Below are 72089 nucleotides of genomic sequence, written 5' to 3'. Positions count from 1 at the left end.
ATCTGATATTGAGTTTACAAAGGGAGCATTCTGAGGCCTTCCCAGCTCTGGCCTTTGCTGCAAGAGTGCCTGCGAGAAAATGGTGATAGGTTAGAGTATGAGAAGGTTGAACAATGGCTCTCAGGGCCTTCTCCAGACTTACTTACTAAGTAAACTATGTCCCAATCACCAACTTGTCTGTTTACAAAACGATGCATTGATTTTTGCTTTCACAACTACACACATGCTAGAACTCACATTCCATCCTGAGTGCCCAGTACACATAGAAGGGATCCTAGAGATATTACTATTCTCCATCGCTGACCTCTTGGGTGCCTTTGACACTGTCAGTTACAAGGTTCCAATTGATGTCATTTCCTCTTCCATCAAAGTACTGCGCATACAGCTCCAGTGCAAAACAATTTGTAGACTTAAGAAAAATAAAACATCGCTATGTGGGTGCTCCACCTCTCTTTGCAACATGGCCTCATTTGAGTCCATTTGCTGCTACTGGCATAACTATTAGGCAGGTGCATACCTTGCCATTAATGAAGCAAAAGCCCTGCCAAACATATGACAAGGGACATTGACTTCACCAGCAAAACAGTGAAATACAATCTCCAAGAAATATCTTGTGTCACTGATTTTGTTTACCACTTGTATCTGCCCACAGCTAGACATTATAAGATTCTCATGCATCAGTGGTATAGACTCCTCTACACATGGCAGCAAGTCACACTTCAGCTTGTCAAACAGGTTGAATGGACTAAGCCTTGATAGTGACTATGATACCATCATACACCTAAGTTTCTAACTACCTAGGTGTCCAAGCAGACCACTCTGTGAATTTGAGCAGATGAGGAGCTTACCAGTGCCCAGGCATCCTTCCCCTAGTTTACCCTTCAACAGCAACACGCTGTAAGCACACACTGTAATTTAGCTGCATGGAAAAGCCTGGACATGGAGCGGAGCAGGATCTTTCAGCTAACTTTTGATTTTGAAGTCGAGAGAGACCTGAACGTGGGTGGGGGATATTCAAACACTAAAGGGCTCATTACTATGTCAGGTGGAAAGCCTCCACCCAACACCGCATTGGAATCAGGACTGACCGACTTGCTGTTGGCGATTCCAACCACCAGATTATGATTCAATAGAACACTGTTCGATTTATGTCCCATTGTTCCCTATGGGAGTTCGGGATCCGCCCACAACACAGGCTCCTATGGGGAAATGGGGTATTTGTGTAAAACACTGCACCCTGTCGCAGGCATCCCACGGTGCCTGCCACACATTGCAGGGTTTTACAGGTGGGCGGTTTAGGTACCCACTCAGGCATTAACCGTCAGCCGTGGGGGTAAAGGGGCCCTGCCAGGGGCCCCCAAAGTTACTTTCTGACTGCCTCTCTGTGTTGGACAGGCCAACGTGGAAAAGCTGTTGGAAAACGACATCGTAATCCCGAGGGTGTAAACGCCATCCATAGGGACGTACAATTTGGTTCTGACTAACACAAATATTCTGTGAGTCGCTCACACCTGATTTGAAATGATTGCGCGATTTACATTCTGATTGCGAACAACATAATCGGGGCGGTTGGAATGGAAACTGACCTAGTCGGTCGGTAGGGCTCCAACACAATCGAGGAGATTCCGACTGTCGGGAGGAGGCTTTCTGCACAACATTGTTATCGGCCCCCATGTTTGCCAGTTGTTACTTACTACCAAGAGAAGGGACATCAGAGTAATTTTGGGAATCAACACTTTTGTGTTCTCACAGAACAAGATGTCTCCAAAGGCATTACTCAGCTTAAATCTCCAAGAAGCTAAAATTCCCTTGTCAGATCCAATGGAACAACTGGTACCAGGGAATCAATGAACACGTGGAAAGCCAACAGTGATAGGATAGATCACTGTGATAATGCACAGGTGGCAGATCATTGGTCTTATCTTAAAGGTCACATCTGAATGAGCTGATGCTGATGGGAGAGGAATGAAGCAAACCACTGCACAACTGGTGCAGAGAGACCCACAAAACTAGAAAGGAGGGAGGAGAGGGAGGATAAACTAAACTAGGTCGGCCTCCAGTCTATATCAGAAAATAAGGAACCCCCTTTAAAGGGTTCAGAGACCTAGTTTATGTGTATGGTAACTGCTAAACTTTAACAGTGTTTGCCAAAATGAGAAAGAAAAATTTCTTTCTAGAGTCCCCTCACTCACCGGGGTTTCCCCACGGTGACATGCTTCATCATTGGGGCTTCCCAGTTCTCTACGAAAAGGGGCGTGCTGCGACTAGCGGATTACGCAGGAGCACTATTATTGTGACGGGCTATGTGTGGTGCAAAGTGTGGTGATGGTGGAGTGGGTGTATGATTAAAAATACCGTGCTAGTGGGCCTCAACAATTTATTCTGCTCCTAGTTTGGTATATTAAAAAGGGGTGACACTGTTATCTGGCCTTAAGTTAGGGCTAGATCAGTGTTCAGTGGTCGACATGTTTCAAGCTCCCCCAAGCTTTTCATCAGGACCATACAGGGTCCAGCCCTGTATATTCCACTCCTATATTTAAATAAATAAATAAATTTGTCTCAATACAATATCTTTACGCTGTTAACTAATAAACATGCGTATTGCATACATACGATTTTGTATCTTATTGGTGCATATGTATAGGTGCTAATTTGCACTTCATGGTCTCACCGAGGGCAGGATCACCTCGTGGAAACATTGTTCCTATTGGTAAACCAGCTCGGTATTACCTATTCGATCCTCACCCAACCGAATGCGGTCGGGTGAGGATCGAATATAGGAGTGGAATAAACAGGGCTGGACCCTGTATGGTCCTGATGAAAAGCTTGGGGGAGCTTGAAACATGTCGACCACTGAACACTGATCTAGCCCTAACTTAAGGCCAGATAACAGTGTCACCCCTTTTTAATATACCAAACTAGGAGCAGAATAAATTGTTGAGGCCCACTAGCACGGTATTTTTAATCACACACCCACTCCACCATCACCACACTTTGCACCACACATAGCCCGTCACAACAATAGTGCTCCTGCGTAATCCGCTAGTCGCAGCACGCCCCTTTTCGTAGAGAACTGGGAAGCCCCAATGATGAAGCATGTCACCGTGGGGAAACCCCGGTGAGTGAGGGGACTCTAGAAAGAAATTTTTCTTTCTCATTTTGGCAAACACTGTTAAAATGTAGCAGTTACCATACACATAAACTAGGTCTCTGAACCCTTTGCAGAGAGACCCACACCATTCAAATAAATATTCAGTGTAATCTGGACTTCAACTGTACTGAATGCAGACAAGAGATGGAAGAGGATCAGAGGGTAGAGGTCACATTGGTCTGCTGTGAAAAGGGTGTTCTTTTGCCCACACATGAACTCCCTTCAGTTACCTTCAATGCTGCCACAGTGTGTGCCCCCTCACCCTAACCACATGGTCCACACTGCCACCAAAATGGATGTCATACACAGTACAATCTTATAAGTAATAATGATGTCTGTGGAAATAAGATCACTGGGCATAGAATGGCATTTTGGTGGCACCAATCTCCCTCCTTGAGTATTCACCCCTCCTTCGCAGGTGCCTGGGGAGGGGCACTGGATCCTCTTATGTTGCTGGTCTTAGGTATTCCTCCTGGATGCTGTGGGTTTCTTGGCCACTGATGCTGCTGGGCCTTGCTGGCTCTTCTTTGAGGGTTTCTCCCCTCTCTCTCCTCTTTACCACATGGTTTCTCACTTCACAGTCTCCTCGGGGTGGGCGGGGGTTCTCGCAGGCCGAATCCTGGCCTGGCTGGTTAGCAGGGAATCCCCTCCCACCAGCGAATCTCAGGGATTATATTAATCTTCCTTATACAGATCATGGACAAAGAAACTGTGCCGGACTTGGCATGCAGAAAGAACTGATCTCCAGCCTGACTCTAGGAGAACAAAATGGAAAGCAAGAGCATCAACTGAAGCTTGAAACAAGGAGGGAGGGGGGGCCTGAATTACACAGTTCCTGAGATCTTCCGAAGTGTTTGGCAGACCTCAACTCCCATTTTCAATCAGAACATCCGGATCAAACTCTCGACCTTACTTTATTACATCAACTACAGGCTGCAGTCAGAGCACTCAAGAATTACAGAAAACCAAGTAACAGACCACCTCTCACTCGCACATACAATCCAGGCAAATCAGTGATTGACAAGAACGCTGACCAATCACAAGTTGAATACTCTCATGCACCTTTAATGCTTCCTGTCATTCAGTGACCTCCAGTCAAGACACTCCTTCTTCAGTCACTAATGAAGATGACATCATACACCTGATAGACTGCAAGATGACGCCAGTCCACACACACCAACACTCTGCAACCACAGTGTTGTGCAGCTGTGCTCCCTGGAGATCCACAAATTCAAGTCCAAACAGGTGTCGGGACGACACAGATGAAATTAGTGTTTAGATAACAGCCTGGTAAATTACATAATGGCATCTAAAATTATTTAATCATGTCGAATAAGAGCAAAAATGTGCACGATGTGGCAAAGATTTTTTTAAGCTAACCCTTAGGCACAGGCAAATAATCCTTGTTGTACCATTGAATTGTTATGAAAATGACCTAGAAATGTCATCACTGCCGTTTAAAGACAACACATAATATTAATTCGCAAATGTAATAATAGTATTAAGAATGGCATTTTATTGTTAGACGTAATTCTATAAATGATCTTATTGAGCAGGTAACAGTCATTGTTGTCAAAAGAACATCAGAAAAATAATTGTCAGTGTAAAGCCCGGTTAAGAAGAAAACTTTTTATGCAGATTATATTGTTATACTGTGACATTGTACATTGTTAACAGTTACCTTGAAATGTATTTTTCTTCTGAAAATGTTCACAGTTTGCTGTTTAAAATGTTTACTGACATTAAAATTGTTGATTGACATGAAAGGATATTGTGTTTCTCAACCATGTTTAACAATGATAAGTTGCTCATGCTTTTTAAGTTTTGAGGCATAATGTAGCTTGAAACATATTTTAATCAATGCAGAGAAGGGAAATATTTCAGCCGTCCTTAACCATTGGCGCTAGTGTGTGTCCATCACACATTATTCACTTCACATTGATCGTCCATTGGTTGGCTTTGGTGTCAGTCATGAGGTACGGCCTTTAGCTTGATTACATCTGCTCAGGATTGGTAGAGCTGTTGTGAAGTTCAAGCAGCACATGTAAAGCAAAGGAGTTCGCATGCACAGCCTGGCACACATCAGCCCACGTGAGGCATGTGGCATGTGTGGATGGTGTCACACTCTGCCACACCCTCAAACATGGGTAAAGAGAAGAGCAGCTTCAAGCTGCTGCACCACATGGCCTCGAAACACTGGTGAATAGGCTAACAGCATTGAGCACTGGGGGTACTTTATGGAGAATAATGGGAGTAACATCTTCAGCGGACCAGAGAAATTGTCCAGCAAAACTGATTACACACGATTTTTTAAGCTCTGCTGCATTAGTGGAAAGTGTTAAAATCAGGACCCAAATGTGCACACATGCTCAAGATATTTTAATCAAACTCCTACTGATATCCACACCACAGCTTTAACCTACTCATGCATTCACCATCTGCCATTCATTCATTATTTACTCACTCATACAAGGATACCCTCTCTATCTAACTCATTCGTTCACCCACTCACTCATTCACATATTCATTCAGCCATGCCCTCTCATCCTGCACTCAGTTACCCATCCATGCACCTACGCCATCATTTATTCCATGTACTCGCCAATTCCAGGGGTTATACATTGACCGATGATGACCATTAATGCTTGGGCCACGATTGTTATTGCCACATCATCAATGTTCATTATAGCCTGGCCACACTGATGTTCATTACTGTTTTTGCCCATTGAATTTTGAGTCATTGATGTTCCTTACTTCTTGGGTCTATTGTTGTTCGTTGCTACCTAGGCTCATTGATGTTCATTGCTGCCTGGGCCCATTGTTGTTCATTGCTGCCTAGGTCCATTGTTATTTATTGCTGCCTGGGCTCATTGTTGTTCATTGCTGCCTGGGCCCATTGTTGTTCATTGCTGCCTGGGCCCATTGTTGTTCATGCTGCCTAGGTCCATTGTTATTTATTGCTGCCTGGGCTCATTGTTGTTCATTGCTGCCTGGGCCCATTGTTGTTCATTGCTGCCTGGGCCCATTGTTGTTCATTGCTGCCTTGGCCCATTGTTGTTCATGCTGCCTAGGTCCATTGTTATTTATTGCTGCCTGGGCTCATTGTTGTTCATTGCTGCCTGGGCCCATTGTTGTTCATTGCTGCCTTGGCCCATTGTTGTTCATGCTGCCTAGGTCCATTGTTATTTATTGCTGCCTGGGCTCATTGTTGTTCATTGCTGCCTGGGCCCATTGTTGTTCATTGCTGCCTGGGCCCATTGTTGTTCATGCTGCCTAGGTCCATTGTTATTTATTGCTGCCTGGGCTCATTGTTGTTCATTGCTGCCTGGGCCCATTGTTGTTCATTGCTGCCTGGGCCCATTGTTGTTCATGCTGCCTGGGCTCATTGTTGTTCATTGCTGCCTGGGTCCATTGTTGTTCATTGTTGCCTGGGCCCATTGTTGTTCATTGCTGCCTGAGCTCATTGTTGTTCATTGCTGCCTGGGCCCATTGTTGTTCATTGTTGCCTACGCTCATTGATGCTCATTGCTGCCTGGGCCCATTGTTGTTCATTGCTGCCTGGGCCCATTGTTGTTCATGCTGCCTAGGTCCATTGTTATTTATTGCTGCCTGGGCTCGTTGTTGTTCATTGCTGCCTGGGCCCATTGTTGTTCATTGCTGCCTGGGCCCATTGTTGTTCATGCTGCCTGGGCTCATAGTTGTTCATTGCTGCCTGGGTCCATTGTCGTTCATTGTTGCCTGGGCCCATTGTTATTCATTGCTGCCTGAGCTCATTGTTGTTCAGTTCATTGCTGCCTGGGCCAATTTTCATTGCTGCCTGAGCTCATTGTTGTTCATTGCTTTCTGGGCCTGTTATTGTTCATTGCTGTCTGAGCTCATTGATGTTCATTGCTGTCTGGGCTCATTGATGTTCATTGCTGTCTGGGCCCATTGTTGTTCATTGCTGCCTGGGCCCATTGTTGTTCATGCTGCCTAGGTCCATTGTTATTTATTGCTGCCTGGGCTCATTGTTGTTCATTGCTGCCATGGGCCCATTGTTGTTCATTGCTGCCTGGGCCCATTGTTGTTCATGCTGCCTAGGTCCATTGTTATTTATTGCTGCCTGGGCTCATTGTTGTTCATTGCTGCCTGGGCCCATTGTTGTTCATTGCTGCCTTGGCCCATTGTTGTTCATGCTGCCTAGGTCCATTGTTATTTATTGCTGCCTGGGCTCATTGTTGTTCATTGCTGCCTGGGCCCATTGTTGTTCATTGCTGCCTTGGCCCATTGTTGTTCATGCTGCCTAGGTCCATTGTTATTTATTGCTGCCTGGGCTCATTGTTGTTCATTGCTGCCTGGGCCCATTGTTGTTCATTGCTGCCTGGGCCCATTGTTGTTCATGCTGCCTAGGTCCATTGTTATTTATTGCTGCCTGGGCTCATTGTTGTTCATTGCTGCCTGGGCCCATTGTTGTTCATTGCTGCCTGGGCCCATTGTTGTTCATGCTGCCTGGGCTCATTGTTGTTCATTGCTGCCTGGGTCCATTGTTGTTCATTGTTGCCTGGGCCCATTGTTGTTCATTGCTGCCTGAGCTCATTGTTGTTCATTGCTGCCTGGGCCCATTGTTGTTCATTGTTGCCTACGCTCATTGATGCTCATTGCTGCCTGGGCCCATTGTTGTTCATTGCTGCCTGGGCCCATTGTTGTTCATGCTGCCTAGGTCCATTGTTATTTATTGCTGCCTGGGCTCATTGTTGTTCATTGCTGCCTGGGCCCATTGTTGTTCATTGCTGCCTGGGCCCATTGTTGTTCATGCTGCCTGGGCTCATTGTTGTTCATTGCTGCCTGGGTCCATTGTCGTTCATTGTTGCCTGGGCCCATTGTTATTCATTGCTGCCTGAGCTCATTGTTGTTCAGTTCATTGCTGCCTGGGCCAATTTTCATTGCTGCCTGAGCTCATTGTTGTTCATTGCTTTCTGGGCCTGTTATTTCATTGCTGTCTGAGCTCATTGATGTTCATTGCTGTCTGGGCTCATTGATGTTCATTGCTGTCTGGGCCCATTGTTGTTCATTGCTGCCTGGGCCCATTGTTGTTCATGCTGCCTAGGTCCATTGTTATTTATTGCTGCCTGGGCTCATTGATGTTCATTGCTGCCTGGGCTCATTGTTGTTCATGCTGCCTAGGTCCATTGTTATTTATTGCTGCCTGAGCTCATTGTTGTTCATTGCTGCCTGGGTCATTGTTGTTCATTGCTGCCTGGGCCCATTGTTGTTCATGCTGCCTAGGTCCATTGTTATTTATTGCTGCCTGGGCTCATTGATGTTCATTGCTGCCTGGGCTCATTGTTGTTCATGCTGCCTAGGTCCATTGTTATTTATTGCTGCCTGAGCTCATTGTTGTTCATTGCTGCCTGGGTCATTGTTGTTCATTGCTGCCTGGGCCCATTGTTGTTCATGCTGCTTAGGTCCATTGTTATTCATTGCTGCCTGGGCTCATTGTTGTTCATTGCTGCCTGGGCCCATTGTTGTTCATTGCTGCCTGGGCCCATTGTTGTTCATGCTGCCTGGGCTCATTGTTGTTCATTGCTGCCTGGGTCCATTGTTGTTCATTGTTGCCTGGGCCCATTGTTGTTCATTGCTGCCTGAGCTCATTGTTGTTCATTGCTGCCTGAGCTCATTGTTGTTCATTGCTGCCTGGGCCCATTGTTGTTCATGCTGCCTAGGTCCATTGTTGTTCATTGTTGCCTAGGCTCATTGATGTTCATTGCTTCCTGGGCCCATTGTTGTTCATTGCTGCCTGGGCCCATTGTTGTTCATGCTGCCTAGGTCCATTGTTGTTCATTGTTGCCTAGGCTCATTGATGTTCATTGCTTCCTGGGCTCATTGATGTTCATTGCTGCCTGGGTCCGTTATTGTTCATTGCTGCCTGGTACCATTGATGCTCATTACTGCCTGTGCCCATTGATGTTCTTTGCGACCTGGGCCTGTTTATGCCCATTACTGCCTGGTGATGTTGAGGCTCCTTACTTCCTGCAGTCTTTAATACTGCCTGGGTCCGTTGATGCTCATCAATCCCAGAGGCCAGTCTTTCTGCATGAATGTGTGATCAATGTCAATGTGCTTTTGGATATTGTGCACCTGAAAAAAAAACTGATGAGTGGCAGCAGCGGATAGTGACCTTTGAAAGTGGTGGGGCTTAATACCTGCCAGGAGTTCATCCTATTTTTTCAAAATGTGCCTCACTCCTACTCACCTGTTCTCACATTTACTCTCTCACCCAACACTCACTCTAACTTACATCCTCTCACTTGCTCTTTCTCACTCATACTCACTGCCCCTCACTGTTACACACAAAAATACTCATACATACTCACTGGATCTTGTTCTCACTTTCAAACACACTTACACACACTCAGTGACCCAGGGCCCATGTGCACCTGCCCCTGTTGAACCATTGATAGCTACCCCCCTGACTCACTTCCACTCCCTTTCACAATCTTCAAGCACTCACTCCTTTTAACACACTCATACTAATTCACTCACTCCCTTGTATTCACTTTCAGTTATTCATACACTCAAACTCAGATTCTCACTCGCTTTCACTTGAATTTACATTCACAGACACACGTACACACATACTTTAAGTACGTCCAACCGCTTGAAATCTTTCACAAACTCACAAACACATGAGCAGGAAACCACGTTTTTATTTACTTAGAATGCTTTGTTTGCCACAAGCAGGAATCTTCTGCTGGACACTAGAAGCAGCAAGTCAACAACCCCTAACAAGGAGCCGCCACTCATGAATGAATGAACAGGCTGCTAAAGTCAACAAAAGAAAGACTAAAGGCTTGATTTAGGTCACAGCGGACGCTTTACTCCCTCCCAAAGGTGATGGACATTCAATCCGCCGAAAAATAAATCTCATTGTATCCTTCGAGATTTACATTTCTGCTGACAGAGTAACCCATCTGCCAAGATCTAAACCAGGTCCTAAGTTGGCACAGGTAGTAAAAATGTAGAGAGAAAAGTCCTTGCTCATTCGGGCCATTTATTTTTTTGTTTAGAGAAAATGAATTCCCATTTTACTGGTTTGCGTCTCTTAAACAAATAGATTGCTGAGGGAATGCTTTAAACATGGCAGCCAGTTGTTTAACTTACACAGCTTCTGCTGGGTGCTACTGCAGGAGGGGCTCCTCTCACAGCACAGAGGGGCATATTACCAAGCAATAGCGATAATTATCGCTATTGCTTGGTTAGAGACAAAAATTTACCGCTGAGCTGCGGCGATTTTTATCGCAGATAAACCTTGGTATTACCAAGGTTTATCGCAAATGCGATAAAAATCGGCCGCAATGCATGAATATCACTGAAAGGTCAGCGATATTCATGCATTACCGAGCTAATGCTCTTAGCCATGTTATCCACCTCCCATTGGATAACATGGCTAAGAACTGCTCAGGGCAGGTGTTAGCTTTTGGAGATATTCGCGCTTAGCGCGAATATTTCCAAAACTAAGCCATTGTTGGTAATAGGAGATAGCGATGTTAGCGGATGTTTCCAGTCGCTAACATCTTGGCACGCCCACTTTGCATGTCATTAGTGATAAATTTCACTGACATGTAAAGTGGGGCCCAAGATGGTCGCTATCTCCTACTAGCTGCTGCTAACTGGTGTTATCGACAGCTAAGTGATAGGGAGATAATTTTATCTCCGCTTTCTTGGCTTTTAATGCCAAAAAAGCGGAGATAAACCCCCTTGATAATATGCCCCAGAGATTCCTAAGAAGCAGGCAGGTATATATCCAAAGGGAGGGCAGTACCCTGCCACAGTGGCATAGGCCATGGCCTCCACTCCACCCACTCCACCCACTAGTAGACAGTCTTTCAGGGTCTTATTAACTCCCTTTATACACTAAAGAGACAGAAACCAGAGTGACCCCTATTATCCCAAAGCTTTCGATGTCCACGTGTAGGCCCTCTTGCTGAGTGCCAGCTTCCTCACTGACACACTGTGTGATCTTGGAACTACGCTGATCTGCTGAACCTCAGAGAGGTGAACAGAGGGACATGGGGACACCGCCCTTAGCACACCATTGAAACGATGCTAAGGAGGGCACGGAGCCCAAATCCCATTGATGTAAACTGCTTTGAAGTCTTGTTTTTGAAAGGCCTGCCCAGTGCTCTGCGGTTTCCGATTCAGAGCACAGATCTGTCAACGCGTGGACTTTCCTTCTCTTTCCTGAGAAGCACTAAAAGCTCCTCTAATCCTTACAAACTGTCCTGGGACAGGAGCCAGGGAAGGCCACGGATACAGGAACAAATGAGCACTAGGAAGGAAATGGAATGAGAGAGAACAGAGCATCATTGTCGCCCTAGGACATGGAGCAAAAGATGTACACTGTGTTGCCTCCCCAAAATGTACCGGGTACTTTCTATGCGCTTTCTTAATGTGGGCGCTCTTTTCATGTGGGTCTGTGATTTCCATCCACCTGTTGTCCATGGTTGTGTGTGCTTAGAAGCAAGTGGTCGAATGTCTAATTTATTAATGGCTCGCATTGGTTAATGTGAAAGTAAAACGAGTTTTATCCTGCCAAATATCTTTGCAGTGTATTATGGGTATGCACGTTCACATGAACTGCTAGCCCAAGGCTTGGCCTCAATACCCTTTTATCCAGGTACATGCTCTGTGCTGCCGCCTGCTCATGTCTTAGTGGGAGCTGCCTGCACCATTTGCTGCGGGTTTCTATTCAATCATTGTGGGATTGTACTGCATCCTTATGGGTCATTGGTTAGTGATGCAGTGTGATACTGGCCTAGTCTATGAAGGCAGTACTACTGCATGGGAAGAGTTCTAAGTTGTGATTCTAATGTACTGTGCTGCTGGCCCAGGCCTAGAAGGCGTCACTGCATGCGCTGAGTTCTGAGTCGCGATTCTAATGTAGTGTGCTACTGGCCCAGGCCTTGAAGGCATCACTGAATGCGCTGAGTTCTGAGTCGCGATACTAGTGTAGTGTGCTGCTGGCCCAGGCCTAGAAGGCGTCACTGCATGCGCTGAGCTCTGAGTCATGCTTCTAATGTAGTGTGCTGCTGGCCCAGGCCTAGAAGGCGTCACTGCATGCGCTGAGTTCTGAGTCGCGATACTAGTGTAGTGTGCTGCTGGCCCAGGCCTAGAAGGCGTCACTGCATGCGCTGAGTTCTGAGTCGCGATTCTAATGTAGTGTGCTGCTGGCCCAGGCCTTGAAGGCGTCACTGCATGCACTGAGTTCTGAGTCGCGATTCCAATGTACTGTGCTGCTGACCCAGGCCTTGAAGGCATCACTGCATGCACTGAGTTCTGAGTCGCAATACTAATGTAGTGTGCTATTGATCAATCCCCTTAAGATATCATTGCATGCGCTGAGTTCTCAGTCACGCTTCCAATTTGGTGTGCTACTGGCTCAGGGCTTGAAGGCGTCACTGCATGCGCTGAGTTCTGAGTCGCGATTCCAATGTACTGTGCTGCTGACCCAGGCCTTGAAGGCATCACTGCATGCGCTGAGTTCTGAGTCGCGATTCCAATGTACTGTGCTGCTGGCCCAGGCCTTGAAGGCATCACTGCATGCGCTGAGTTCTAAGTCGCGATTCTAATGTACTGTGCTACTGGCCCAGGCCTTGAAGGCGTCACTGCATGCGCTGAGTTCTGAGTCGCGATTCTAATGTAGTGTGCTGCTGACCCAGGCCTTGAAGGCATCACTGCATGCGCTGAGTTCTGAGTCGCGATTCTAATGTAGTGTGCTGCTGACCCAGGCCTTGAAGGCATCACTGCATGCGCTGAGTTCTCAGTCACGCTTCCAATTTGGTGTGCTACTGGCTCAGGCCTTGAAGGCGTCACTGCATGCGCTGAGTTCTGAGTCGCGATTCTAATGTAGTGTGCTTCTGGCCCAGGCCTTGAAGGCATCACTGCATGCGCTGAGTTCTGAGTCGCGATTCTAATGTAGTGTGCTACTGGCCCAGGCCTTGAAGGCATCACTGCATGCGCTGAGTTCTGAGTCGCGATACCAAAGTAGTGTGCTGCTGGCCCAGGCCTTGAAGGCATCACTGCATGCGCTGAGTTCTGAGTCGCGATTCTAATGTACTGTGCTGCTGGCCCAGGCCTAGAAGGCATCACTGCATGCGCTGAGTTCTGAGTTGCGATACTAATGCAGTGTGCTACTAACCCAGGCCTTGAAGGCATCAACACATGCGCTGAGTTCTGAGTCGCGGTGCTAATGCAGTGTGCTATGGGCCCAGGCCTTGAAGGCATTACTGCATGCGCTGAGTTCTGAGTCGCGGTACTAATGCAGTGTGCTATGGGCCCAGCCTTGAAGGCATCACTGCATGCGCTGAGTTCTGAGTCGCGATACTAATGTAGTGTGCTGCTGGCCCAGGGCTTGAAGGCGTCACTGCATGCGCTGAGTTCTGAGTCGCGATACTAATGTAGTGTGCTGCTGGCCCAGGGCTTGAAGGCATCACTGCATGCGCTGAGTTCTGAGTCGCGATACTAATGTAGTGTGCTATTGATCAATCCCCTTAAGATATCAGTGCATGCGCTGAGTTCTCAGTCACGCTTCCAATTTGGTGTGCTACTGGCTCAGGGCTTGAAGGCGTCACTGCATGCGCTGAGTTCTGAGTCGCGATTCCAATGTACTGTGCTGCTGACCCAGACCTTGAAGGCGTCACTGCATGCGCTGAGTTCTGAGTCGCGATTCTAATGTACTGTGCTGCTGACCCAGGCCTTGAAGGCGTCACTGCATGCGCTGAGTTTTGAGTCGCAATTCTAATGTACTGTGCTGCTGACCCAGGCCTTGAAGGCGTCACTGCATGCGCTGAGTTCTGAGTCGCGATTCCAATGTACTGTGCTGCTGACCCAGGCCTTGAAGGCGTCACTGCATGCGCTGAGTTTTGAGTCGCGATTCTAATGTACTGTGCTACTGGCTCAGGCCTTGAAGGCGTCACTGCATGCGCTGAGTTCTGAGTCGCGATTCTAATGTACTGTGCTGCTGACCCAGGCCTTGAAGGCGTCACTGCATGCGCTGAGCTCTGAGTCGTGATACTAATGTACTGTGCTGCTGACCCAGGCCTTGAAGGCATCACTGCATGTGCTGAGTTCTGAGTCGCGATTCTAATGTAGTGTGCTTCTGGCCCAGGCCTTGAAGGCGTCACTGCATGCGCTGAGTTCTGAGTCGCGATTCTAATGTACTGTGCTGCTGACCCAGGCCTTGAATGCATCACTGCATGCGCTGAGTTCTGAGTCGCGATTCTAATGTACTGTGCTACTGGCCCAGGCCTTGAAGGCATCACTGCATGCACTGAGTTCTGAGTCGCGATACTAATGTAGTGTGCTATTGATCAATCCCCTTAAGATATCAGTGCGTGCGCTGAGTTCTCAGTCACGCTTCTAATTTGGTGTGCTACTGGCTCAGGGCTTGAAAGCGTCACTGCATGCGCTGAGTTCTGAGTCGCGATTCTAATGTAGTGTGCTACTGGCCCAGGCCTCGAAGGCGTCACTGCGTGCACTGAGCTCTGAGTCACGATACAGTGTGCTGTATCATGACATATCACAATGGAGTGTGCTGCTCGGTCAGGCCTTGACGACATCACTGCATGCACTGAGGAGTGAGTCGCGATTCTAATGTAGTGTGCTGCTGGCCCAGGTCTTGAATGCATCACTGCATGCCCCGAGCACTAAGTCGCGATGGTAGTGCAGTGTGCTGTCTGCCCAGTCCTCCAAGGCATCACGGCATGGTTAGGTCTGACTTGTAATACTAATACAGTGTGCTGCTGACAGTGGTGTCGGCTTATGGCATTGGACCCAAATGTGGTAGCACTGTGTGCTCTTGGTCTTCTCAACATTGATCTATCTATCTTCATGGAGGGGTAGAGTAAACTCTCTAACAGACATTGACATCAGCATGATGACCCCTTTCCCCACCCTCTGCCCCTCAACAGCTTTAGATGACAGACAATAGGCTGTAGTGGAACACCGCAGGACCCCTGTTTACTTTCTGTTCTGACCACTGCCTTCATGGACCTTGGCACCAGGGTAGCCAGGTCAGTGCCTGTGAACCCAGGGGCAGGCCAGAGGTAGAAGCTGGTACATTGACTTCCCAGCTCAGTGTTGTGTTATAATTTATGGAACCTCCCACCACCCACCACCCACCCATCAACGTCATTCTGTGAAAGTCGTGGTGAAATCAAAAGTGAACAAACAGATGGGAAGGTCTGTGTGATGTCCGCTGAAAGAAAATACAGAGACCGCTGGTGCTACGTGACATGCCAACAACCCTCTCAGATTCACACACCTGCAAAGAATACACACCCAAAATAACGTTTTTATTAAATGTACTAGGGGGTATGGACTGTGTAATAGTCCGGTGAGACACCTGAGGGTGACTTTGGCAAGCTGGCATCCTTATGAGAGACAGGAGCACCAAGGGGCATGAGGTATGACATGGCAAGCTATATGTTTTTGTCTCCAGTGCTCCAGAGGCCTGGAAGCAGGGGTCAGCAGGAGGCTAGGGCTGCATTAGCAGGACTGGAGCTCACACAGCAGACCTGTGGGTGAGATTGGTAAGGTGGCATTCTTATGAGAGGCAGGGGCAGCCAGGGGCTGCTCTATTCTTCTCCGATGTTTGTGGGCGTGGCAGAGCGTGATGCCTTCCCACAAGTAAATACAGGATATATCCCAGTGTCTAAGAAGTAGAGAAAGAGAGGGAAAAACTCATCAGAGCCCAAGATTCATAAGGACGACATATGGTTTATATGTATGGATTCCCATCACTCACCATACCTGGTGATTAGCTTCATCATTTGGGTACCCTTTTGTAAAGACTGACATTCTTGCTCTTTAGATATCGGAGCTCTAGGATGTCAAAAGGTATAGTTGCCAAGATGAGCAGAATGTAGATTGTAGAGTGTAGGGGACAGAAATAAAAATGCAGTGCGAAAAAAAGTGAAGTGAAAAATAAAATTGATGCGTAGACAGACTGTAAATTTTATTGATGTCTGCTATGATCAAAAGTTAAAAACAGTGTTAAGGACTGGTTTTAACAAATAGCCGTCCTTTACAAAAGCGTTCGACATGTTTCAGCACTTAGCGGTGAAGATAAACCATGTGCTTTCATCAGAACCTCTATATACAATAAAGCTACTGATGTAAGTGTACGCTAAACAAAAGTGTTTGCAAACAAAAAAAGGATACAGTGTGAGTCAAATTTCTCACAATCCAGAATTCCTCGTCGGCTCACAAGTGGTCTGGAAAAATAAATAAGTAAAGTGACACAATGTACAATAGAATCTTAGGACGGAGTCTCCCCATTCATTCTCTATTAGAAGTTTGGTAACAGGTTAAACCATCACACTCACGCCCAAGAAATGAGCTATAACCCCCATCTTACCTCGTGAGTATGGAGGAAAGGCCTCACCCCACCTGGCAACAGCTCAGGGCAAAGGAGGCACCACTCTAGAAGGAAAAGTACACCAAACTAAAATTTCTGCGGTGTGACATACAACCTTCAACATTAAAAACAAATCGAATATCAAAGGTATTAGGTAGAGCACTCCTGGCTCATGCAACTCCCCACTCTCCCATGTTGAACAACACTATTCCTCCTTGAGGGTATTTAATGTATTGTCCATGAATAAAACATCTCTCCGTGTAATAGTCCGGTGAGACACCTGAGGGCGACTCTGGCAAACTGGCATCCTAATGAGAGACAGGAGCACCCAGGGGCATGAGGTATGACATGGCAAGCTATATGTTTTTGTTTCCAGTGCTCCAGAGACGTGGAGCAGGGGTCAGCAGGAGGCTAAGGCTGCATTAGCAGGACTGGAGCTCACACAGTAGACCTGTGGGTGATTGGTAAGGTGGCATTCTTATGCGAGGCAGGGGCAGCCAGGGGCTGCTCTACTCTTCACCCATCTTTGTGGACGTGGCTTAGCGTGATGCCTTTCCACAAGTGCCACATGCCTCACGTGGGCTGCTGTTTGTCAGGCTCTGCATGCGAAATCCTTTGTTGTACATGTGCTGCTTGAACTTCACAACAGCTCTATCAATCCCGAGCATATGTAATCAAGGTAAAGGCCGTACCTCATGACTGACACCGAAGCCAAATCAAATCAAATCAAAAATTACTTTATTCGGTTTCAATTAGTAGAAAAACATAAAAGTACATACATATGAATCAAATTACATTTATAACAGTTAATAAAAAATGTGTAAAAGATAATACAGAGTGGGTATAAAAAAGAATCCTATGGATATTTACAATTAAGCAGCATTAAAAATACATCAGTCTTCTGTTAAAGGTTGCTCCTATGACAAATACAGAATTTAAAAAAATTAACAATGTTGAGTGCCATATAGTCAAATTCCATAAGTTGAAGGACCATGAAAGCAGGCCGACAATGGCGTAAGCCCAAACTTTTAAAAATTGGAAGTAGCCAGCGCTTTCTTGGTTCAACATAAAATTCACATAAAAGGGTTAAATGTATTAGCCATTGGGTTGAGATATCGTTACAGGGACAAGGAGGCAACAGGCTCGACCAATCATTAATTGGTCAAACCTAATAAAAAATGTTGAACCTAAAATGGGTCAACAAAAACCTGTCATAACCAGATGAATTCCAGGTTAAATAAGGTTGAATGGCCGCTGTCGATTGAATCAGCAAAGAGTGTTGAGCCGAGATTTTATTGGCTTTGGAGGCCAGGCGCAGATCCACTACGTGGCACAGGCATAGGGTTTTTACAGTTTTTCTTGACACTTCTGCTATTAGTAGGAGGTTGAGATAATATTTTTCAAGACCCAAGTCAAACAAAAACTTCATAACATAGCGAATCCAATCAATCTTGGCAGAGTATTCAAGTGCGAGGCAGTCCTTCAACAGGGTTTGGCTAAAAACGAATTTGGCTGATGACCAAATTCGGTGCCATAGCAGAATTGGCTACATTTTGATGGTATCAGAAATGTAGGGTAGGCCTAGTTCTATATGGCAACTGAAAGTTGAGGTAACTTGCGGAACAGCGAGGAGAAACCTCAAGAAGCTGTTCTCCACTTTTTGGAGGACTTCCACCTGTGCATATCCCCACACCCCGGCTCCATAGATGGCAGTACTGATACATTTTGCGTGGTAAACGTGAATCATCTCAACCGGGGATCTTTTTCCTAGTCTCTGTATAAAACTTACTAGCACCATGGTTGACCTTAAAAACAAGAGCTTTCTAGCCTCTATAGCTTTTCTCCATGAACCTTTTTCGTCTATCAAAATTCCAAGATAGGGATAAGTAGTTGAATTCTCCACCCTGGAATTATTAATAAAGATGTCTCTCCTTTTTTTATGTTTAGCACCTGAGCTCATTATTAAAGTTTTTTTATATTAACTTTTAAATCGAGATTAGACATAAAGGTAGTACATCTGTTAAGTGAGCGTTGGAGTTCCAGGGGGGTGCGGGCGATAATCACAGTGTCATCCGCGTAGAGAAGAGCCGGTATCGGACAATCATAAAGCAGAGGTAAGTCCTGGCGCACCTCCAACATGGCTTTTTCTAAACCGTTAGTATAAAGGGTAAATAGAAAGAGGGCCAGGACGCAACCCTGCCTGACACCCCGCTCAACTCTAAACGGCGCTGTCAACTCACCTCCAACTCCAAATCTAACTCTAGCCGTTGCATAAGAGTACATTTCACGGAGAAAATTAACTAAGGGGAGGTCGACACCCATTTCTTTTAGAATAGCCCATAATTTTGAATGGCCTACGCAGTCGAAGGCAGATGTTAAATCTGCGTAGGCCATGGGGAGGTTCTCACCTTTTGCATTCACGTATTTGCCCATCATTAAACTTAGGTTTAAGACTTGCTCAGTGGTACCCATACCATCCCTAAATCCATATTGGAGATCCGATAAGACTTTATTGTCATCCGCCCAGTGTTGAAGGTGTTCTAATATAATGCGCCCCACAATCTTTCCCAAAGAATCTAATAACAAGATGGGGCGATAACAGGATGGACTCTGTCGGTCTCCCTTTTTAAATATGGGTACTAGGATGGAGATTGACCATGAGTCTAGTAGTCCAACATTACATGTTGCTTCCAGGACTCTAAGCAAGATCGGCACCCAAAGATCCTTATTATGTTTGTAAAGGTCTACCGGGACCCCATCGGGGCCCGGCGCCTTTCCCCCCCTGCTTTCCAGTAAGGCCAATTCGTTTTCAGCCTGAGTAAAATCTAAAACAAAACGAGTAAATGAAGATTTGGTGCACAAACCATTAATTCCTACTATGTTCTGGGCTGTCAACGCGCTAGCGTCTTGTCCAAAAATCTTGGAAAAATGTTCCACCCAGGATGTTTAGTCAATTGCCATTTCTATTTTATTGGAATCTCTGGTTCCTGAGAGAAATGGGGCTTTAATTATTTTCCAAAAGGCAGTGCTATCTTTCATTAAGCAACTCTTATGGAGTTCAGCCCATAGTTCTTGCTTCATTTCATTTTTCCTCAGTCGAATTGCGGAATGATAAGTTTTTCGAAGGTGACTTATTACTTGCTTATTTCTGACTGGGTTATGAAGGGCGGTTTTCAAATTAGAATATGTTTTAGTACAAGCACTGTGTAACGAGGGGGACCCGGACCCGCCAGGCTTACCTGTGTCCCCTCTCTTTCTACAGCACACCGAGACCTGGAAGACACCGGACGCGTCGTACAAACACGGTCGGGAGCAACAACAGAACCTTGTTACTTTAATTGGGCGGAACTGGACCCGGACCACTCCCTCCTGTCCGAGGTAAAACCCAGCCCAGAGAACCAGCAGGTGTGTTTTACACCCAGAGGTGATTGGCGTGAGGACGGAGCGGATTGGGAGTACGGAGCAAGCGAGGAAGAGTGGAGAGAGAGCGGAGCGGAGGAGGCTAGCAGTGACCATCGGAGGAAGGAGGAGGCGAGCACAGGAGAGGAGTCGAGTGGAGACCATCGGAGGAAGGAGGAGGTGAGCAGAGGAGAGGAGTCGAGCGGAGACCATCGCAGGAAGGAGGGGGCGAGCGGAAACCGGCGGGAGACGGAGGAGGCAGGTCGAGGAGACGCGGAGAAGAGAGAGGAGGAGCGGAGACCGGGACGAGACGTCTGCGACAAGCCAGGAGGCCAACAGAGAGGCGCGTCGGCCTGCCACACTTCCTGGGAAGTGTGGCTTGAGCAGGTACGGTCACGCTTTACGGGCTGGGCGGGTCGTACGTGGGTTAAGCCTCCCTGAACCACCGACCTTTCCTAGTGCAAACCCCTACCCTCATGAACCCTTCACTTGCATCTGGGTCGTTTAACCACATGTGTGTGTCACACCCCTTTCCCTGTGCACTAACCACGGCCCCATCCTAACCACACTTTCTTTCTTTCACGGTACGCTGAACGGGATAACGAGATATCGGGAGGAGAGGCGGCCTACAAGTCCCAGAATCCCCAGGAAACACCAAAGAGTCAGAGCACTGAAACGCCTGGATCGACTCTTGGAGGAGACGGACACGCCACTGCCATACTACCGAAAGACGATCCAGAAGAAATGATCTTATAAATTAATCAAGTCGTCTTTACCCCGAGCTCCAGTCTCCGTGAGTCTGTTCGAACGCCCACACACTGTTAAACCAGCCTACCTTATTTCTCTTTTTCCCTTTAGGTTTAACGCATAGGGCTTCCTTTACAGATTTTGTCATAACCATGAAATTATCTACAATCTCCTGGGGAGTAGCACTCTCATCTAAACAGATATTGATAGCTTTTAACAAATTCACAACAACCTTCTCTGTGATCTTGACCGGGTCAGCATGTTCTCACTTAGGATAGTAACCATTTAATCTATTCAAAACCAGATTGTCCTCACCGTGTGATCTCAGTTGGCAAATTTTATCTCTCCCATTTGGGAGAGAAAAGGTGACGAAATTTGGAAAGTGGTCACTAAAGGCACAATCATGTGTTTTAAAATTCAAAGTGAGAGGTGCCACCGTGGATGACAAAAAATAAAGTCTATACAACTAAAGAAACCTCTGCCATTAAAAGTTGGCGGAACGGGCCTATTGGCTACATTAATTCATTTGCCAAGGACAATTGAAGAATAACTAATGTCTCATTTAAGCATGCCCCGCTCTGATTGTGTATAAAATGAGTTAGGATGTCATCTTTCTCTTCTTGTAAACCACAAATTATATTATCTTTGTGGACACACAGGGAAAGGTTAAAATCACCACCCCAGATAATAGAGGGTCTTTTGTTTTTATATTTATTTTTCAGTTCCAGAAGGATGTCACGTAGTTCTTTAAGAGTATCAATCAGCTGGGATTGTGATAAGTTGTTATAAAAGTTAACTACAATAAAAATATCGAATTTGTTAACATTTGCTAATATCTAGAATAATTATTTGAAAGTTAACCCCCAGTTTTTTTTTGTTTTAAATTTTTGAAAACCTTTATTTGAGAAAATGGATGCGTACAAATACGGGCCTACAACCCGGAGGCCGTCCACGGAACAAAACTGGAAAGCACCATCATCAATTAAAGGCACAGAGTGGTTAGATGATATTACCCAAGGCTGTAAGTCAATGTTATCAGCTAACTAGAACCACTCGACATAGGATTAGAGGAGGTTAATTTTATATATTAAAGAATAAAGGATTGGTCGTATAGGTAGCAACCTGGAGTACATGGCGGGGAATAATCCAACTGTTTCGTTGCAGTACAACAAAAGAGCAGTAATCAGAAAGGTCCATAGCATGCAAAACATAGGTTCACTTTTAATTCCTCAATGGTAGTTTCCACGCCCGACCACATGTACCCAGAGACTAACTGAACAGCAATTAATAAAAACTCATCAGGGAAACAGATAAGCTGCAATCACTATACATCCCAACCCAAGAAATAAGAAAACAAGAAAACCAAAGAAGAAAAGAAGTAGGGGGACTCCACGTTATTGTACCCGCCCCTCAGTGATAATGGCGAGCAATAATACAAATAGCGAACGTGCTCGGGCGGGGCGATAAATTCAGGAGAAACAGTGCCATGAGTACCATGTTACGTAAAATACCTATTCCTCCCCTCACAGTAACTCAACCCACGGGGTTACACACAGTCGTGGAGACCCAAGAAAAGGATACAAAAGAGCCATAGAAACAAAGAACAACCTAATAGACCCTACTCCACCCATCCCACCCTGCACCCCTGCAGAAGGCTACGGCCTACCCCCCCCAGCAGCGTACCTGTCGCCCTAATTATGACCCCAAAATATAGAAAAAGAGAATATAGAGAAACGCAAAAGGAAAGGGAGAAAGAAGAAAAGCCTAGGGAGAGGAACCATTAGCAAATGGTACGGCCCCCGCCCCCCGCCCACTTACGCCATGAGTAATGTCCAAAACAAAACTGGCAAGTGTTCAGCAACACGCAAATACGAAGGAATCAACAAAGTATCACAATGTAGGGCAGTCCATAACTCCATTCACCAATCAGTAGTCCTCCGAAAAGAACCGGGTTCATCCTAGTCCCTTCTTGGCCAACGTCGCTATATGCGTAGATCCAGTGGGCATAGGACATGGCGATGAAGAAAGGCCATGGAAAAGTTGCTGGATTATCAATGGAAGCAGCCAATAGGACCCCCTCTCCCGAGGGCAATGCAGAAACGGTTCACAGCAGCCGTATATACCAATGTCAATGAACTCCAGCGGTTCCACCCGTTCATGAGTCGGATCATCGCTACCCCAACCAGAAAGCGGGGAACAATCAACGACTGCACCGGACTCATCGCGTCCTCAAAAGCTGGCCCGGGAGCAATGGCGGCCATTGCATCCCTCTGCACACAGGAATCCCGGACCAAGGTTGACCTCCAGGACCTCAAAGCTTGCAGGACGTCGCCAATTGTGGGTTCGAGCTCACCAGTACAGGCCCAAGCGGAGTGCAAGGGCAAGAAATCGGCATCCCGGGACCCTGCACGGGACATGGCAGCAGCCGCCATTTTGCGACAATTACGCCGTCTCTCTGGACTCTTCTCCAGGGGTGAGCTCAACAGCAGAACCCCGGCGGGACCCCCCTCAAGCGCACAAGCAGCACCCACAGCGCTGAAATAGTGGTCACAAGGGAGGGGGACCCGCCGGTGACACCGCTCCGCCAAAATCCCTCTTCGCCACCAAGTGAAGGAGCCCGGTACGGCCGGACGGCAACAAAGGGGGGAGCCACCAGACACGGCGTCCCCAACCCACAACTTGCCGCACACCACCTCTGGAGCACCGGACGAGTGTCCCAGGCACGTTCATTTGCCTCCGGGCTTTTCGCACATCGGCATCTTCCGGCTGGCCCCAGACCTCCACCCGAGGCCGCCGCCGACACCGTCTCGCCGGCAACTCGCTAAGGGCGAGGCCCCGGTCTCAACCCCGGGGAGGCCGCACTTTCCGGGAGGAAAACGCTGTGGATCCACCGAACACCGGACCCACCGGGATGGATGGTAAGTTACTGCAAAGCTCTGGATATAAGTTGTTGTCCGTTTTGGGCAGGATAATCGACAGGATATTAGATTGTAGGCAGGTAGGGCGGCGGAGCCGAGCTAACGTGCGGCCATCTCGTTGTCGAGCTTGGCTCCTGAGGCTTAACCTCCAGTTTTAAGGCAGTAATTTCCCGTACCGTGATTAGATTGGAAATGTAAGTCGACAATCCTCCCTTTGCTCGCCCTGATAGGGACGGGATAGCGGGCGAATGGTAGGTTTTATAACCGTTTAAGTGAATAGATAATACAGCCCATGTTTCTTGAAAGCAAAGAATGGAGTAGGTCCGTGAAAAGGTCAACCACTCATCGTAGTTGACCTTAGATTGTAGGCCAGCAATATTCTAAAAAAGGATACTCAATATGGGCCCTCTCAGCGTGGTTTCTTGATGGGGGATAGATGGGACAAAATATTCTGTATAAGCTGGCGGAAGAACATCTGCTCTGAAGATAGGGTTTGAAGGAACATTATGTATAAGCCCTGAAATCTTTAACACAGGTTTATTGTTTAATGTAGCTGGTGAGGATACTAGCTCCGTCTCGTCTGCGACCGCTATGGAGTTCTTATTAAGAGTTAATACGTTGTATACCCGCTCCTCCCCCTTTAGAGGCAGACTAGGGAATTTTTCTAAGTGGATCTTGCTGGATCCTTCCTCCGCTGACACTGAAGCCAAACAATAAAGGATCAATGTGAACTGGATAATGTGTGATGGACACACACTACCACCAATGGTTAAGGACGGCTCACCTATTTTCCTTCTCTGCATTGATTAAAATGTTTCAAGCGCCTTTACACATCTAACTTTAAAAATCATGAGTAACTTTCATAATTGTAAAAACGTGTTTGAGAAACACAGTAGCCTTTCATGTCAATCAACAATTTTAAAGTCAGTAAACATTTTAAACAGCAAACTGTTAACATTTTCAGAAGAAAAACACATTTTCCTGATGTTCTTTTCACAACAATATTGACTGTTTCCTGCTCTATAAGATAATTTTTAGCATTAAGTCTAACAATAAAACTAACGATATTAATACTACTATTACATTTTCTAACTAATATTATGTGTTGTGTTCAAACTGCAGTGCTGACATTTCCATGTGTTTTTCATAACAATTCAATGGTACAACAAGGATTATTTGCCTGGTCGACATGGTTAAGTAATTTTAGATGTAATTATGTAATTTACCACACTGTTATTTAAACACTCATTGTATCCGTGTCTTCTCCCACAACTGTTTGGAAATGAATTTGTGGACTCGCCAGGGAGCACAGCTTCCCAACACTGTAGTTGCAGAGTATTGGTGTGTGTGGACTGGTGTCATCTTACAGTATATCAGGTGCATGATGTCATCTTCATTAGTGACTGAAGAAGTAGTGTGTTGACTGGAGGTCACTGGATGACAGGACGTGGTGAAGGTGCATGAGACTATTCAACTTGTGATTGGTCAGCGTTCTTGTCAATCACTGATTTGCCTCGATTGCATGTGCGAGTGAGAGGTGGTCTGTTACTTGGTTTTCTGTGAGACTTGAGTGCGCTGACTGAAGCCTGTAGTTGATGTAATAAAGTAAGGTAGAGAGTTTGATCCGGATGTTCTGAAGGAATATGGGAGTTGAGTAAGCATGGGCGAATTTCGCGAATCTGGCGTTCGCAAATTTGCATATTTTCGAACTCGCAATCCGCCAAATCTGCGAATTCTCGCGAATTTGCTGATTTTTTTTTTGTGTTCGCAAGGGTTTCTGCCAGTTCGCGAGGGTTTTGTACCAGTTCGCAATTGCGAACTTACTTGTCAGCTCGCAACGGTCGCGACTATGTTGTTTCTACGTCTGGTTCATCATCACAGGTTCACAGCACCCTCTGTTTCACCACTGCCACCCTGTTTCACCCATGCCACCCTCTGGTACATCAATGCCACCCTCTGGTTCATCACTGTAGATTATGGGGGGGAAAAGCAAGCACACCTGCCCTGCTTCAACTGACATGAATTAATTTGGGGTTGATTTATTAATGTGTCACTGTTTTAAAATTCCAGTCTGGCACCTACTTCCTTATCTGTAATTTGCTTTCTGTTGCAGTGCAATTTTTTTTCCAGGACCTTTGTGGCCTACTTGTAGCTATTCTATGAGCCTGCTGTGAGGGTCAGAGCAGGGTCATAGAATTGTTGCAACTAGCAACTGAACTCTGGAGGGGTCCCAGTCAGGAAGCACTACAGGGAATGGTTACTAAAGATGAGTTTGAACTTTTGCACCTGCTGAGTGCTTTCAGTTTTGCGAAACTCGTTTTTCTGCAGAACAGCAACTGTAATGCCCCAAACAAACATAGGCAACTGAACTCTGGAGGGGCCCCTCAGGAAGTACTACAGGGAATGGTTACTAATGATGAGTGAACTTTTGCACCTGCTGAGGGCTTTCAGTTTTGCAAAACTCGTTTTTCTGCAGAACAGCAACTGTAATGACCCAAACAAACTTACTTGTGAAAGTTGATTACTAATCCAAAAGTGATCCAAAGAAAGTCAAAAGGCCTCAAATCCAAAAAAGTGCAGGCAAATGTCAACCTGAGGAGTTATTCTGAGAAAAATCATCATTTTCAGAAGGTCTATGCTGCTTGCTAGAGGATTTCTTGTGCAGAATTGCAAATTTTGTAATTTCACGAGTGCGAGATTGTTGCTGCCCGCCGCACTTACATGTTCGCAATTGCGAACTCTCGCGATGCGTCGCCAAACTCCCGCGGGATCCCGCAGCAAGATCCAAAATGGCGCAGCACTCGCAAAATATCGAGAAAAACAACTCGGCAAACGCTGAATGACGGTAAGTGAACGCCGCACGCCGCAATATTGTATCACCGAGAAAAAAAATCCGCTGCGTGCGAATTTGCGGATTTTCGGTTAATTCGTGAGAGTTCGCGGATTGGGAATTTACCGAAAATCTGCGAGCGGCGCGGATTTTCCGCCCATGCTTAGAGTTGAGTTCTGCCAAACACGGTGTAATTCAGGCCCCCTCTCCCTCCTTATTTCAAGCTTCAGTTGATGCTCTTGCTTTCTGTTTTGTTCTCCTAGAGTCAGGCTGGGAGATCAGTTCTTTCTGCATGCCAAGTCCTGCACAGTTTCTTTGTCCATGATCTGTATAAGGAAGATTAATATAATCCCTGAGATTCACTGATGGGAGGGGATTCCCTGATAACCAGCCAGGCCAGGATTCGGCCTGCGAGAACCTCCCTGAGCAGTCTGTGAAGTGAGAAACGATGTGGTAAAGAGGAGAGAGAGGAGAGAAACCCTCAAAGAAGAGCCAGCAAGGCCTAGCAGCATCAGAGGCCAAGAAACCCACAGCATTCAGGAGGAATACACAAAGCCTAGCAACATAAGAGGATCCAGTGCCTCTCCCCAGGCACCAGTGAAGGAGGGGTGAACACTCAAGGAGGCAGGTTGGTGCCACCACACTGTCATTCTATGCCCAGTGATCTTATTTCCACAGACATCATTATTACTTATAAGATTGTACTGTGTATGACATACATATTGGGACATCAGGTGGCAGTGTGGAAGAATGTGGGGGCACACACTGTGGCAGCGTTGAAGGTAGCTGAAGGGAGTTCATGTGTTGGCAAGATAACACCACTTTCACTGCAGACCAATGTGACCTCTACCCTCTGATCCTCTTTCATCTATTGTCTGCAATCAGTACTGTTGAAGTCCAGACTACATTGAACATTTTCTCGGCCATTGTGGGTCTGTCTGCATCGTTAGGACAGTGGTTTGCTTCATTCCTCTCCCATCAGCATCAGCTCATTCACATGTGAACTTTCAGATATGACCCATGATCTGCCAACTGTGCATTATCCCAGTGATCTATCCTATCACTGTTGGTTTTCCATGTGTACGTTGAGTCCCTGGTACCAGTTGTTTCATTGGATCTGAAAAGGTAATTTTATCATCTTAGAGATTTAAGCTGGGTAATGCCATTGGAGACATCTGGTTCGTGGAGTATTGTTCTGTGGCAACACAAAACTGTTAATTCCCGAAATTTCTCTTATGTCCCTCCTTTTGGTAGTAGGTGACAACTGGCGAAAATGGAGGCCAATTACGATGTTGAGTGGAAAGCCTCCTCCCGACAGTTGTAATCTACTCGACCGCGTCAGAGCCCTTCTGACCAACTAGGTCGGTTTCCATTCGAACCGCCTGATAACGATGTTCGCGGTCAGAATGTAAACCGTGCAATCATTCTGAATCGGTTCCGAGCGACTCGCAGAACAGTTGTGTTGGTCGGAAACAAACCGTACACCGCTATAGACAGCGTTTATGCCCTCGGGATTAGAATATTGATTTCCAACAGCCTTTCCACTTCGGACTGTCCGACACAGAAAGGCAGTCTGAAAGTGACTTTTGGGGCCCCTGTCAGGGCCCCCTTACACCCGCGGCCTACGGTTAATGGCCGAGTGAGTACCTAAGCGTTCCACCTGTAAAATCCTGCAATGCGTGGCAGGCACTGTGGGGTGCCTGCAACAGCATGCAGGGTTTTCCTCAAGTACCTAATTTCCCCATATGAGCCTGTGTTGTTTGGAAGAACACAAGCTTCAATGGGGAACAATGTGACCCCGACCGAACAGTGTTCTGTTGCATCGTAATCCAGTGGTCGAAACCGCCAACCGCAAGTCAGTCAGTCCCGATTCCGATTTGGTGCGGGTGGGGGCTTTCCGCCCAACATCTTAATGAGCTCCTTAGTGTTTGAATATCCCCCACTCACATTCAAGTCTCTCTCGACTTCAAAATCAAAAGTACGATGAAAGATCCTGCTCTGCTCCATGTCCAGGCTTTTCCATGCAGCCAAATTACTCTGTGTGCTTAAAGCGTGTTACTGTAATGTTGAAGGGTAAACTAGTGGGAGTGGGAGGAGGCGTGGGCACTGGTGGGCTCCTCGTCTGCTCAAATTTACCGGCTGGTCTCCTGGGACACCTAGGTATGTAGAAACCTAGGTGCATGATAATAACATAGTCATTATCAAGGCTTAAGCCATTGAAACTGTTTGACAGGTTGAGGTGTCACTTGATGTTATCTGTACAAGAGTTCATATCACTGATTCATTAGAATCTTATAATGTCTAGCTGTGGGCAGATACATGTGGTAAACATAATCAGTGACACGAGATATGCCTTGGAGATTGTATTTCACCATTTTGCTGGTGAAGTCACAGTCCCTTGTCATATGTTTGGCAGGGCTCTTGCTTCATTAATGGCAATGTATGCACCTGCCTAATAGTTATTCCAGTTCATAGCAAATGGACTCAAATGAGGCCATGATGCAAAGAGAGGTAGAGCACCCACATAGCGACGTTTTATTTTCCTTAAGTCCACATATTGTTATGCGCTGGAGCTGTATGCGCAGTGCTTTGATGGAAGAGGAAATGACATCAATTGGAACCTTGTAACTGACAGTGTCAAAGCCACCCAAGAGGTCAGCGATGGAGAATAGTAATTTCTCTAGGATCCCTTCTATGTGTACTTGGCACTCAGGATGGAATGTGAGTTCTAGCATGTGTGTAGTTGTGAAAGCAAAAATTAATGCATTATTTTGCAAGACAGACAAGTTGGTGATGGGGACATAGTTTACTTAGCTAGGAAGTCTAGAGAAGGCCCTGAGAGCCATTGTTCAACCTTCTCAAACTCTAACCTATCACCATTTTCCCTTGCAGCAAAGGCCAAAGCTGGGAAGGCCTCAGAATGCTCCCTTTGTAAACTCAATATTAGATATAGTGCATCCTAGTGCCATACTCTTCTGGGTTCCAAAGGTGGATAACAGGATGTAACACCGCAGATCCCAGATGAATCAATGAAGATGTAGATTGCAACCCCATAAGGCGCGTCCCTGCCCGAGGGCCTAGCTTGCTTTGATAATGTTGTGAATCAAAGGGGAAGAAAAGGAATGGCAAATCCTGAACCTATGCCCAGTATGATGACATTAAAGCCTGGCTGAAGAGCAACTTTGTCTTAACGAAAATGCTCCCTCTTTGCCAACGAAAGCAGTGCAATGCTTCCTCATCGAAGGACAGGGATTAGTGCAGGCCGTGACGCAAAACATTTGTTTGTAGAATAAATTAAGCCTGGTCAATCTTTCACAATCCTAAATTGATGTCAACACTCTGGGCAGATGCCAAAATAGAAGAGAAAATTACATTTGGCAGGACAAAAGAGTAGCCTGAGAGGGGAGGGAGGGACCAGAGATCTTGCATTGGTTAAGAGACAACCATAAAAGACCAGCAGTGGAGAGAACTGGTGAAGTACAGAGGGAGGCTGAGAAGGCTCTGAGCACAGAGCTCAGGAGGAAGAGACAGAAGGACAGCAGCTCCGTCATCTTGAAAGACCTCGAGAGTAGCCAGTGCTGGATTCCCTTCTAGACTTAGGAAACCTGCAAAGAAGGACCAGTTATTGGAAGATGTGGGTCAGTCTGCTCATCGGCAGCCTGCTCCTGCATGTCACTCATGGGGAGACCCCTGCATCTCCGTAAGAGCATCATTCAAAAACCTCTATCCATGTCTTTGTTATCACTCATTATCTGTTCGCCCAATTTCAAGAGACTAGCAGGATTCTATCTACTTTTTTATCTTCTGTATCTCTCACATCTCCCTCTCTGTATATTGCTCCCTCTTCCCCCTCTTTATTGCCTTTATTCTTTTCCGCTTCCTCGTCTATCTTTTATCGCAATTATTTTCTCTTTGCCTCTCTCTATTACTACTTCCTATATTTAGCAATGGTTCTTACTTCTCTCGCTTGTGTCTTCCTCCATCCTTTTGCCTCTCCCTCATCTCTTCCAGTCTCTTCAACACTGTCCTCCCTCAGTAAATGTTTCCTCTGCATGCCTTTCTTTGTCATTCTCTATAAGTTCCTCTTCAGCAAAATGTCTTATTTTCCTCTCTAGTCCCCTTCTCAGTCCTTCCTTTCACATACCCTCTAAAAGTTCATCTTTAAGTCCTTTCTTTCTCCTCCACTTTTATTCTCACCGTTTCATGGTCTCATATGTCTTGTTCCTCTCTCATACCATATACCGGTCACTTGTCCTCAGTTTGCTCATTCCTATCTATTTCTTCACACTGAATACCATTTCTTCTCTGCACTTTCCCCTTACCTTTCCTCTACTCGAAATCCCTTGCTGCATCTCCCTTTACCACAATCTCACATTATCATTTTTTTCCCATTCCTGACTATTTTTGTGTATGTCTTTCTTCCACCACCCATCATTCTTGGTCTCTTTCATCTTTTTTCCCCTCTTTTTCTCCCCTCCTAGTTCACCTGCACTTTTCCTTTGTCTTCAAACACTCCTGGTACCCTTCTATGAGAACTACAGACTTTCTATGAACCTTCCTTCAATTTGGCACTGTTCATCTTTGATAATCACTTTCTGAATTCATCCCAAAATTTCGATGGTGAGCTTCCAGCATTATTAAATCAGCCTCCTACCTTGATTAGCAGCAACAAAGTGTATGCCAAATTTGAATTTTACAGGCAGCATTGGGCAGAATTCTTCAAAATAAGAATTTTTCGTCTTATAATTATTCATCAGTTCTCTTCCATCTTATTTGACAAAAAAACACTAAATAACCTTGGCATTGCTTCTTCTGTCTTTAGTTTTCCAAAATATCCAATGATAGCTCCTCTACAATATATTTGTTTTCATCTGCTTATGAAGATGGGAATCAAAACCTATTTATCTAAATCTGTGTCTGGATTTAAAACATGCAGTAACTTACTTCTCATCACCTAATGATTCCTCATGGGTTCAGAATCCAAAACTGAAATGTCGTGCTGAGCACGGGCACCGTCAATGGCGCCTGAAACACAGCGGGTCTCAAGCACTGGTGAGGTCATTGTTTTATTTCAATTACACCTGAATGGGAATTTGGTGGGAGTGGTCCATGCTCCTCTTCCATAGGATCTTTCTCAGTCTTCTGAGAGATGTAATGCAGTTGGCACTTCCTTGAGGACTAAACGCATTTAATTGGATAATTTTTCTGAAAATGACACTTTTGCTCAAAGAGCAGGTCTTTTTAAAAACAAACAAAAGTACACTCCAGACCTGAAGATAATCAAGGTAGGTGCTTGCTCTATAACTAGAAGATAGATAGATCTTGAAAAATTCAGTCAAAGACAATAATACCACTGAAACCTCCACCTTCAGACATCCATGGCTGTAGTTCTGGTGTTCAGAGAATCCCACTCTCTTTGTTTGAGGAATTAAGAGGCCAGATGTACTAATATTCTGGTCGCAAAAAGTGGATGCAAACTGTTTATCAACCTTTTGCAACTAGTATTTTATTTTGCGACCCAACCAATGGGTCGGTTGTTAAAATAGTAAACCACAAATAGTCGCTGAATGATCTGCCTATGAAATATTCATGAGGCAGGTCGCAATTTGTGACTCTTTGATTTGCTGCAATTAGAGGGAGGATGGCCCGCAAAGGACGGAAGAATATTATCCCTGTCTTTGAATTTCAAAATGGAAACTTTTTCTTTTTTTTTAAAGCAGTTCCACTTCTTGAAACAAAACGGGGCTGCTTTTAAAAATAAAAAGATTTATATTTGATAAAACTTCAGGGAGAGTTGACAGTGGTTTCCTGGACCAGAAGCTGATTCCCAAAGGAGAAGGAGTACAAAAGTGACCCCTTCCCCTTTGTGAATCAGTTACCACTCCAGCTTGAGGGATGGTAATTGATCCATGGTTTGAAAATGGAATTACCATAAGAAAAAAACATTGGCACATAGAATTCCAAACCACAATTCGGAAGGGACGCCCAAAACGTGCCCCTTTCAAATTTATTTAGTAGATATGAAAGGGTTTTTGAGGTCAAAAACCCTGTATTTTACTGAATGTATGGTTTGTCGGACCGCAAAAACTCTTTGTACATCTGGCCCCATGTCTCTTAATACCCAACTCACTGCTAATTCAGTCTTATAGTCTGGCCGTTCTTTTTTCTACACTGTAGCCCTCTCCTCATGTGTTCACATGATGAGCTAGTAGCAATATCTGCATTTCTATCTCTCTTAAGGATCACTGATAACTAAGTCAGTTCATTGTTAGAAATGGCTCAAAAGAACTAACTGGTGGGACTTCCTTTACATTGTGGTCATCGGGCTCTTTTTCGTCTCCAGAAACTATGCAGTGGTGGTTCCAGCTGTGCTGTTGTATCCCTCCACGGAGAGAGTATGCGTTTACGTCAGTGAGCCCAGTAAATGCACCGTGGAGGTCAACATGACATTCAACGGCAAGGATGATATACCACTGATGAAGAGAATTTCCAGCCTGGAACCCTGGGAATGTGTCCGCTTCCAGGTAAAGAGACTTGTTTAAGAGCGATTTAAAGACTGATTGGTCCGGGCTCTCTAGGCAGGGTTTGTGTGAAAGTCAAGTAACGATATAAGCAGGTATACACATTTGTTGACTCAGATGAACATGTCAACTTTTCCCTGCAAATAAATATATTAAGCATGAGCGGGAAATCCGTTACGCTCGCGGATTTTGCGGATTTTTGGGAAATCCGCAATCCGCGAATTTTGCGGATTTCCCGCAAAATCCGCAAAAAAAATCCGCGAACGTCACGGGTTCAAAAGTTGAACCCCCACTCATGCAACTATTTTACAATGGCGCCAGCAAGCTGCCAGCGCCGTTCTAAAATAGTTACAAAGTTAGCTTGCACAGGAACCACTAGATAAAACGAAGCAGGTGCTTCCTGTGCAAGCTAACTTTGTAACTATTTTCCAACGGCGCTGGCAGCTTGCTGGCGCCATTGTAAAATAGTTACAGCCTTACACAGGTCACTCAAGGGACCCCTGCGCCCTTCAGGGCGATTGCATAGTAACACACACATGGTCACTCGAACTAGTTGATGCTCAAATTCAGTGACTCATTCATTAGCCCAAAAACAATCATGAGCGTCTTCGAGGCTGGACAGGTGTGCCTCTTCCCAAATCTACCGTGGAAAATCAGCTGTGATGCTGGGTAGAGGGCGGCCTTTGCATGGTCACTCGAACTAGTTGATGCTCAAAATCAGTGACTCACTCATTAGCCCAAAAACAATCATGAGCGTCTTCGAGGCTGTGATGCTGGGTAGAGGCCTTTGCATCCTTGACTTTCATGAGCGCAATCCTTGTGCTGTTCCTGTGACCAGGAGCTTCTTTCTCTTCATATAATTGTGTTTGCACGGGTTGCTGCAAGTTCGCACGCGTTTTGTACAATTTCGCAATTTGCGAAATTGTACAAAACCCTCGCGAACTTGCAGAAACCCATGCGAACATAAAAAAAAAAAAATCCGCGCGGATTCGCGGATTTTGGCAATCCGCAAATTCGCAAATCCGCAAATTCGCGGATTGCCAATCCGCAAAATCCGCTCATGCCTAAAATATATTGTGAAGTGCAACCTTCATTGATGGTAGTCTTGGAAGAACCTGAGTGAGTGCCTTTCCACCCATGCTTGTAGAGGAGTTGGACAGGTGATTTGGAGAGCAGGTCCTTCCTTCTTGAGGGGACAAAGAGGTGAGTGAGTGCATTTTCTTCTTGGGGAGATCAGACAGCTAGGTGAGGGAGAGGAGAGGTCCTTATAGTCATGCTTGTATTGATGCTAGTCTCACCTTATTCCTTGACGGATTCATAGTAGTCCCAGTCTTGTCCCATACGAATGGATGTTAGTCCCACCTTCACGTGTTGGAGTTATTCCCTACATAGATCAACACATACTGCTGCAGTTTCCAGCCAGGCTTTACTTGGCTAGAAATTGGTTCAACCGTAGTCCTATATAAAGCGCCTAGTTAGTTTCATTGTTGGCTTGGATAGGACAGCATTAGTTCCACACTATTGGTTTGGAGTTAGCCCGGCAATAGTTTTGCAGAGTTAGTTTCATTCTGGTTGTGCATGTTTGCAGTTAACTCACCAGTAGTTCTGTATTTATTGATGTTGGTTCCATATTAAATGTGGATGAATTAGCATTAGGTCTACACTAGACCTGTGTCAATTGCTTTCAGTGATTTCCCTTAGTTGTATAGTCCCAAGCTAATTTCATCCCAGGTCAGTTTAATTTGAAGTTAGATCCACTCTGGTGCTTTCTGGACCCGTTTTAAATCTACACAGTCTGCAGTGCACACTTTTTTGGTTCCACAAGCTAATCTCATGAAGAGAATACATGGGTTATTTCTACCATTAATTACTTCTCAAACAGAAAGTGAGATTGTCTTTGTTTTCAGCCTGCCCACCCTGTCTCCTAACCAGGTACCACCACCCACCAAAGGTACGGAGGAAGTGGTGTCAATTTCGCTGTCATTGGATTGCGCCGGGAGCCAGAAAATTTCAGAAAAAAAGGAGGTTCTACTCAGGATGTCCCGGAACGTCACCGTGATACAGACGGATAAGCCCATGTACAAGCCAGGACAGACAGGTGAGTAAGAGGTCCGATCCTTTTCTGTGAGGGCAGATGGGTGAGTGAGAGGCCAGGGCCTTCTGTGTGAGGGCAGAGAAGGTGAGTGAGAGGCCAGATCCTTCTCTGTGAGGGCAGACTTGAGTGAGAGGCCAGGTCCTTCTTTGTCAGTGCAGATAGGCGAGTAAGAAGTCATGCGCTTCTCTGTGAGGGCAGACGTGAGTGAGAGGCCAGGTCCTTCTCTGTGAGGCCAGATAGGCGAGTAAGAAGGCATGCGCTTCTCTGTGAGGGCAGATGAGTTGAGTGAGAGAGCAGGTCAATAGCTGTGGGACCAGCCAGCTGAGTGAGAGTCCAGATCTTTCTCTGTGAGGCCACACAGGTGAATGAGAGAGCAGGTCCTTCCCTGTGAGTCCAGACAGGTGAGTGAGAGGCCAGGTCCTTCTGTGTGAGGCCAGAAAGGTGAGGGAGAGGCCAGATCCTTCTGTGTGAGGCCAGACAGGTGAGGGAGAGAGCAGGTCCTTCTCTGTGAGGCCATGCAGGTGAGGGAGAGAGCAGGTCCTTCTCTGTGAGGCTAGGCAGGTGAGTGCGAGGCCCGGTCCTTCTGTGTGAAGCCAGACAGGTGAGTGAGAGAGCAGGGCCTTCTCTGTGAGGCCAGGCAGGTGAGTGAGAGAGCAGGTCCTTCTCTGTGAGGCCAGACAGGTGAGGGAGAGAGCAGGTCCTTCTCTGTGAGGCTAGGCAGGTGAGTGCGAGGCCCGGTCCTTCTGTGTGAGGCCAGACAGGTGAGTGAGAGAGCAGGTCCTTCTCTGTGAGGCCAGGCAAGTGGCTGAAAGGGCAGGTCCTTCTCTATGAGGACAGATAGGTGAGTGAGAGGGCAGGTCCTTTTTGGAGAGGAAAAACTGGTGAGTCAGAGGGCATGTTCTTCGTGGGATGGGCACACAGGTGGGTGAGAGGACAGGGCCTTTTTGGGGAGGCCAGACAGGTGAACGAAAGAACTGGCCCTTCTCAGAAAGTGAAGATAGGTGAGAGAGCAGGTCCTCCTTGTGGAGGGTGCACAGCTGAGTGAGAGGGCAGGTCCTCCTTGTGGAGGGCACACAGCTGAGTGAGAGGGCAGGTCCTTCTTGGAAAGGGCAGGTAGTTGAGTGAGAGGGAAGGTCCTCCTTGTGGAGGGCGCACAGCCGAGTGAGAGGGCAGGTCCTCCTTGTGGAGGGCGCACAGCTGAGTGAGAGGGCAGGTCCTCCTTGTGGAGGGCACACAGCTGAGTGAGAGGGCAGGTCCTTCTTGGAAAGGGCAGGTAGTTGAGTGAGAGGGAAGGTCCTCCTTGTGGAGGGCGCACAGCCGAGTGAGAGGGCAGGTCCTCCTTGTGGAGGGCGCACAGCTGAGTGAGAGGGCAGGTCCTTCTTGGAAAGGGCAGGCAGTTGAGTGAGAGGGAAGGTCCTCCTTGTGGAGGGCGCACAGCCGAGTGAGAGGGCAGGTCCTCCTTGTGGAGGGCGCACAGCTGAGTGAGAGGGCAGGTCCTTCTTGGAAAGGGCAGGCAGTTGAGTGAGAGGGAAGGTCCTCCTTGTGGAGGGCGCACAGCCGAGTGAGAGGGCAGGTCCTCCTTGTGGAGGGCGCACAGCTGAGTGAGAGGGCAGGTCCTTCTTGGAAAGGGCAGGCAGTTGAGTGAGAGGGAAGGTCCTCCTTGTGGAGGGCGCACAGCCGAGTGAGAGGGCAGGTCCTCCTTGTGGAGGGCGCACAGCTGAGTGAGAGGGCAGGTCCTTCTTGGAAAGGGCAGGTAGTTGAGTGAGAGGGCAGGTCCTCCTTGTGGAGGGCGCACAGCCGAGTGAGAGGGCAGGTCCTCCTTGTGGAGGGCGCACAGCTGAGTGAGAGGGCAGGTCCTCCTTGTGGAGGGCACACAGCTGAGTGAGAGGGCAAGTCCTTCTTGGAAAGGGCAGGTAGTTGAGTGAGAGGGAAGGTCCTCCTTGTGGGACCAGCCAGCTGAGTGAGAGGGCAGGTCTTTCTCTGTGAGGCCACACAGGTGAATGAGAGAGCAGGTCCTTCCCTGTGAGTCCAGACAGGTGAGTGAGAGGCCAGGTCCTTCTGTGTGAGGCCAGAAAGGTGAGGGAGAGGCCAGATCCTTCTGTGTGAGGCCAGACAGGTGAGGGAGAGAGCAGGTCCTTCTCTGTGAGGCCATGCAGGTGAGGGAGAGAGCAGGTCCTTCTCTGTGAGGCTAGGCAGGTGAGTGCGAGGCCCGGTCCTTCTGTGTGAGGCCAGACAGGTGAGTGAGAGAGCAGGTCCTTCTCTGTGAGGCCAGGCAGGTGAGTGAGAGAGCAGGTCCTTCTCTGTGAGGCCAGGCAGGTGAGGGAGAGAGCAGGTCCTTCGCTGTGAGGCTAGGCAGGTGAGTGCGAGGCCCGGTCCTTCTGTGTGAGGCCAGACAGGTGAGTGAGAGAGCAGGTCCTTCTCTGTGAGGCCAGGCAAGTGGCTGAAAGGGCAGGTCCTTCTCTATGAGGACAGATAGGTGAGTGAGAGGGCAGGTCCTTTTTGGAGAGGAAAAACTGGTGAGTCAGAGGGCATGTTCTTCGTGGGATGGGCACACAGGTGGGTGAGAGGACAGGGCCTTTTTGGGGAGGCCAGACAGGTGAACGAAAGAACTGGCCCTTCTCAGAAAGTGAAGATAGGTGAGAGAGCAGGTCCTCCTTGTGGAGGGTGCACAGCTGAGTGAGAGGGCAGGTCCTCCTTGTGGAGGGCACACAGCTGAGTGAGAGGGCAGGTCCTCCTTGTGGAGGGCACACAGCTGAGTGAGAGGGCAGGTCCTTCTTGGAAAGGGCAGGTAGTTGAGTGAGAGGGAAGGTCCTCCTTGTGGAGGGCGCACAGCCGAGTGAGAGGGCAGGTCCTCCTTGTGGAGGGCGCACAGCTGAGTGAGAGGGCAGGTCCTCCTTGTGGAGGGCACACAGCTGAGTGAGAGGGCAGGTCCTTCTTGGAAAGGGCAGGTAGTTGAGTGAGAGGGAAGGTCCTCCTTGTGGAGGGCGCACAGCCGAGTGAGAGGGCAGGTCCTCCTTGTGGAGGGCGCACAGCTGAGTGAGAGGGCAGGTCCTTCTTGGAAAGGGCAGGCAGTTGAGTGAGAGGGAAGGTCCTCCTTGTGGAGGGCGCACAGCCGAGTGAGAGGGCAGGTCCTCCTTGTGGAGGGCGCACAGCTGAGTGAGAGGGCAGGTCCTTCTTGGAAAGGGCAGGTAGCTGAGTGAAAGGGACAGTTCCTTCTTGGGGAGGGCATTCGGGTAAGAAGGGGGCATTTTCTTCTTACGACATACCAGTGAGTAAGGGAGGATGGACAATTGAGTGAGCCTTTTATCTAGGCTCCTGCTGTACAAATACCACATACGTACTGTGCGGGGGATGGTAGGATGAGTGGGTAAGTTGCCTATTCATCTACTCGTGTTCTCAGGTTGCTGTGCCTCTTTTGTTACTGCATCTGCATTGTACCAGTCTAAAGGCTGCCTTTTGGTTTCTCACCTGCAGAGTGTGTATAGAATGTCACATCTCTCACACTGCTACACAATATCATATCTCATATTGCTATAAAATCTCTACAAAATGACGTAGATCTCACACTGCTACACTGTAACCTATCACCCACACTACATCACAATGACATGTCCGAGACACTGCTCCGCGAAGACATGTCCCAAGCACTACTATATGAAAGCATATCCTTCACTGCTGTACAGTAAAGTCAGTCCCACACTGATACTTAATGACCCGCCGCCACACTGCTTCTATTACATATCTCCCGAGCTGGTATACTGGACGTATCACACCCACTGCTATGTGACGCAATATCTCTCACACCGCTAACCAAAGATATACTGCAACATTGCTACAGAACGGCATATACCATATACTCCCAAACAATGACATATCTCCCACACTGCTGCAAAACAAAATAATGACCACACTGCTGCACATGAAATATCCCAGCACACAACATGCTATCCTCAACACTGCTACACATTAGCATATCTACCACCCTGCTACACATGAAATATCCCAACACACAACGCCATATCCACCACACTGCTGCACAATAGCATATCTACCACACTGCTATGCTTGAAATATCCCAACACACAACACAATATCCTCTACACTGCTACACATTAGCATACCTACCTCACTGCCATACATGAAGTATCCCAACACACAACACCATCTCCTCCACACTGCAGCAGCGGCTCCTCCACAATGGCGGAGGAGCATCGCCTCACTGCCTGGCTCAGAGACAGCAAATGAAAAATAGAACAATGCTCTTGCATCGTTTTACTTTGTATTTGCTGGCTCTGAGCCAGTGTTGTGGGGAGGGCCGGGGTTGAGGCGTGGGAGTGGGGAGAAGTGCTATGTGCACTCCCTAAGTGCTCATGTGTGTTTGGCCAACAGTCTCAGGCCGACCAAAACACACATGGGCACTTAGGTTTCTCCAGCCTGCCTGCAATGAGCATTATTAAGACTTCCCTAGCAGTATTTGTGTAAGACAGTCATGCTGCTCTCGAGTGGTCAGTTATTAAAGATATAGTGCAGGATAGCTCATCTGCATGGACTCCCTGACTCTTCACTGGTGACTTTATCTGGTCCTCTCAGTGTGCCTGCACCCACGGTTCAACCACTCGGAAGACCCCTGTGATCCGAGTCTGTGGGACTGGTGCTGGTGAGCCGACTCTTCGCCAAGCTACAGTGCGTGACCTAAATTCACAAATCCACCAATGAGGAGATATAAGGGGAATCTCAAAGTACCAAACAATAGTTACTGGTTGGCATTTGACAAAAGGATAATATTCTAATTATTCCTAATCTTAAAAAGAGATCTAATTCTATATTTTCAAAGATGCCTTAAACATTCTTCTGCTTTCACGGGGAAAGCTCCATCCTTTCCCCACCCACACCAGAGGGACAGGGCTCGATTCTCCTGACACCCTTCCACACTTATCTGACATCTCCGCATAGTCCTGGAGTTCTCACTTGATGTCCACCTAGACCTCGCAGTTGAAGTGCATAATCACGATCCATTATTCTACCCAAAGTCTGGCAATCTACCTACCTTGACTCTGTCCATCCCTACCCAGTGCTCTGAAGTGGCCACAAGATGGAATGCCAACACTATGTACACCTGCTTAAATAAAATAGTCACTAATCTGTGTGGTATTCGACGACTACAAGGCTCTGGTGGCTGGTTACCAAACACAGTCCTGGGGACGTGTGGAGGCCTCAAACTGTTAGAGCCCCCCCCCCAAAACAAGTGCCACACACAAAACAACATGACACCCACATAGGGGAGAGGTATCCCAACTAGTTTGAGAGTGAGCATGTTCCTACAGCAACTTAGAATTTGTAGGTCATAGATTGTGTCAAATACAGGAAGGACACGTCTAACAATGAAAGAGTCTCTTGTACACATGGAGAAATCCCAGTGCTCCTCTGAGGCTGGAGAAAAAAGAAAGAGTAACCCTAATAGACAAAGGCCTTTTTACTTGTTCAATACTGTTTCTACCGCTGTACTTAGGAGGTATTAAAAGAGCCTACTCAGTAGTGCTCAATGAACTGACCTTGGAAGGATGGAAGGCTGATTCGTCCTTGGCAGGATTTGAACTCTTGGCCTCCAGCTTACCCCATGTTACTGCAGCTGGTCTACATCTCACTGTTAACCCAACAGATGTTCAAGACCACTGAACTATCTTACTGGATATTCAAGACCATGGCCCCTGTCCACCACTGGGTCAGAGGATCATAAGGCAGATTCAAAGAGGGGCATTGTAAGGGACAGTGCACAGTCATGTGTGCCTGACAAATCCTTGATGCATTCATGAAACAGTTTATAAAACTGCCAATCAGCACCACCTCTGGACAGTTGGGCACCAGATCTTCCTGGTTTCTCAGAATGCTCGCTCCTTCAGTCGGGCCTCCACACAAGTCTCCATTACCTGGCCATATGCTCGGCCTCTCTTGGCCATGAATTCTCCTGTCCACACCATAGCAGCGTTGAGATCTTCCTCCTCCAAGCTGGAGCAGCAGCTTCTGCCATCTCATCTGGTCCTAGGCTTAGAGGGTCAGAGAAACCAGTAATGAGCGCACGACTGAGACATCTTTTAAGAACTTTAAGATATAGAAAGCGTTGTGTTGGTTACTCCAAAGCAGGGTGCTGTCTCGAAATGCATCACATTGCATATAAACAAAGTTTAACATACAGGAAGATAAATAAAACATAGATGGTACTTATTCACAAACCAAATGTCCTCGTATAATTAGTAGTACTACTCACGTTCTACAAAATGTTATCCACTCTGGGAAATTGGGTTACTGGTTGAGGGGGTGAAACCCTACTTGAGCAGCAAAGACAATCATTGTCAGGGTGATGCACAAGCAAACCCCAAATCAGCATGTGCTCAACGCTCTGGTAGCTTGGGGCAGAGCAGTCAGACTTTACTTTGAGGAAATGTGCAAAGTATTTATACAGCACTTTAAACAGTAATACAATGAAAACACAACACAAGAAAAATCGTACACGAATGTAGAAAACAGAGTAACATTGAATAAGTAAAACAAGGCCGAAACGACAAAAAACTAATCAGTAGAACCAGAGTTATACATTTCTAAAGATTTAAGTGAACAATTGCACCAAAAAGCACAAAGCGACACTCGCGGCTGTCTGGTCATGCGAGACCGGGAGAAAGTCACAAGTTCAGGCTGATCACTACTGTGCGCTGGACAGATACAAGGGCCAGAGTAGGACAGCTGAAAAGTTATCTTTTCAGTCCAGCACCAAGAGTCCTGTTCACGGAGGAGAGAGCAGGGAGGTGATGCAGATTATCATTGCTGTAGCGAAAAGAGCAGGCTTGGCATTGCAGATGTTCGTTGCTGTAGCACGCAGATATTTTTGTCATCACAAGTGGTCACCAGGGATTGGTGTTGGTGCTCCATGTGAGCAATCCGTGCTGTAGCAGGAAGGGTTGGACTGACGGATCTTGGCACGCCAGGCTGTGCGAGTGACAAGGATTCAGCGCCAACTGAAGAGCCCAAAAACTTCAATCCAGCCTCTCTGAGGCCACACCAAGGGTCCAGGACCTGAGGGGCACCAGTTGGGGGGTCAGTGGCTTGCTGCAGATGTATATGGGAGCTGGTGAAGGTGGTTGGGTTCCTCTTATGTCCTTGTGGCTCAGAATAGAAGGCCAACAGACTAGCCTTTATAGTCACTCTGGGAGTCCTGGTTTCAAGTGCCGGTCCAAATCCCGCTGACTCACCGCAGGGCTGCAGGGCATCAAGGTAGTCATCCAGCAAGGCAGTAATCCAGCAGGGCAACAGTCCAGTAGGGCAACACTCCAGCCGGTGGGCAGTGCTTTTAGCAGCACAACAATCCTTCTTCCTAGCAGATGATCCACATGTCCAGAAGTGACTAAAAAGTTGGTGTCTGATGTCTCATATTTATACCAGGTATCTACTTTGAAGTTGGAGAAACTTCTAGAGGTTCCCCCCTCCCCCCATGAGGTTTCAGGCATACCCTCCCTGTCCTTTCCAAGCCATGTCTGGGGTCAAATTCAAATTCAAATTCAAAATACTTTATTCGGTTTTAAGAGTAAAAAAAACATAAAAGCAACATTACAACAATAAAATGGGGCTATTTGTAAAACATGTACATTAACCGTAGACAATTATAAATAATTCATTCGGGTATTGGTACATACAAGTATTAACACTGGCACCCACGCAATATATACAAACGCTATGATAAAAACTTTAGTTAAAACAATGACCACAACAATATGGAGAACCATTAATTCAGGAAGCGTTTTCTTAGTCTCAGTGCTGATTTTAAGAAGCTGACCACAAATGCAGTGCTTTCTGGTTTTAGCATTTGCAGGTAGCAGAGTGCTGGACGAACCTGAGTAAAATTAATCTTTTTTAAAAGGGGCTTTAAAAAGAACCTCCTGGGAACATCATAGTGGTGACAAAAGAGCATAAAGTGCGTCAAATCCTGTGGAGATGAGTCATCGCAGCCACAGGGAGACAGCACCTGACCTCTATCGCTGCCCTTCGGAACAGCAAGTAGGAGATGATAGTAATCAAACCTGAATCTAGTTAATAGACACCGCTCATGGGGAGAGAGGGGCCACGTAAGATAAGGTCCCAACAATGGAGTGGTTTTAAGCAGCATAAATTTACGTACACTGGGTTTTACCAGTTCTGCCACATCTCTGTTTAATTTTTGCCATAGAGAAAAGGTTTTTTTAAGTAAACCACATCCTCAAAGGTAATCGTATCAGGACTTAAAAAAAGATCCTGTCGCCCCAATTCATTGAAATGGGTTTTTAGATATTGTAGCCAGGGGATATTGAGCATATTATCCAATGACAGAGCTTCTTTAAGCAACTGTTGATTAAGGGTAAGATCTTTATTTAACCAGCACTTAAGCCAAAAGAGCAGAGGCCGCATAGCTAAGATGTCACCAATAAATGGGAGCCCGGTTCCTTCATGAGTTATTAAGTTTGAGGTCCCTTTGTCTACTCCCAATAGCTGTTTTAGAAAGTTGTTCTCTGCCGCCACCTGATTGCCCTTGGGTGCCACATATCCCCATAGCTCACTGCCATAACTGCCAACTGAAACACTTTTCGCCTGGTATAACGTCAGCATTGCGGCATTTGGACCCTTTTGCTCATTTTGGTTGCAAAACTGAAGATAGCGGCATTCGCCCTTGTAACCTCTCCTCTTTTCCTCTCAACTAGGGCGCCCCAGTTTAGATGGTCATCGAAAAGAACACCCAAGTAGGAGAATGTTGAGGTTATGGGCACTCTTTAATTATTCACCATAAAGGGATAGTTGCACTTCGGACGAACCCCAACCTGGAGTACGTAGGATTTGGTATTGTTTATGGCTAGATCGGGGTCAGCCATAAAACTATGAAAGGCATTCAATAAGAGCTGCAAACCTCTTGCGGTTCTTGCCAGAAGGACCATATCGTCCGCATAAAGCAGGACGGGAAGGCCCCTGCGCCCTACGTATGGATAATCCACGCCAGTTTTGATAAGGGTCTTATCGAGCTCATTAATATACAAATTGAAAAGAAAAGGGGCTAAGATGCATCCTTGCCTTACTCCCCGGTCAACAATAAAGTCCCTTGATACTCCAAGATCTTGGGAGAATCTGATATTCGCCCTGGTATCCCTGTGTAGATCCCTCAGGAAGTTAACCAGGGTGACATCCACCCCCATGGCACCCATGGACTGCCACAATTTCGCCCGATTGACAGTCAAATGCGGAGGAAAGGTCCATGAACGCCATGTAGTTGGCACCCTTACGGGCGATGGTGTACTTCCCGAGGATCATATACAGGTTAAGGCATTATGCCAAAGTAGAATGCCCTGGGCGAAACCCATTTTGTGTGTCAGAGATGACCCTGTTTTCTTCTGCCCAAGAAGACAGTCTATTCAGCACCACTCCACCCACGACCTTGACCACAGAATCATTAAGGGAGATCGGTCTGTAACAGGCAGTACTGTTACGATCTCCCTTCTTGAAAACTGGGACGATCGTGGAGGTACCCCATGACTCTGGACAGCCTGCCACCACCGCTGCGTTAAGCACAGCCGCAAGGACATTTAAAGATGTCTGGGGTCACAATAGACTAGTGACAATCCCTTTGTGAGAGTGCCTAGGTAGAACAAGTGTATTGGCACGGCGCACTGCTGGTTATTTGAGGAATGGTTTGGTTTAATGGTAAGCAATATTAAATCTGGGTTAAGGTGCTCCAGCAGGTGACGCAACTGTCCTACAGCGTCGAGACTGTTAATGGGTTGAGTGCGCTACTAAGGCGTAGGCGCATCCCTGCTATTGGGCACACGTGTGTGGTTCGTTGTTGCGGAGCAACTGACTCCAAAAAGATTCACAAAATCAAGTTTTTGAATTTTATTTCACAAGTTCATTTCCTTAAGTTTTCCATACGTAGCATCTCATGGTTCATGTTATCAACTTAAAGACAGTTTATCAAAGAATGCTCCGATGCATTTCGGACCGGGAAGGTCCTTTCTCAAGGAGCGGTGATTGCTTTACGTTGGCGTTCTCATTAAATTTGGAAAAGTAAAGCGCAGCGGCATATCGGGGGAGTCTGCAGCGGAGTGGCAGAGCCATTGTGATGTGCAAGTGTGGCAGGTGACAGCTCCTCCCCCTTGTTAATTCAGAACGGCCATCCTGCCAGCACCTATCTTCCCTTTGTCTCACTGTTTGAGAGCACTACACAAAGACCAACTGCCGGCTACACCCAGTCATGTGACCCAGGATCAGACTGCAGGCACTAAACGGTTAGAACAAGCGATTACCAACTTTCTAAACGTATTACAACAACAAAATTAACTTTGCCACGTTTAGAAAGTTAACTGTTCAAGGGATTTGGCCCAAATGCTTACAGCTAGAAAAGTCCTAACAATATTACATTAATCGTGGCCAACAGTTAAACCGGTTTATTGCTTCCCTTCCAAACAGGTTGTATATCCTTTCAAGTTTTGTTCTAGAAACAATAAAACAAATTGTCTGAGTGATGTCACGTCTTTGAACAATTCCCAAAAGAGGTCACATTTACGTTTTTACTCTCACTCAAAAATCTATTGAGTTGCATCCTTTAAAACGACTAAATGAATAGTAAATAAATACTACAGACCATAGAATTCATTGAAGTCTAACTAAGTGAAAAGCAGCAGTTCAAATGATAGTTAGTTAATTTTTTTGATGTAATATTGTTAGGACCTTTCTAGCTGTCGGTATTTGGGCCAATCACCTTGAACAGTTAACTTTATAAAAGAGGAATTTTCAGGATTGTGATTAAAAATCCGACTTTACCATTAAAGAGGGTTCTTAATTATAATTCTTTAGACACCAAGCTCGATCGGTCTACCTGATCCCAATTGGAAGTTAAAGCTTACTAAATGTAATAAGGCAATTCCGATATTATCCTATGGGTGAGGTAGGCCTTGCTGTAGTGAAATACGAATGTAAGAGTTTTTCACTATTAGCACATTTAAAACTTACAAGTACTAGTCAAACGTTTTAAATATACTGCACACTGCCCTCTGGGCTGTCCAGGGCCTACCATAGTACTAACTGATATGTATTAAAAAGGAAGGGTTGGGCCTGGGAAAAAGGTTTATTTTGCCACCTCAACATGGCAGTTAAAAACCCAGAGGCTTCAATAGTAAACCTGAGAAATGTTTAAAGGGCTACTTAAGTGGGTGGCACAATAAGTGTTGCAGACCCAACAGTAGCATTTAATTTACAGGCTCTGGCCAGTAGTACCACTTTACTAGGGAAATTGGCAGGTTCTTAAATGCCAATTCTACCATGTTTAAATGAGAGAGCACAGGCACTTTAGCACTGCTTAGCAGTGGTAAAGAGAGCAGAGCCCTAAAGCCAAAATGAATTCAGCAAAAATAGGAGGAGTGAATGCAAAAAGTTTGGGGGTGACTCTGCAGAAAGGGCCAAGTCTAACATCCAGTAACCCATGTGGAGAGGTCTCCGCCTCTCCTACCTGTTATGTGTGAAGATCTCAACCCTGAATGTAGTGATCTTCACACACTTAGGTATACTTTTTAGCAGTGCCTTTAGGAAGGACATGTAGGAGTGGTTACAACATGGGTTTTAATTTCTATTAAAGAGGAGGGGTTTGGGGAAGATTGAAGAGGCATTACGAGAGGTCTAGGGGAGGGTTTAAGGAGTGACATGCACCCACCCACACAAGAGAAAGGACATTGCTATCACACACTGCACTTCAAAAATGACTGCATTCAAAAAGGACTCGAAATAGTAATGAATGTACCCCAGATCAAACGTGGAGTAAATGCAGCACCACACACAGGCAATGACTATTACTGCAATACCCTCCAAACGAAAATAATACAGATAGGGAGTTAAAATAGAACCCCCTTAGGATATAGTTAATTTTTAAATGAATCTGTGAAAAATAATTGCAGTTTAATGAACTTGAAATAATTAAATATTGAATTCAAAATTAAAAAATTAGTGCTGTTGCACTTATTTAAACAAGCCCATCTTTTACTAAATATACAACAGTAATTTACATTAACTTTAAGATAAAAAATATATATTTTTCAACTTCAATAAATATTTATACATTTTTCTATACTTTACCCTGGGGATCAGTCTGCCACATAAAGAAGGTCTCTGCCAAGTGTGCAGAATGTCAAATATGGTGACATAGTCACAAATAATAGAGAGCATACCATGTGGTAGACTAATAAGCGCCGGTGCTGGCAATTAAGTGCCGGTGCTGAGCACCGGAAACCACTGGCTCAAATTAAACACTGTCAATAATGGACTGTGAGCCCCGTCATTGCATAATCCTACGTGCCCCCCCACTATATGTGAACCAGGAACACTCTCCCTGAGAGATCACATGTATATCTTCCCAAAAACTCAATGCGACTTTCTAGGACATGTTGATGGAAAGTCCCAGGGCTCTGTCGATCAGTGCATCACTCTCTGTGCCGCCAGGTGTTTGCTGATTCAGAAAAGGGGGTGGTGATGAGCAGAGTGTCTGAATTAAGCAGACCACTCTTACCCAGTCCAAAGATCAGGGCTTGATCCATCACCGTTTTTTAGCTCACTGCACCATCCCAGCTCAGAACTTGGCTATATGCAAATTAGTCCGACCCTGGCCCAGTGCATCATGGGGCAGTGAGATAAATAACGGTGATGGATCAAGCCCTGATCTTTGGACTGGGTAAGAGTGGTCTGCTCAATTCAGACACTCTGTTCATCACCACCCCCTTTTCTGAATCGCCAGGTGTTTGTTGTCCTCAGCAGCCTGCAGTTCAGTTTCCTGTTCCCATAGGTCTAGGAGCATATAGTGCCCTTTGGGATTCTCCTACATGGTCTCCTGTCAACCTGGGATATTTGCACAGATCCTCTTCAAGTTCTTCTTGTGTGGAGGACCCTGGAAATAACCATTCCAAAAATCTTTATTTCGATCACATGATCATAAAAGATAAACATAGCATCACATTTTTAAAAAAAATACAGAAAATGTCATTTTATAATTAATAAAAACGCATTAAACAGCATTAGTGATCAAAATGGATAGTGGTGTGTCGGGGATTCAAGTCTGTCAAGAGTCGCCAAGTCTCTTAATGCAGCGATTTCGGGCATACCACATTGCGGTTAAAAATTTGGATAGAGCAAATACAGTAGTTGGGGCTAAATCTGTCTTTAAAACTCTGTAAGCGGGTAAAAATGTTCTGAATCCCAAATTTTTGAGCAAAGGGACGAGCCAGTATTTCCTGCTTTTCTCATAGGCTCGACAAAAAAAGACCACATGTACGTCATTCTCCTTTGTGTGGGCACATGCGGGGCAGATTTCTGTGGGAGGGCGACAAGACCATGTTGCAGTAAAAGATGCCAAGGGAAGAGTCCCATATCTCCATTCCAGGAATAATTTCCTAGTTAATACCGGAGCCATGCCATCTAGGACACTTTCAAGTTGGTAGGAGTCTTTGATTTTTGTGAATTGATTGGTCAGTGATCCATCGCGGGTGCCTTCCACCGCTCGGGAGAGCATTAAGTCGTAATAGGCTCTAGATAACACCTTCCTGGGAGTCCTGTTACTTGTATTTACTGGATCCGACCATAGTTCAGGAAGACCAATTGCCTCGGAGGTTTTCTTAATATAGTTTAACCAAGGTGTTCTAGTGGCGTTGGGCAACAATAGAAATTCCTGTAGCTCTGCTCTATAGGTTGAGAGGTCTGGACTACTCCAAAGGCGACGCCAGAATGCTAAGGGTTTGAGCCCCAGCTCCTCTGTTATGGGCCTAAGGCCCATATCCAGCCTTAGCGGCAGAATTGGGGTACTCAACGGAAGAGCAGTGATCTGCCTCAGAAATTTATTCTCGGTGGTCAATAGTTTTGGCGATGGAATGTGACCCCACAACTCGCCCCCATATATGACACCCCCCCGGGCCTGTGCCTTATAAATTTGGATTACAGGGGTGAGTGGTCGGTAAGGTGATTTGATCGCTATTCTCATAGTACCACCCGCCAACTGTGCCAATTTGATGTTTGCTTTTGACTGGTGTGCCGACCACGTTAAGTTTTCATTGAGGGTTATCCCCAGATACTCAATTGTGTGGACCCGTTCCAGTCGGACTGTACCCAGGAGGGGGGTGGGCGGTTAAGGGGCATAGGGTTGAGAATCATAAATTTGGTTTTCTGGGGATTGATTTCAAGGCCCCTTTCTGTGCACAACTCCAGACTCGTTGTATGCCCATCGGTGATTTGGACAACAGCAGGGTGTCATCCGCAAACATGATTGAGGGCACCCTGCTGCCAGTCAGTTTTGGGGCATCAGTGTTGGCAATCCTGGTGAGGTGCACGATGACTCCGTTCACAAAGAGGCAGAACAGGGTCGGTGCAAGCACACGGCCCTGTCTTACCCCTCTGCGAACGGGGAACCTTTCAGTTAAATCGCCACCTCTACCACACCTGACACGCGCAAAGTTGTTATGATGTTACCTCACCAGGATTGCCAAAATGTCTCTCGGGACATTCATCTCCTCCATGACCTGCCACAATTTTGCTCTTGGGACCAAATCGAAGGCAGCACGCAAGTCCACGAAAACTGTGTACAAGGTGCCGCCCTCGATTAATGCTGTCCTCCAATATATTAGGTTCAGCCTAAAAATTTGGTCAATTGTGGACACCCCTCGCCTAAAACCCGCCTGGTAAGGGGTCAGGATGTCAGTCTCCTCCTTCCAATTCTGTAACCGGTCTAGGATCAGCCTACTGAAAAGCTTTTGGGATACGTCAATGAGACTGATCGGGCGATAGTTGGCTGGGAGGAGAGGGGATCCCTTTTTAAAGATAGGAACCACCTCTGCTCTCAGCCAAGTATCCGGGACCTCCATCCCCCTAAGAACAGCGTTAAATATCAGCATGAGGTAGGGGGCCCATATCCCTGGTTCCTGCTTGAACAAGTCACCTGGTACCCTGTCGAGCCCTGGGGCTTTCCCTGTTGACAACCCGGCTATGGCCACCCTCACCTCTTTTTCTGTAAAAAGTTCTCCTTCCAAATCAGTCGCTATCATATTATGGGATTCAATCAGAGCCCCTTCCTCTGTGGCGTACAGTGACTGAAAATTATTTTACCATATACTGGGGGCAATGTTGGGCTCAATTGCCGAGAATAGTTCCTCCTTTCCATTAGACACTATACGCCAGAACTTGCTGGAATTTCTGGTGGCAAGTGCCCTGGAAAGTTCCTCCCAGTATTGTTGGTCCCATTCAGCCTTGGCATTCACCAGGAGCTTCCTATGTGCCCTTCTCCTGGATTGGATCTCTTCACTGCTTTTGCGCGCCTTTATTGCAGATAGAAGTTCGCTTTTGGAGTTCCTGCATGTGGCATTGTACCATGTTCTCTAGGTTATTACACCGGTTTTACCCCCCCCCTTTTTTAAACAGGTCTAACTCCATGGTGTTGATTAAATCTGTAGGGATTCGCCCTAACAGGTCTATATTTCCCCCTTCACCTGATTCCTCCCCAATGGTAAAGGCCCTCCCTAAAAACGGAGTAATTCTGGCGTACAATTTGGGTAGCTTATCGCCGCTAGTGGCCAGTTTCGCCCACCTTACTCTCCTCCGATTATTTTCCAGGAGTAGTCCTGACTTATCGCTATGAATACCCCGGCCCGTATCCTCATTGTCTGGTAGGGCGTATTCGAGCTCCAGGGCGTTGTGGTCACTATCCCGTCTATCAATAACCTTGAAGTCGATGATTTGTGACCACAATGACAATTTAACCAGAATGTAATCTAGTCTTGATTCGCTTCCAGCTTTATTGTAAGTGCATTTGCTTGGGATGTCTGATTTACAACGCTCCTTACAGGCCCTTAGGCCTTGGTTTAAAGTAAGGGCAGTTATCTGAAGAGCTAGGGGAGTCCAAGCTCTTGGTGGGGGTGCCACCGTGACCGGAACCAGCCACCGTGAATCCTCCTCAAGGGAGGGTCCATCACGGAGGCCTGGTAGCGGCTCATAGTGTGAATTTAAATCACCTCCCACCACATAGTGAAGTTCCCCTGGGATGTCACTTAGAAAAGCAGAAAGTTCCTCTATGGTGTTTGATTCACGTGGCGTGGGTACAGGTCTCGAATACACGTTTACTACCACCAATTTCGAGGAATTCGGCCACTCTAAGAGGACAGCTAGTATGTCATCTGAGTCTGTCGTTAGACAGCTGGCATGGCAGCCCAGATCGGATGCTACCCAAGTTGCCAGTCCTCCAGATGGTCTACCCCATCCCCCCCACTTAGCTGGTTTAAAAAATACTGCGAATCCCTGGAATGCGACTTCTTCTCGCGCCCAGGTCTCTTGGAAAAGGCATATACTTTGAGTTAATAAAGGAAACCCATTCCTGACAGTCGATTTTGTTGGCCAACCCGGCCACATTCCATGAAGTCAGAGTCAAGGATTGGGGTCTGATAGGAGGTTGCCCTATATCGGGAAGGTTAGATTCGATAGTCTCATGGTTGACCATGGGTTGGGGGGGCAATTGCCCCTGAACCCACCCTATATTGGTATTAATGTCAGGTGAGTCCACTAAGGGATGCCCTAGATCTTGATAAAGTGCTAGTTCTCTCTGTTCCCGTGGAACCTGGACTTGTTCAAGGGGTATATTGTCATCTATCCGATGGAATTGGAAGTGATCTCTCCCTTGTGACTCAGACTGTCAATCAACCATTTCGATGCTGCTATATCTGTTGTGGGTTGGGAGGTAGGCTGGATAATGCATTCTATGGGGCCCCAGAACTCCTCTCATACCACCCCCCGCTCCGCCCCTCCTCCTAATGTTGAACTCCCATCCTTCTCCTTCACCATACGGTAAGAAAAATTCAGGGACTCTGCTCCTGTGATGATATGGATCCCTTCTCTCCCTGCGGGTACTCCCCCAATCTTCCATCATTTCCTGATATTGCCCCCATCTCTGATCTTCTGAAGTATATAAATTCGAAGGGTAGAAGAACGAGAGAGGGAGGGCTTGGATGTTACTACCTTGGTCGTCTGGGGCCCAAGTGCAGATGTAAGAGGCTGTGCTAGGCTCTCTAAAAGTGACCAGGACACAATCTCCTCTGATTGATTTTCTACTGTATCCCACCCAGGTGACCAGGTGACCATAATAATGTCACCAGTTGTACCTTGTGGGAGCGGTCTATATATAGACAGCCAGCTAATGACTTTATTTTTAAGGGAAGGGATTGATTCTATTGCCATAGGTTTTAGTTCAGGGACCCCTGCCAAGATCACCGTGTAGGGGGACGCCTCTGGTGGTAAATTCACAGGTTTAGTTTTACGGGCGATGTTTTGTTTTTTCCCTGGAGATGTTGATTCACTCTGTGTTACAGTCGGGATTGTAGCAGTGTCTTTTGGTCGTGCAGTAGTAGTTGGAGATGGGATCGATACTTGCTGGGTTTTTGGAGGGACAGTGTTTGTATTAGGGTTGGCCGGGGGTTGGGGGATCTTATTTTGGGTCGATTTAGGTTGTGGGTCTTGGGTAGCAGTAACTGGGCCCTTTTTCTTCAGGGTTGTAGTAGACTCGGTCCCCCTTTTGGGCTTTGGATCCGTGTCCCCTTTAGCTCCTTTCAATTCGAGTTTCATAGAATCTGCTAGTTGGACTGTGGATTTTTTTATATTAACCAGCCTAGCTTCGATCTTAATCAGACGAGCCTCGAGGGGACTCAGAAGAGACCTAAAAAGTGTGCCTATATCTGCCAGTGTGATATCGTCACTAGAATTTTCCATGGAGATGTTGTTTGAACCAGATGGTATGGCCATAGGAATGGTGGCTGGTGATGGGATTAATACACTGACCTTGTCCGAATTAGTATCGGTAATACTGCCTTTAGCACCATTTTCCCTGGGTGGATTTAGTTTGGGGGGTTTTGTCTTACTACCTCCCTTATTGTGACCCCCCTTCCTCCTTTTTAGGTCTCGTGGTGTTGCAGTATGAAGCACTGCCGCTAAGAGTCTTATAGCTGCTGTCTGTGCCTCCAAGGGAGGCAGAGCTAGCTACAGACCTGTGCACGAGCCGATTCTACTATGGGCACGAGCCGATTCAGGTCTGTGAACGCGCTTCACAGTGGATCAACTCGCGCTCCACAGTAGATCGGCTTGTGCGCGTTAATGAATGTGGAGCACGTCAGGCGCCCAAGGAACAATTATAACAGCATGAAACCCCACTTATCACAGCATGTCAACAGGCGCCCCAGGCTGCTGGAGCACTCAACTATAATTAATGTGCAGTTGAGTGCTTCAGCAACGTGGGGGCCTCTCGGCATGCTGTGATACTTATCACTTTGGGGCCTCATGCTGTGATAATTAGGGCGCCATGCTCTATTTGAAGCACTGAACATTTTCAAAGAAGGCGAAGCAGCTACATTCATTGGAGACACTCACCCTCACTCACCCTCACGCCCTCACCCCCTCACTGCCCTCACACCCCCTGACCCCTCACACACCTCACCCTCACACCCCCTCACTCTCACACACCCTCACCCTCACTCACCCTCTCACCCTCACACACCCTCTCACCCTCACACCCTCTCACCCTCACACCCTCTCACCTTCACACACCCTCACCCTCACTCACCCTCTCACCCTCACACCCCCCACCCTCACACCCCTCACATACCCTCACACACCCTCACTCACCCTCACACACCCTCACTCACCCTCACACCCCCTCACCCTCTCACCCTCACTCACCCTCACACCCCCTCACCCTCACACCCCCTCACCCCCTCTCACCATCACCCTCAAAAAATCCTCACCCTCACACACCCTCTCACCCTCACACCCTCACCCTCACACCCCCTCACCCTCACACCCCCTCTCACCATCACCCTCAAAAACCCTCATGCTCACACACCCTCACACACTCTCACACCCTCACCCTCACACCCCCTCACCCTCACACCCCCTCACCCTCACACACCATCACCCTCAAAAACCCTCACCCTCACACACCCTCTCACCCTCACACACCCTCTCACCCTCACACCCTCTCACCCTCACACCCCCTCACCTTCACACACCCTCACCCTCACTCACCCTCTCACCCTCACACCCTCACACCCCCTCACCCTCACACCCCTCACATACCCTCACACACCCTCACTCACCCTCACTCCCCCTCACACCCTCACCCTCTCACCCTCACTCACCCTCACACCCCCTCACCCTCACACCCCCTCTCACCCTCACACACCCTCACTCACTCTCACCCCCTCACCCTCACACCCCCTCACCCTCACACCCCCTCACCCTCGCACACCATCACCCTCAAAAACCCTCACCCTCACACACCCTCACACCCCTTACCCTCACTCACCCTCACTCACCCTCACACACACTCACACACACACCCTCACATACCCTCACCAGCATAGCATAACAAAACATAGCATAGCATAACGAAACACAGCATAGCATAACAAACAAAAGCATAGGATTGCAAAAGCACAGCATAACAAAACAAAGCATAGGATAGAAAAACAAAACATAGCATAAGAAAACAAAACATAGCATAGCAAAACACAACAAAGCATAGCATAGCATAACAAAACACAACAAAACATAGCATAGCATAACAAAACATAGCATAACAAAACAAAGCATAACATAACAAAGCACAGCAAAACAAAACATATCATAGTAAAACAAAACATAGCATGGCATAACATAACACAAAAAACATAGCAGAACCAAACATAGCATAACATAACATAAAACAAAGCATAGCATAACAAAACATAGCATAACAAAACATAGCAAAACACAGCAAAACATAGCATAGCATAACAAAACAAACCATAGCATAACATAACAAAGAATAGCAAAACAAAACATAGCATAGTAAAACAAAACATAGCATAGCATAACATAACACAACAAAACAGCAGAACAAAACAGCATAACATAACAAAACATAGCATAACATAACATAAAACAAAGCATAGCATAAAAAAACATAGCATAACAAAACATAGCAAAACACAACAAAATATAGCATAGCATAACTAAACACAACAAAACATAGCATACATAACAAAACACAGCATTGCATAGCATAACAAAACAAAGCTTAGCATAACAAAACATAGTATAACATAGCATAGCATAACAAAACATAGCATTGCATAGCATAACAAAACAAAGCTTAGCATAACAAAACATAGCAAAACATAGCATAGCATAGCATAAGAAAACACAATAAAACATAGCATAGCATAACAAAACACAGCATAGCATAGCATAACAAAACAAAGCTTAGCATAACAAAACATGGTATAACATAGCATAGCATAACAAAACATAGCATAACAAAATATAGCATAGCAAAACAAAGCATAGCATAATAAAACACAACAAAACATAGCATAGCATACCAAATCATAGCAAAACACAACAAAGCATAGCATAACAAAACATAGCATAAAAAACATAGCAACACACAGCAAAACATAGCATAGCATAACAAAACAAACCATAGCTTAACATAACAAAGAAAAGCAAAACAAAACATAGCATAGTAAAACAAAACATAGCATAGCATAACATATCACAACAAAACAGCATAACATAACAAAACATAGCATAACATAACAAAACAAAGCATAGGATAGCAAAACAAAACATAGCATAGCATAACAAAACATAGCATAAAATAACAAAACATAGCATAACAAAACCCAACACATAGCAGAACAGAACATAGCATAACATAACTTAAAACAAAGCATAGCATAACAAAACAGCAAAACACAACAAAACATAGCAAAGCATAGCATAACAAAACATAGCATAAAAAAACATAGCAACACACAGCAAAACATAGCATAGCATAACAAAACAAACCATAGCTTAACATAACAAAGAAAAGCAAAACAAAACATAGCATAGTAAAACAAAACATAGCATAGCATAACATATCACAACAAAACAGCATAACATAACAAAACATAGCATAACATAACAAAACAAAGCATAGGATAGCAAAACAAAACATAGCATAGCATAACAAAACATAGCATAAAATAACAAAACATAGCATAACAAAACCCAACACATAGCAGAACAGAACATAGCATAACATAACTTAAAACAAAGCATAGCATAACAAAACAGCAAAACACAACAAAACATAGCAAAGCATAGCATAACAACACACAACAAAACATAGCATACATAACAAAACATCGCATTGCAAAGCATAGCAAAACCTAGCATAGCATAACAAAACACAACAAAACATAGCATAGCATAACAAAATACAACATAGCATAGCATAACAAAAAGCAACATAGCATAGCCTAACAAAACAACGCTTGGCATAGCATAACAAAACATAGCATAACAAAGCATAGCATAACATAGCATAACAAAGCATAGCATAGCAAAACAAAGCATAGCATAATAAAACACAACAAAACATAGCATAGCATAACAAAAAATAGCATAACAAAGCATAGCATATTAAAACAAAACAAAACATAGCAAAGCATAACAAAACACAACAAAGCATAGCATAGCATAATAAAACAAAGCATAGCATAGCAAAACATAGCATAGCATAACAAAGCATAGCATAAAAAAACATAGCATAGCATAACAGAACATAGCATAACAAAACATAGCATAGAAAAACAAAGCAAAACACAACAAAACATAGCATAGCATAACAAAGCATAGCATAGCATAACAAACACAACAAAACAGCATATCATAACAAAACAAAGCATAGGATAGCATAGCATAATAAAACAAAGCATAACAAAACATTGCATAGCATAACAAAACATAGCATAACATAACAAAACATAGCATAGGATAGCAAAACAAAACAAAACAAAACACAACAACACATAGCATAACAAAACATAGCAAAACACAACAAATCATAGCATAGCTTAACAAAATACAACAAATCATTGCATAGCATAACAAAACAAAGCATAGGATAGCAAAAAAACATAGCATAGCATAAGAAAACAAAGCATAGAATAGAATAGCAAAACAAAACATTGCATAGCATAACAAAACATAGCATAACATAACAAAACATAGCATAGCATAACAAAACACAACACATAGCATAACAAAACATAGCAAAACGCAACAAAACATAGCATAGCTTAACAAAACAAAACAAAACATATCATAGCCTAGCAAAACATAGCATAGCATACCAAACACAACAAAACATACCATAGCATAACAAAACATAGCATAGCAAAACAAAGCATAACACACACAACCACACACACAACCACAACCACACACACAACCACACACAACCACACACACATCTATCTATCTATCTATCTATCTATCTATCTATCTATCTATCTATCTATCTATCTATCTATCTATCTATCTATCTATCTATCTATCTATCTCCCTCACTCTATCTGTCTATCTATCACCCTCACTCTATCTGTCTATCGATCTATCACCCTCACTCTATCTGTCTATCTATCGCCTTCACTCTATCTATCTATCGCCCTCACTCTATCTATCGCCCTAACTCTATCTATCTATCTATCTATCTATCTATCTATCTATCTATCTATCTATCTATCTATCTATCTATCTATCTATCTATCTATCTATCTATCTATCTAATCGCCCTCACTCTATCTATCTATCGGCCTCACTCTATCTATCTAATCGCCCTCACTCTATCTGTCTATCTATCGCCCTCACTCTATCTATCTATCGCCCTCACTCTATCTGTCTATCTATCGCCCTCACTCTATCTGTCTATCTATCTATCGCCTTCACTCTATCTGTCTATCTATCTATCGCCCTCACTCTATCTGTCTATCTATCGCCCTCAATCTATCTGTCTATCTATCGCCCTCACTCTATCTGTCTATCTATCTATCGCCTTCACTCTATCTGTCTATCTATCTATCGCCTTCACTCTATCTATCGCCCTCACTCTATCTATCTATCTATCTATCTATCTATCTATCTATCTATCTATCTATCTATCTATCTATCTATCTATCTATCTATCTCTATCTATCTATCGGCCTCACTCTATCTATCTAATCGCCCTCACTCTATCTATCTATCTATCTATCTATCTATCTATCTATCTATCTATCTATCTATCTATCTCCTTCACTCTATCTATCTATCGTCCTCACTCTATCGCCCTCACTCTATCTATCGCCCTAACTCTATCTATCTATCTATCTATCTATCTATCTATCTATCTATCTAATCGCCCTCACTCTATCTATCTATCTATCTATCTATCTATCTATCTATCTATCTATCTATCTATCTATCTATCTATCGCCTTCAATCTATCTATCGCCCTCACTCTATCTATCGCCCTCACTCTATCAATCTATCTATCGCCCTCACTCTTTCTATCGCCCTCACTCTATCTATCGCCCTCACTCTATCTATCAATCTATCTATCGCCCTCACTCTATCTATCGCCCTCACTCTATCTGTCTATCTATTGCCCTCACTATCTATCTATCTCCCTCCCTCCCTCTATCTATCTATCTATCTATCTATCTATCTATCTATCTATCTATCTATCTATCTATCTATCTATCTATCTATCTATCTATCTATCTATCTATCTATCTATCTATCTATCTATCTATCTATCTATCTATCTATCACCCTCACTCTATCTATCCCCCTCACCCTATCTATCGCCCTAACTCTATCTATCTATCTATTGCCCTCACTCTATCTATCTATCTCCCTCACTCTATCTATCTATTGCCCTCACTCTATCTATCGCCCTAACTCTATCTATCTATCGCCCTCACTCTATCACCACAGCATCACTCAGCACCACCACAGCATCACTAAGGGGCACAACAACATCACTATGCGCTACCACAGGATCATTGAATGCCCATCATCACTAGTCGCCACAACAACATCACTCAGTGCCACCACAGCATCAATCTGTGCAACCATTCAACAACAACTGGGTCAAATATGTTCTCTCAATGTTTCAAGCTTTATTACAAATATCACAAAAAGAGGTTAGTATTTCACTTCTGTTCTTGGATTTTCGTCACAATAAAATACACTGAACATATTCTTCACAAAAGTTATTTACAAAAGTTTAAGCTATTGCCATTATAAATTACAATAACTTTTATTTAAGTATTAATTATTTAAAAAAATTAAAAGCCATTGTTATTTGTAACATCAATACATCTAAGTCACGTGAATACAACACATATTGCATTACAAATGCTATAGGTGTCACAAGATATAACTATTGGCATTGTAAATGACAAAGCTATTATTTTTGCTATTTTCAAAACCAACACATAAATAAAAAATGTGTCATTTACAAAACCAATAGCTCAAACTTTCCTAATGCGAGACCTTATGCATTGCAAATGCTTGTTTGAATAGCACCTTCCCTTGCTCCACTTGTTAAGTCGGAGCTATTCTCATTGTCATTGACTACAACTGTATTACATTCGAGGGTTGGGAGCGGCGTTTCAGATGGAATTTGGGGTATTTGGCCTGTGGGCAGAGCCATTAGACTCATGTCCTCTAGATCCCTAGGGGCCTCGATTGTGAAGTCTGGGTTAGTAGATGATTGACTAGGTAGCTGGTTTGCCCCTCGATCCCTCAGTTCACAGTTCGTGGCTTCTAGCCTCCCGTCCGGAGTTCTAGCTTGAGCCATTGGCCCCATCGATGATCTCCTAACCCAGTCTATTTCCTGGGAAATTCGTCTCTCGAGTACTTCAATTTCCTCAATCAGAAGTGATCCAGCTTTAACAAAGTAATTGTCAATGGTACCTTTAGCGGCTCCAGCCGCAGCCATGGAAGATTTACTCCTGGTTTCTCTGGTGCACATTGCAATAGCTGGTTTCTCCGTCCTTCGTGTGGGATTAACGGCCAAGGGGAGTGGCCCAGTCCCGGTCTCTCCGGTCCTCGAACGGCCTCAAACGGCCCGCTCTTTGCCCGGTCTTCGCCCCGCGCTTTGGCCCGCGCGCGTCCCGCGATGCGCGTCCAATGTCCCTCTGTTATTGGTAGGAAGAAGGCGTTGCACCCAGGGGGCGGGAGGCGTGGTTAGGCGGAAGAGCCCCAGGTGCGGCTCCAAGAACGCCGCGGCTCCTGGGACTCGCAGTCCGCCTGTAGTTGTACACACCCGATGGTGATTGGCCCCAGCTACTCCGTTCGTGACAAGGGTGGAAATGGGATCCTGTATCCCGTAGTGGCAGGCAGCACTTCTTCTCCTCTCACAACGACTTACAGCGACTCCGAGCGGCTCCCGCGAAGCGGGGGCCGTGAGTCGTTTAGTAGCACCCAGGGGTCGGGAGGCGTGGTCAGGCGGAAGAGCCCCAGGTGCGGCTCCAAGAACGCTGCGGCTCCTGGGACTCGCAGTCCGCCTGTAGTTGTACACACCCGATGGTGATTGGCCCCAGCTACTCCGTTCGTGACAAGGGTGGAAATGGGATCCTGTATCCCATAGTGGCAGGCAGCACTTCTTCTCCTCTCACAGCGACTCACAGCGACTCCGAGCGGCTCCCGCGAAGCGGGGGCCGCGAGTCGTTTAGTAGCACCCAGGGGGCGGGAGGCGTGGTCAGGCGGAAGAGCCCCAGGTGCGGCTCCAAGAACGCCGCGGCTCCTGGGACTCGCAGTCCGCCTGTAGTTGTACACACCCGATGGTGATTGGCCCCAGCTACTCAGTTCGTGACAAGGGTGGAAATGGGATCCTGTATCCCGTAGTGGCAGGCAGCACTTCTTCTCCTCTCAAAGCGACTCACAGCGACTCCGAGCGGCACCCATAACCATCCTATTTCTAAGTGAGCAAATTTGTATTACAAGATTCCACCTAAAATAAACAAAGATTGCACGAGAGGAGGACATTGTAATAGAGAATAAAGCCACATCCCATGAGAGTCAGAATTGACGGAGGTATGAGGCCAAAGTTTACAGTTAGGGCAACACGAGACCCCTGTGCTAACCTTGATTTTACTTCTGGCCTGGAAATAGACAAGGTACACTCAGGCCTTAATTTGTAATAAATAAATGAATAAACACATATGTAAATGCATACAGGGCCAGAGAGGACTTTTATTTACCCAGGCTTTTCCCCGGTACGTTGGAGCCCTTTTATATATTATGTAAAAGCACTAAGCACCATAACACTAGTCTTTGTTTGCCCTGGAAATGAATACAAATGTTAGCTTTTATGCATGTTTTCCTAAACTTTACAGTTCAGAAAGCACCCTTTTTATATATACAGATAATTTAATTTGATTCTATATAAATAAAGGTTTTCCATAATTTGTTCTGTTCTAAAATCCTCTTTCTTTCACAGCTTTTGCCAATACTCTTTTTAATGGGCTAAGACATGCAAACAGCAATACTGCATGCCTGCCTCTCCATGCTTGTGCTTGCAAGCACTACCGTACTAAACCGTGTCCTATTGGTTTTGCCAGTGCTTGTTAGGTTTGCATTATAGTCTGCTTTGTACTTATTTTTGTTTGACTTCCCTTCCAGTGAAATTCCGGATAGTCACCCTCGACAAGAACTTCTTGGCTGCAACTGACAAGGTGAGTGATGTGTCTGGGGTGGGTTTATTTGTATACCCGGTACAGAATACTACGTGTTCTGGTATTGTATTGTATTGTAATTGCATTTATATAGCGCTTACTACCCCTGAGAAGGCGCTTTTTCGGCGAGTAGCACGCTACTCCGGGACCCATAGAGGATTAGTGTTGAATTAGTATAGTGAAACATGCAAGTACATTTTAAGTGGTGGATAGGTTCGCCAGTTATTGCTGCCGACATCAGGTATGGAGCAGCGCTTCCATTGTCTCAGAGTAGAAAGGAAATACCTATTGAGTGCACCACTGTAGAGCAATATGGAATTATTTCGAATATTTATATTTATAAAGCACATGGTTACCCGAAGGCGTCCTATCGCTGAGGAAGGACCAAGGAACAGTTCAGGACAGAGGCGGGGGAAGTGCTTCGCTTAATATGGAGAACCCTCTACTGGGTCCACCATAGATATCTTGCCAGAGGGCCATTCCGCACCTGAGGGTGAAAAGTTATCCTTCAACGTTTGCACTGGTGAATGGTAAGGTACACCGCCCCCCTTTGAGGGAGAGAAAGCGTAAGTGCCTGTGAGACACAGGAAGTGGGAAAAAGAGGGTTTGGTGTACGCTACAGAGGGGGGAACACAGCCGCGGCCCATGCAGGTAAGAGCAGCAGGTGGGGATGGGGGGGGGGGGGGGGGGGGATTTCGACTGACGATGACAAGGGAAAATTATTTATTTATTTAATTGTCCCTCGCAGGGGAATAAAGAGCAAGGTAGTGAGTAGAGCTGCGGAGAGTCACAAACAAAGCAGCAATTTTCAGTTAGTTAATCCAAAGCATTTCAATAGTAATGATAACTAGCAGGATTGTTAATAATCTAAATATTATTGAAACGTTTCCATGTGGTATCCAAACATTCACTATCGCACCAGAGGGATGTACTACGACATTCAACAAATATTCTGAGGAAAATAATTTAACAAGAAATTAAAGATTGGTTCAACATTTAAATGTGGTTATTTATAGGTAATATGCGACACAAATGATGGTAGGTGATATAAGGCGGTATTGGGTGGCGATGACCACTTCGCGTTGCGCTATCTTGGCTGACCGCCAACCCTCACCTGAGAGCCCCACAGGTTCTCTCTCCATGCTCTCCGGAGAGCCTCAGAGGAGCCAGGGGTATGGATTACAAGTAGTCTTACAATTGAGAAATGTTGTGTGCTCTGACATCACCAGACAGTAACTTCGCCTCAAGTGGATTCAAATCATTTGCCTGTAATATGCCGATAGTGCGCGGTATAATTGGAGGTACATGGTGCTCGTGCATGTGCTTATGCACGTTGTGCATAGCCTGAAGATGTGCAAAGGAGTTCATTGTGTTGCCAGATACAATATAATTTTTAAAGTTTTTGTATTATGTGAATATGTAAACACAAATATAGAAAAAGCTAAAACAAATTCTTATATATTTGTTTTAACTCAACGCTTATGTTTCATATTTCTTTGTTAGATGTCATAGTGAAGCGGCTATATGACACCTTTTACTCTTTAGGCTCAATAGAATCTAAGATGTGAGCTCCCATCATAAATTGGGTATTCATTGGTGGGCAGCCACAGTCTATGTGATTTTAGCAAAATTGCAAACTTTAGGGGGAAATGTAATTTCCATATAAAATACTCTGGTTGCCATTTTGGAATGTTTCATAGACGTTGTCCTCTCTTTCTCTTACAGTACCCTGAAATCGAAATTCGGGTGAGTATCACAATTGCTGAATCCTAGCCGATTTCTCCATGGTGCTTTTAGAGCTTCGGGGTGATACAGCCGCTAAGTCTGGACTTTAGGGTGCTTGCCTTTGTGTTCCGTATGAAGTCCCTTGCCTAAACAAAATGGTGGACTTCTTAATATTCTTCCTAGATCAATGTGCTTTTTTCACCTTTCATGTGAACTCTATTTGCTCTATATGATCTCTCTACTTCATGGTGTTCTATAGCCCCAGTAACCTGGACCTAAGTTCCCTTTCAGTCCCAGGGCACTATAATCTGGCTTGATTTCAGGTGGGGAGGTGAATTTCCAACTCTGCACAATCCAAGATCAGCGATAAACACCGCATCTGAACAATTTTCCCCTGAAAAATTTTGTCCGGTCAAACCTGGTATAACTTAATAGTAGAAAACCTAGAAACAAGCAGTGAATTCTCACACAAGTGGAATTCAATATGGAAAACACAAATTCCACAATTCCTCATAATAAGAGGTATGTGCTGCACCTGCTAAACACCCCACCCAATGGCAACGGTGTTCATTGGGTGTTGGAAATACCTCACCCTTTCCCCTGATCAAGGACTTGGGGCCTCATTTATGGAATTTCGGCATAGGGCCTCCCCATGCCAAAGTGAAAGTGAAAGTCCATTCCAATCCTTTCTGCTTGACTGGTGCCTTTGGGGAGCGTAGCACCAAAGTAGGCACCCTTGCTCCATTGCAGGCAGGATTGTTTTTGTACAGGAAGGGGAACCTTCCTGCACAAAAACACTCCTCAGAAGTGTTTACCTCTTTCAATGTGTGCTGCACAATGCAGCACTTATAGAAAGAGGAAAAAATGAGGAGAAATAAAGGATTTCTCCTCGTTATGCTTCACCTCAGGAGGTGTACCGATTTGACACTTCCCCAGGTTTGCATCACTTTGTAAATCTGCGGCAACTTCAAATTCCAGGGGTGTTGGGTGGGAAAACCCACTGCAATGCCCCTGGAACGCCTCCCAGGTGCAGAGTAAGGCGACACAGCAATGTGGCTAGTATCGCTTTACACCTGATTTATGAGGCCCGTCAAAGCTATGCAGGTGGCTTTGCTTGGCTCATAAATCTTATAGAGAGCCCTGAATCCCTCATGTACCACTTTACATGCTGCAAAAGTGAAGCAGGGCTCTCATAAATAAGCCCCTTGGAGTTTAGACTCATGCACCAGTATCTACTTTCCAGGTCCATTCAATAAACCTAATTTCTCACTGTTTAGTTTGATCAGGAAGTGTTTGTTTTGAGCTTTTTAGACAAGAGCTCACCCTCCCTGCCAAATGACTCCCTCAGGAGAAAATGGCTTGCTATGAGGCTGTTTAGATTCTTTCCATATTTTGAATGTCTGGATACCTTCCTGAACCTGACTTAGGAGCCATATGTATGAAGCTCAAATGGGTTCGCAAAAGCCGAAATTCGCAGAATTTCGGCGTTTGCTAACTCATTTTCGCTAAATGGTATGTATGTAGCAAATTTGAGTGCAAAATAAGGAATCGCAAATTTGCAATTCCTTATTTCGCGATTGCCTTTAAGGAATCGCAAATTTTGGGATTCCTTAAATGCAATGTATGAAGCACCCAAGTTGTGCACTTTCTCATTAAGAAATCGCAAATGACCACCAACTTGAAGTTGGTGGTAATTTGCGATTTCTTTCACAAAAGAACTTTTTTGCATTTGTGAAGGTGCCATGTGGTGCACATACATGCCCTTAGGGCATGTATGTGCGCCAAATGCGCACACATGTGAATTTCAGGGGTGCGTCATGGTGTCCTTATGACACCCTTGCACTCTTGAAATTATTCTCAATTTGCAATTCTCAAATTGCGAATCTCAAATTGAGAATAACTTCACATTCATTCCTATGGGCCTCCTGGCCCATAGAAACGAATGGTAAATTATTCCTTAATTGCGATTCGCAATTTGCTAATCGCAATGAAGGAATTTTAAGAAATCACAAAAAAAATTGATTTTCTACATACATACCAATTTGCAAATCTCATATAGCGATTTCTAAAAAATCGCTATTTGAGATTTGCAAATCTCGATGATGATACATCTGCCCCTAAGTGTGCAGTTGTTCGATCTATGGCCTCTCTGTCCGAGGCTTTATTGCTGACCTTGTTGAAACTGCTCCTTTTGTCTGCATCAGGACCCCAAAAACAACCGGATTGGCCAATGGCTGAACGCTGTTCCGGAGCAGGGCATCCTAGATCTCTCCCATCCACTGTCCTCTGAGCCCCCCTATGGAACGTACCGCATCATATGCAAGGAACCCAGAGGGGAGCAGCCGTTTGAGGTCATGGAATATGGTAAGAGTTCAAGAAGAGGGGGGAGCGATGTATTTGTAAAGATATAACTGCTGAGTTTCCATGTCTCACCCACAGCGGCCAGAGCATGACTCGTACACTATAATGTTATGTATGGATGGCATAGAGAGTGCCATTACCATGAATAACCGGGGACCATATTATCAAGAAAGGGCGATACATTATCGCCGCTTTAGCGGCGGGAAACTGCAGCTAAAGCGGCAATAATGGGCTTGATAGTATGTCCTTGTGAATTCCCATAGAAGCCCAGGTTCTGGTGTTAACCTGGGCTTCTATTGCAATTCACAAGGGCATATTATCAAGCCCATTATCACCGCTTTAGCGTCAGTTTCCTGCCGATAAAGTGGCGATCATTTTATCGCCTGTTCTTGATAATATGCCCCAGGATTCTATTTCTAGTAGTTCACTGCTATGGCGTGGTAATAGCGAGTAACAGTACTTTCTGCTTATTGTTGCTATGTCATATAGGAACTCCAGGCTGCTGTGTCTGAACCCCCTGAGAGGCTGTCAGAGCCCTGGAAAGCAGGGGGCACAGCCTTTCTAGGAGAGGGTGGGAAGGCACAGAAAGTGGTGGGGATGGGTGGCAGGAGACCAGATATAATAATATTTTTTTTATTTGGGGCAGAGGAAGAGGCCATGTTGGCACCTCCATTACTCCTTTGCTCCTGCGTAGCAGTTGAAAGCAGAAGCGGATGTTTTTTGGGCCATACATACCATAAAATTAGACATGGGTAAAAACTGAAAAAAGGGATGTTTTTCGCCTCAGGCTTTTGAGTGACATCATAGACAACTTGAGCTTCGCTCTTGATCTCTGTCTGATGTCATTCAGAGCCCCTCATTGAAAAACATCTCTGTTATATACTGTGACCAATCTATAATTCTACATATTGCATTTTTGTAGCAATTTTTCTTACACTTTGACTTTATATATATTTTTGAAAACAAACCATGATGTTGGCCATTGACAAGAGAGCTTGCCAATCTTCTCTGTTTCAAAGGACGTGGATAGCCTAGAAACGTACAACTGAGCTGGTGACACCAACTCTGTAGTTTTGCTGAACTCCACCAGTCCTTATAAAAGCACTTTTGTGACCATGAAGTAAATAACTTTTAATCTATTCGAGAAAAAAATGAAAAATGTGTATGCAGGTAGGATTGCATTTCTCTGGGTGAGGGTTATAGGTGGAAATGCAAAACCGTCTGGTTTCCATTTAAGGTGTCACATGATTATTTTCTGAAAGCTACAGTGAAAAGCCCTGCACAGAATGACCCCAAATCTGATATCAAAGTAGTTCACAGCCCAGCCCTTCTTTCTTGTTTGGTGTAACTCCTTCTAGTGTGTTTTTTAATTTTTGAAATCAAATGAAATAAAGACACTTTGCCAGTTTTGTTTCCAATACAATTCATATCCCAAATGTGAGTCAGATTCAGTTTCTGCTGAAACTAAAACTCTTTTTGGCAAGTCAGCCTTTTTGTGGTTTATCAGTCAGTCTTCCGAGGACAGAAACCTTGCTGCCAGAAAACCTCTGGGCTCATGAGGGAGAAAGGGGAGCACAGCCCACCTCCAAGGGCTCATTGTATTTACCAGTTAGACTCAGGATGCAGGAATCATGAGCTATCAGCTATCAACAGTCTGTGAACCACCTCTGTCATAAGAGAGCATCTTCTATCCCTGGGAGACAATGGATGGATTTGCCTTTAATCTCTAAATGAAAGTCACAGTTAAATTGCACTATGTATGTACTGGTCTGTGAAACTCTTCCCAGAGTGAAGTACAAATTATTAAATGTTATTTTAACCCATCCCACGCTGGTGACGGAACCGCTCCGTCACGAGCCTCGGGTGGGCTGTGCTGGTGACGGAGCGGTTCCGTCACGGCCCGCTCGGAAAGCCTGCGCGGCAGCGATTTCGCGCCTGCTCTGAGCGTTCTATTGAGCGGGCGGGGCCGTGACGGAACCGCTCCGTCACCAGCACAGCCCACCCGAGGCTCGTGACGGAGCGGTTCCATCACCAGCGTGGGAGTGCCGGGCGCCCCCGCCCCCTAGCGCTGCGGCGGAATTGCCGCCGCAGCGAAAGGGTTAAATACAAGACTTTATTTTTGAGAAATGACGCATCTCTGCGTGAAAGCAGCGATGCGTCACTTCCCAATCCGCACTCCTTGAGATATACCTGATGCGTCATATTTACTGTATGACGCATTATGTCGCAAGGAGTTACAGATACTTCAGTATTTCTGACGTATCTGTATGGCGCAAAAGTGATTCATTGCTGGAGTGTGTCACAAAAGTGACGGCACTCCAGCAATGCGTCCTTTCACATGGGGCAAGCCGCATGTGAAAGGGCCTGCGTCAGTCTTACGCCTGCTGTGAGGCATGCGCAAAATTTTGACGGAACAGCGTCCTAGAAGTGACGCAGTGAAATCTCATAGATTTCACTGCGTCACTTCTACGAGGCTTTTTGCGTGTGGAACACCGCCCTGCATACATTATACCTGACGCAGGTATAATGTAGCGCAGGGGTTTACAAAGTGACACATCTGCTTAGATGCGTCACTTTGTAAATAGTGCACAACAGGAGGCATGTTTTACGTCCCTGATGCGTCACGAAAAGTGATGCATCGGAACGCAAAACTGACGCAAGGCCTCCTAAATGAGGCCCATAGAGTGGTAAAGCATTTATGTATGTCCTGGAGAAGGAGAACTAAACTCACAATATATTCAATAGCGGGTGACATTGCACAGGGCACCGCTGAACAGCATGCCCTGTGCCCAGTGTACTGCAGGGTCTGGGACGGAAAAATGGGGGCTGATTTTTTTTTAAACATGATTGTTAAGGTTCTGATATTTGTGCTTAACCACAATGTCCCTTAACTCAAGTTTTTTCGATGAATATTCTTCTGGGCTTTGTCATAATATACTTTATTATGTGTGTGCCTGTTCCCCTGCCATCTGTGCCCACTGGCTTCTTGGGCTGAGACTCCCTTCCTTTGTGTCTGGTTTTACATAGATCCCTGCTTCCAAGGACTGCTAAACAAATACTTTGCCGTTATCCAGTTAGCTCATGGACTCACATGTGGCTTATAGTTGTGATAAATGCAAAAATAACAATTGATGGACAGAATGCAGAACAATGTCATACATTCACCCCAGTAGAGAGATCTGGGCCTAAATCCATTGTGCTTTTGCTCACCATGCCATTCTAGTTTGAACCCAGCCATATGCAAATCAGTCTTGACCCTGTGCCCAATGGGAACAGTCCGGCCCGAACTGCCAGGCCAGGTCCTCCCTGGAAGGGAAACAAGCACCCTTGGACCGGTTTTGGGGTTTTACCCCTCATCAGCCAGGATAGCTTGACTCCAGTGGCATGGAGAGCACGGGACCCACGTCTGGGCATACCCCTCCCACTCGGAGTGACATTGCAAAAAGAGTAATTGATGGACAGAAAGCAGAACAATGTCATACATTCATCCCAGCATTCTACCCATCTTTTCTTTGTGTAGCACTTTTCACCCTACGTGGGATGGGTATGCCCAGAAGTGGGTCCCTTGCTCACTGCACCACTGGATTCAAGCTAGCCTAGCTGATGTAGGGTAATACCCTGAAACCTGTCCCAGGATGCTTGTTTCCGGTCTAGGGAGGACCTGTCTTGCCCGTTCAGTCTGGACTGTACCCATGAGGCACAGGGTCAAGACTGATTTGCATATGGCTGGGTCTAAACTGGGGTGGCATGGTGAGCAAAAGAACAATTGATTTAACCCAGATCTCTTGACTGGGGGTGAATGTCTGATGTATTTAGCATTCCGTCCAACATTTGTTTGAGTAGCACTTATAGTTGTGATAAAGCACTGTGCTCTGACCCACTGCCCTGGAGCCCATGGGTCACCCCGTCCTTCATGCTCATGGTGCTCTGACACAGTGCTGGGGCCTCAGTAATGCTCTGTGCCCAGCCCAAGCTCTCACTGGACATGGCCTTCAGTTTGGCCATGCCTTGTGGGCTCTGCACAAAGGTCATGGCCATTGGCCACACCCTAGGTCCATTTTGCATCGTGTAAGGGATATGGCCGTGGCCTGCAACCAAGACCGCTTGTTTTCAGAGCTTGTGGTCCTGATCATCTGCCTTCTCCAAATAGTTTTTAGCCACACCCTGTAACTTCTCTCTGGGTGTCATTGTCTACGTGAGACCACCCAAAGCAGGCACCAGGAAATTAAATTATACATAATTAGTTGCCTGTAGGCAATGGCCTCTATGCATTCTAGGAAGAGGGTAAGAGATGCCTTTCCTAACATTGCTTTTGAGGTTGAAAACTTTGCTGCAACTTGGTTGGTTTTATTTTTGAAGTGTAAAGAATGTAATGACTCTCAAAGATAGCTAGCAGCTATTCGGCTGCTTGCAACACAGAGGTAGATTTACTTCGCAAAACGCAACACAGCTCAGCAACATTCTGTGCTGCGATGCGTGAAAGGGAGACAGCAGAAATGTGCCATATTTAAAAAAAGATGGCGCATTCCTGCTGTCTCCTAACGCTAGTGCACTGTGTTGCCTAGAGCCAATGCAGACACCCTTGCATCTTACACTATGGGCAGGGTTGCTCTGTGTTGGAAGGGGCACCTTTCTGCTCAAAAACAATTCTTAGAGGCATTTCCCTCATTCTTATTGTGCTACAAAATGCAGCACAGATCGAAAGAGGAAGTAATGAGGAGAAATAAATACATTTCTCCTCGTTACACCTCACTGGGGAATGTGTACCATTTGAAGCATTGGCAGGTGTACTAGATTGTGCCAAAATTCATAGATGCGTGGGAACACTCATTATCCACCCACAAAACGCCTTCTCAACTAAAAGTAACACAAGGCAGCACTGTGCTCTGTGCACTGCGCTGCGTTGCGTTAGTTGGCATTCACTAAAGCACACAAAGCTAGAAAGGGACTTTGCATGGCTTAGTAAATACCAAAAACGGTTTTGCGTCTGGACTGCACCACAAAAGTGATGCAACCCTGATGCAAAATCTTAGTAAATCTGTCCATAATCTGCAGCTTTTGGAGTATATAAAAGATGATCCAGTTAAGCGGGATCTTCAAGGGTTCCGCTGCTGGTGCTTTCAGATCATGTGTATGTGTGCTACCCATTTCCTATTTGCTGGAATTAATACTAAAGGACCAGCTGAAGCTTCGCACAGCTGCCGCACTTCTGCTGCTAACCTTACAGCTGTGGCTGTCTTAACCAGCTGCTAGTCCATAGATGTAGACTGAGGGCCTGGGTTAGAGTTCAGGAGATGGGTTAATCCATCACAGTTGTGACGGATATCCCCTGCGCTTTATGACAAGTGCCAATGGATATAATGCTGAGATTAATCAGCCTGGAGGTCACCGCTTTCAAAAGGCTAGTCTTTATTGTAAAAACAAGATCTTTCCAAGTTTTTTTGGCTGATTCTAGGCCAGAGACCCATACCCTTCTATCAGGAGTTCCTCTGGGTTCTGCACTTTGGGCCATATATATCAAAATCCTCTTTTGCGATTCTCAAATAGCAATTTTTTGCAAATCGCTATTTGAGAATCGCAAAATGCAATGTATGTAGGATTTGCAATACATTTTGTGAATCCTAAATATTTCTTAATTGCGAATCTAAAATTGCGATTCGCAAATAAGGAATACCTTCCAATTCATTACTATGGGCCTAGAGGCCCATAGGAATGAATGGGAAGACATTCTCAATTTGTGATTCGCAATTAGGGAATCGCAAATTGAGAATGCAATTTCAAGGGTGCCAGGGTGTCAAAAGGACACCCTGTTCCGTCCCAGAAATGTGCATGTGTACACATTTGGCACACATACATGCCCTATGAGCATGTATGTGCGCCACATGACACTTTGAAAAATGCAAAAAAGTACATTTTTCAAAGAAATCGCAAATTACCACCAAATTGAGAATGCAATTTCAAGGGTGTCAAAAGGACACCCTGTTGCACCCCTGAAATAATCATGGGTGCACATGTGGCGCACATACATGCCCTAAGGGCATGTATGTGCTTTACGTTGCACTTTGAAAAATGCAAAAAAGTGCATTTTTCAAAGACATCGCAAATTACCACCACTTGAAGTTGGTGGTAATTTGCGATTCCTTAAGGCCAAATTGCACTTTTTTGGTGCTTCTTACATTGCATTTAAGGAATAGCAAAATTTGTGATTCCTTAAATGCAATTGCAAAATAAGGAATCGCTAATTTTGCAATAACTTATTTTGCACGCAGATTTGCCTCCATACATACCATTTAGCAAAAATGGGATCGCGAATTTTGGCGTTTGCGATCGCAATTTCGCT

General features: G+C 45.7%; 1 protein-coding gene across 1 annotated transcript; it reads left to right on the top strand.

Annotated features, from left to right (window-relative positions):
* The first annotated feature begins 30043 nt into the window (after nt 1-30043).
* On the top strand, nt 30044-63436 carry LOC147706545 (alpha-2-macroglobulin-like protein 1). Its single transcript, XM_086929631.1, has 5 exons — nt 30044-30141; nt 32785-32965; nt 34895-35060; nt 61611-61663; nt 63389-63436. Exons 1-5 carry the CDS (start codon nt 30074-30076, stop codon nt 63434-63436), a joined length of 516 nt encoding a protein of 171 aa, XP_086785757.1. The 5' UTR covers nt 30044-30073.
* The last annotated feature ends 8653 nt before the right edge of the window (nt 63437-72089 follow it).

Source organism: Lissotriton vulgaris, chromosome 7 (assembly GCF_964263255.1).
Source record: "Lissotriton vulgaris chromosome 7, aLisVul1.2, whole genome shotgun sequence".
Taxonomy (NCBI): domain Eukaryota; kingdom Metazoa; phylum Chordata; class Amphibia; order Caudata; family Salamandridae; genus Lissotriton; species Lissotriton vulgaris.
The sequence above is the reverse complement of the archived record's forward strand: the minus strand, read 5'-3'. Positions and strand labels throughout refer to the sequence as shown.

What these genes read in the sequence shown, in the direction of transcription:
- LOC147706545 (XM_086929631.1), top strand. Translation starts at nt 30,074, where the DNA reads ATGTGGGTCAGTCTGCTCATCGGCAGCCTGCTCCTGCATGTCACTCAT. An exon ending in GGGGAGACCCCTGCATCTCC is followed by an intron (nt 30,142 to 32,784) that starts GTAAGAGCATCA and finishes TTTCGTCTCCAG; the next exon opens with AAACTATGCAGTGGTGGTTC. An exon ending in GTACAAGCCAGGACAGACAG is followed by an intron (nt 35,061 to 61,610) that starts GTGAGTAAGAGG and finishes CTTCCCTTCCAG; the next exon opens with TGAAATTCCGGATAGTCACC.